The sequence below is a fragment of the Melitaea cinxia genome, chromosome 23 (assembly GCF_905220565.1).
Source record: "Melitaea cinxia chromosome 23, ilMelCinx1.1, whole genome shotgun sequence".
Classification (NCBI taxonomy): Eukaryota; Metazoa; Arthropoda; class Insecta; order Lepidoptera; family Nymphalidae; genus Melitaea; species Melitaea cinxia.
In genome coordinates, this window is record NC_059416.1 from 9,632,611 (window position 1) to 9,704,699 (window position 72,089).

A 72,089-nucleotide genomic window follows, 5' to 3' on the forward strand; every position below is an offset into this window, starting at 1 on the left:
AGAAAGTAGTAAAGTTAAGCTAATAGAAACATAAGTAGAGTTTGATGGTAAAAAAGAAAAATGTATTAACATTTTATCTATCGAATAACGTTACAAGTCAGATAGCTTAGTCAGCAAATAGTAATCTACAACGATAATAATACCATTTGCTTAAATTGAAATACAAGAAACCCAAAGAAAAGTTACAAAAATAAGAAAAAAGAAAGAAAGAAAAAACTATACTTTTCTCATTTTATTTAGGGACTTCTTCCAACAACAATGAATATACTAAATGCACCGTTCCCTAACTAACTACAACTAATCTACTAAACTATCTACTAGTTCAAATTCTTATATTTTTGATCTAAATTAAAAACTATAAAGCATATTCGAAATTTAGGAAATTATATCGATTCCTTCAAAATTTAGAGTCTTTATATGCATACGATGATGGAAATTTTATTTGCTTGGCAGTTTGCACGGGTAATCGACGGATATCAAATGTATTTAAAGAAAAGCCTGCTTTCATAGTTTTTTATTAAGACTCAGTACCGAATACGAAGCTCCGTAGGCGAACATTGATGTCTACATTCTGTTATGACAAGACACACTAATCCTACTGCTTCTTTTTAACCGACTTCCAAAAAAGGAGGAGGTTCTCAATTCGACTGTATTTTTTTTTTAATGTATGTTACATCAGAACTTTTGACCGGGTAGACCGATTTCGACAAATTTTGTTTTAATCGAAAGGTAGTGTGTGCCAATTGGTCCCATTTAAATTTATTTGAGATCTAACAACTACTTTTCGAGTTATATCTAATAATGCGTTTTTACTTGACGCTTTTTTCGTCGACCTACGTTGTATTATACCGCATAACTTTCTACTGGATGTACCGATTTTGATAATTCTTTTTTTGTTGGAAAGGGGATATCCTTTGTTTAGTACCGTGATAAGGAAAACCAGGATCTGATGATGGGATCCCGGAGAAATCGAGGGAAACTCTCGAAAATCCGTAATAACTTTTTACTGGTTGTACTGATTTTGATAATTTTTAATTTAATCGAAAGCTGATATTTATCATGTGGTCACATATAAATTTTATCGAGATCTGATAACTACTTTTTGAGTAATCTTTGATAACGCGTAGTTACCTGACTATTTTTTCGTCGATCTACGTTGTATTACTCGTCGATGTAATTGAAGTCGGTTTTTTTTTGTGACAGGCTATTCATACTAACTTATATCTATTTACACTTACGTAATTCTTGAACTTGTCGAAGATAAGGACTTTGAACCAATTTTCTAAGCAAATAAAACTGAAATTTGTGACACCAATTGAAGTTTGTTTGTCTGAAATGTATACGAGTTTGTCTGGATTTTGTATACCTACATATGTGTTACCAAGGGCCAACGGTTATTTCCTGATGGATGTAATAATAAAATAAAATAAAAAATCTTGCAAGCTCAGCCAAGTAACCAGTGACTCACATGAGGAATATTTTTTAACAAAATTTTCTAAAAACTTTTGCTTTAATAGAGCACTACTTTGGTAAAAATAATATAAAAATAAAAATATATATATATATATATATATATATATATATATATATATATATATATATATATATATATATATATATATATATATATATATATCGCTGTCCCCGGGCAATAAAGCGGTAATATCAAAAATCAAATTTTACAGGAGAAATAAAAGAAGCTAATTTGTTTATAGTGCAGTGTACAGTGATCCAAAACAGACGTTCAATATGTCAAATGAAAGCTATTTTTTTTACCAATTTAAGCTTTTAAAAATATTTTTTTAAAAACAAATCGTATAATTTTTTAATGAAATAATTAAAAAAATGTATAATACAATTCATAGATGATACTATTTTAATTGCAAGATCATTAACAATTACTGTAAAGATGTTCACCGGTTTTTTGTGTTATTTTTCTTAGAGTAATGCAATAATACATAGCTTAGTCGTAAGAGAATTATCCATGCAATAAAACGGTTATTGTCATTTATTCTAACGAAATATTAATAAAAAAAACTGAAAAAAATAAGAGTGATAGATTGATACTCAGAGAAGCCAAAAATTAAATAACATTAAAAAGGGTGTAACCGGCGTATACCGCTTTATTGCCCGGGGCCAGCGATATATATATATAGAATGAGACAAATAGTCTAGCCTTCCTTGGTATATAGGCTTTCCAACACAAAAGAAATTTTCAATTCGAATCAGTAGTTTATAAACGAGTGTAAACAAACAAACAAATTTCTCAGCTTTATAATATTAGTATAGATAATGTACTTTTAATTAATTTTAACTCACTTTATAGTAGGCTAAAATTGCGTCGCCAAAGTTGTCGTAGACTCTTGTATTAGTACAGGGAAAAATAATATTGTACCCGTCTAAAATAATCCTAGGATAAATATAAATATATAAATTATAAAAATATGGGGAATAATGATACAATATGGATTTGTTGGAAAATAATGATTAGTTAATTATTAATAAATTGTTATATGCAAAGTAATTGCAAGGACTCTACGTAGAGCTCCAGCAATAACAAACTTTAAAATAAATCGCTGTAGTTCATTAATTATTTTTCTTATATTTCCTCTAAGCCCGCTTTAAAATTACGACTAACATTAATATTGATTTTAAAATGAATTAAATAAAAAATAAATATTTGAAAACATTTCCTTCCTCAACACTAAATTACCAGCAACGTAAACCAATCAAACTTATCACTGCCCATAACTTAGCTTACCTGAACAATGACTACAGAGACAACACGGTTATTAGACAAATATAGCATAATATAACATACACATATAAAACATATGAATGTTTCACGGGAACAAAACCATTAGACAAGTATATCAATTATGGGTATAGTTATATAAAAGGTGTGGCTACATCTCGCAGGGATGGCTAAGCGTCGGAAGCTGTGATCCGCCCCTGCGCGGCGGCGTGCGCGATGGACTGCTACGTGCCCAACAATCCGCAGTTCCTGGGCTGCTGTCACGGGCTCTGTTGCGACCCTTTGCAGCCCTGCTCTTGCGACCAGCTAAGGGAGCTACCAGAGGACTGCTGTCAGGTAAAATTAAGATATATACATATATTTTGTTTATAAAAATGCTCTTCACCGAAATTAATTTCAGGGTTTTTTAATTCCCTACAAACTAAGCTTAATATAATTTCAGTATCTTAAAAATAAATTTAATTTTATTTCCATATTTAAAATAGTGGCTAGCTTACATTTAAATGCTGTCGTAGGTAGAACTGTTGAGTTTTGAAAATTACCTCATGAAATGTGTTTTAAAACCGAGCCCAATATAATACAATATACGTCGTTACATTATTTCAGATTTCATTACGGCGATAAATTAAGAATTAGATGAGATTTGTAAATTTCTTTTATCAAAGGTTTTAATAACAATCTTTTTGACAGAATCGAGATTCTCATGATATCTTAAACAGTCCCGAAGAAATCTAACTATTTTTCATTCTCAAAACTCAATTCTGCGAGGATCGCACTAATGTTTCGCGATGATAAATAATGATGATAGCGAAATATTTTTCAAGTTTCGAAAACACTAGACACTATTTTGTCTTTTCTTATGTGTAAAGGTTAGTTTCAATGTTATCAGTAAGTTAGACAATGTATTAATGTTTAATTTTAGAAAATTATTGGCAATTAAAATAACTTATGGGTATTTTGTTTACTTATTCTGTAAAGTGCCATTTATTAAATTTACCTAAACTTCAAACTACCTGATATAGGATTTGGTATACCTACCGTATAATGAAGTCACTAAGTAGCGATGATTAAAAAGCATAAAATCTTCTTAACCGCAATTGTGGGTAGCGTCACACACCTTGCGTTTAAATATGTAAATATTTATATTTCTTTTAGCTCTTATTAGCTGACGACTCACAACGTATCATAGCTCAAGTTTAGACATGTTAAAATAAAGTTAAACAGTCTTTCATATAACAATATCATTTTAAATTATTGATAAACATATGCAGCGCTAGCAATCTGACTTTTAACATAATGCAATTTCACTCTGAAGAACTCTTCTCGTGACTCGTTAGCCTAAATATTATTTAGTAAAAAAAATTTTCGCTACTATTGTTTCATCATCAATGGATCATTGGATTTTTTTTTAAATACCATTCACCTTCTCTTATTATCGCATTTTTAATTTAGCACAACGAGTATCTAGGATTTCGTGTTGTTTTTTCTTAAAGCTGCTTGAAGCTTGAATTATTATGTTACTTTATAAGTATTGGCTAGTAAGGTACTACGTACTAGTAGTACCGTACTGTCTTGGGGCTTTATTTATATAATTAATAGCTGACTCGGCAAACGTTGCCTTGCCGCTAAACGCTATTTAAAAATAGGGGTTGGTTAGTTGGGTAGAAGGGTAAAAATTTAGGGTCGTATGTATTTTTTTTTTAAATAAATACTTTACCTAAAAATTAAAAAAAAATTAGGGATGGACTACTTAACATTTGGGGGATGAAAAATAGACGTTGTTCGATTCTCAGACCTACCCGATATGCACACAAAATTTCATGAGAATCGGTCGAGCCGTTTCGGAGGAGTTTAACTACAAACACCGCGACACGAGAATTTTATATATTAGATATCATCATCATCTTCCTGCCCTTATTCCACTTATGTAGAGTCGGCACAACATGTTTTCCTCTTCCATTGCTCTCTATTATTCGTTACTTCATCGCTAACTCCTTTCTTTCTCATGTCCTCACTCACACATTCCATCCATCACTTTTTTGGTCTACCGATCGCTCTTCGTCCTCCAACATTCATCCCTAACATTCTTTTACCAATATAGTGTTTATTTATATAATTATATAACATTCCTTACTAGATTTTGCAGAACTAGTCAATGACCTAGTCATCAAACGTTAAAATTCTGCAACACCAGTTGAATTTATCACAAAAACGATATGTTCACAAAAGCTAAATTAGCTTGATGATTGATTTATTTCGTTTTTGTTTCTTTATAACTCAAATTTGATCCACGAAAAGTTGTTATTATTTTCTTTTTACATCCACGATATTAAAAATCTCACACCTACTCTTGCAAGTAAAGTTTAAATTTGTTTATTATCATCACCCTAAAACCAAGTAATCATTGCAGCAAGAGACCGAGAACTGCTGCCCAGAGAATGGAGAGGATCTGAACGCACTGAGCGACTCTATCGCCCCGTGCGACGTCCTTGGCGATGTGAACGAGCCGACGTGGCCGGCTGAGGACATGGGCTCCTTCTCACTGCCTCCCCTCGAGCTGGACCCGCTGCCTTCACTCTTCCCCTTCTCGCCGTGCTCCGGTTACAAGTGAGTGTCGTGCTGTTTAGTTTGGGCTAAGTTAAGAGCCTGTATCAACAGTTGCTGGTAGTTTGTCACACATATAAGTTACTGATAGATCTTTTCAGGATGACATTATCTGTTAAGTGTGCGGGTATTATTTTAATAAACACACGACTTTTAGATTTTCGTACTAGGAATATAAAAAAAGAAGATTAATTTTTTTTAATTTTTGTATGTTAGATACTGTTATACTTTAAATAGTTTTGTGAGCAACCCGCTTCAATAGGCCGTTATTCTAATTTGTTCACGTGCTGAAATTTTAAATCGTCTTGTTACTGGGTCACGATTCAACCTGTAACGTCCTGCTGCTGGGGCAACTTCTTTCTCCATGTCCATTTGGAGCTTAGCCCACCACGCTTCTCCACTGCGTGTTGGCGGATATGTTCCCTACTATCAGTAACGATCGCTATCAGATATGCTATGAGCTATGATAACAACCGGGACTAAAGGCTTAGCTCTCCAAGGCACGGTTAGGAGATCCGCAAGGACAGACATCGAAACCGAAAAGAATTATTCGTACAAATAAAAATATTCATCCCGAGCGGGGATTAAGTCCGAATACCGTCGGTGTTTTAGGCTACTTACTACATGTGCCTCTACACCAGAGCGGCTGTTATTACTTAAAAACCTGTTATCATGAGAAGAAAAAGGATGAAGTGAAACGGTTAGAATTTATTATCTTACGGATCGGTGGCTTAAACAGTCAAATAATTACTTAAGCAACAAGTTTCATGCACATATAATTACTAAATAATAGAACGGTCTAAATTTGCTGATATGAAAATAGGGAAAACGTATTTTGCCAGATATGAGAGCTAGCTTAATTGATTTTTCATTCCCGTAATACCTTATATTGCAAATTCGCTCAAAATTAATGATTTTGAGCTTTTTTAAAGAACGCGGTTACAAATATCTACAGTTAGGTACCTACTGTAGGTAGTATAGCTCATTTTAGCGTTATAAGATTTGTGTATTGTTGTATGTCATACTTTGTTATGATTTTTTATCACTTCAAAAAAAATTAAAAAAAAACTATAACAAAAAAAATCAATATACTCGTAGGTAGTATTTTAAATTTCGTGCTTTAACTACTAGGCCATCTCTATTTTGCTTTATCTATATTTTTATTTCAATTGTTTTCTTCACCAGGAGAATACTACGTTACGGTTATATTTTAATGGGGAAAACGGAATTACCAAAATCGTACCTATAGTCCGCGCGTTAAAATGAAATAGATTAAAAAATAAATCTTTATATTTTTTAATGTTGTGGATTAAAATAAAACAAAAAAAAGCCAAGTGACTAGTAACGTTGGTTTTACTATGGGATATACTAACCGAACTTTTAATGTTTAAAATTTAAATAATGATAATACCTGTATTGGCTGTCCTTTTAAGAGTAGGTATAGTTATCCACACGGATATTGAAATAAATAATTATATATTATTTAGTTTTATTTTTGTACTGAATATCGATCGACTAGCGCTCAATATCCGTGCCGATACCTATCACTGTAACTGTTTAGTTGCTGATTCTTCTCAGAATAATTAATAAATCGCCGAAACAAACATTTTTTCCAAGCAATTAGGCTTTAGATACGATATAATAGCTGCGGTTAGGACCTGAGTTTGTATTGCTTAATAACAGTTTGCTTATTTATAAAATTATTCGCTACTTTTGTTTACATACACCTAGATATAAAAAAAATACAATACCTTAAGAATCTACTACAATATTACAATAGTTTTTATATTGTTCTGTTTAAGTCTTAGTCTTTCTATTTGATGTTACAACTGTGACTTTTTTACCTTTACCTCTTGTCGAGCATTAGTTCCACAAACGCCCCTTCTTTATACGCTTCAGCCTGTAATATCCCACTACTGGGCATAGGCCTCTTTCCCCATGTAGAAGAAGGATCAGAGCTTAATCCACCACGCTGCTCCAATGCGGGTTGGCGGATATATTCCCTACTATGAGTAACGATCGCTATCAGGTGTACATGATAACCGACGGCTTAACGTGCTCTCCGAGGCACGGTGGGGAGACCCACAAGGACTGCACAAACACCCAGACCACGGCAAACACCTGTATTGCCAATACAAATGTTTGTCATGTGCGGGGATCGAACCCGCAACCGCCAGCGCAACAGGTACAATCCATGGCTGTAACCGTAACGCCAACGCGGCGTCCCTTCTTCCTATAAAATTAAAAAAATCAAGTAATCTTTGACTCAAAAATAAATCTCTATAGCCTAAAAAACAGTTCCCTGTTATCTGGAGAAATTAATATAAGGGCATCAGTTAATTACGTGAGCTATTTTTTGATCAGTTTAGACCCCCCCCCCTCCCTTAGATGAGATTTTGTAGGATTTGCCTTGAACCCCCCTCCCCTTACGTGAGATTGACGATGAATATAATAGAGATTGACGGGAAATAATAAAAGTGTTCAAGTATAGATAGGTACTATAGTTAATTTATTTAAATTAAATAAAATTCAAAGCAAAAACTAAATTATTTTAATAGCAAGCTTTTATTTAGCGGGCAAAATGAACACTGAAAATATATATTTTTTTAATATTTTATATTTTTATTTTATTATAGATTTTCGATTATCCCCCTCTCGTTGTAAATGAGATTTGGTGAGATTTCATTAGACCCCTCTGAAATGAACATTCTGAGCTCACGAAATAATTAAGACGAATCTAATACAAGCCGCTATGATGGGCTTATAAATGCCTACTAGTTAGTATAATCAGAGTTTTACTTCTGTCTTCGAACTCTTTCGCCAGTAGTTTAGTAGAAGCAGAACCTCGTGTTATAAATAATGTAACGCAGTTCAGCAACTTACAATTTATTCCAACAATCACTGCCTCAAGACTAACTTGCAACAATATTTATAACTTTTTCCACCATCGGTGGGTAACAAATCACGTGTTTAAATGTCAAATCACTTCTCTTGTTATTTAATACTAATTGCTGCCCGCGACGTCGTCTGCGTGAACGCTATACAGCACCAAAAATACCTACGCTTATACCTTTTAAAATAACATTCATTTACCCGTTTCTTCTTTACATTTCAAATCTAAAGAAAAATCTCATAGATGGCGCTGCTTTAAAATTGTCTTGTCCACTTATATTCATTTAATTATGTTAATCGGCTTAGTTACATAAATTGCGTGATTTTTATAGTGTGAAGCTAGCTTATATAGCATGGTTATTAACATAATAACAACAACATTAAAATATGCGTCGTTAGATTACACGTTGTTTCAGAATGCGTTGAGGAAATAAAGGTTCACTGCTCGTTCCCGGTAGGTGATAGCATGATAATATGTAGCCTATATGTTGACCCGACTTCTTAATAATATTCGTACTAAATTTGAAGTAAATCCATGCGGTACTTTTTGAGTTTATCCCGGACATACATACAGACAAACAGACAAAAATTCTAAAAACTATATTTTTGGCTTCGGTATCGATTGTAGCTCACACCCCAAGTATTCTACTAAAAAAATATTCAATGTACAGTTATACTATATAGACTTTGAAAAAAAATACAGTCGAATTGAGAACCTCCTCCTTTTTTGGAAGTCGGTTAAAAAATATTCAATTTACAGTTTTGACTTTCCTACCATTTTATTATATATATAGATAAATATAGATTCGTGTTTTCCGTTTATAAAAACGACGACGCGTTGGCGCAACGGTCACACCACTTGTTTGTGGCTGTTGCGCTAGCGGTTGCGGGTTCGATCCCCGCACATGAAAAACATTTGTATTTTTGCCGTGTTCTATGTTTTTGTGCAGTCATTATGGATCTCTCCGCCGTGCCTCGCAAAGCACGTTAAACCGTAGGTCCTGGTTGCTTCTTAAAAGTCAACATTCGACAAACAAATCTCCACTCCTAACTTTGTTACCATTAAATATAAACCAAGAAGAAAACCGGTGAATTATATGGGCCAGAAAATTACTAAAGATTTGTTTGATACTGTTAAAGAAAAAAACGATGAACACTAAAAGAATAACCAAACAAACAAAACCTAGCAGACGAACAAATTACGTAAATACAACTAAAAATTTGCAACTGACCAGAGACCTAAGGCAAAAAGGAGAGCAACCGAGTGAGTCTCATAAAATTAAAAATGAACTAAATAAGAAAAAAAGTAACGGACTGAAAAAAATTACCAAGAGAAACGCGACAAAATGAAGAAGATATTAATAAAAAGCTGACAAAATCAAGGCAGAAGAAGAAATCTAAAAAATTTGTTGCTATTGCCATGGATGCGAGGTGGACAGACATGCTGATATGCGCCAATACCAAAAATGGTATCAAGAAATCTGTGTGGGTTTAACCAAAGACGATGAGGAGCTATTCATACGTCCAGAGTGTAATTAAAGATCTCTTTAAGCTAATAAGTTAATTCTTTAGATTGTTTTCTTTTTTTAATTCTATTTTTTTATTGAGTTACGCCGAGTTGCACGAAAAGAAATTAAAATTTAAGTAGTGATTAAACTAATTTAATCGCAAGAATTGTATGAAATTCTTGTGGTTAAATTAGTTTAATCTCTACTTAAATTTTAATTTTGTTTCGTGCAACTCGGCGTTAGTTTATTTGTTAGGAGTTTTAGTCTGAGAGTCTTATTTGTTTTAACTAAGTCAATACCTATATTATAACGTATCCCAGAGTAGGTATTGGCTACGGATATCATTACAAAAAGGCGACTTCTCGCACCACTACATCAGAGTGGTTGTTTTTTCGTCTAACTTACGTTGTATTAATTGTTGATGTAATTGAAGTCGGTTTCTTTCTTTTGTATTTTATGTTTATGTATGTCAATATTTTTTTCTTAGTCCTAAATCTATCTGTACTAAAACATAAAGAACAAATAACAAAATTTTATTTTAAGCGATTTACCGCAACATTAATTCTGAAAACTCGGACTATAGTATTAGCAACGTAGTCGAAATATTAGGTGTTTCAAAATGAAAATTGCAGTAAGTCCTGTAGTAAGAAAAAGTGTTTAAAATTGACCCAAAAGCTATAAAACTTATATCTATCGTACCTAACGAGTAATTATAGTATTCAAGGTACGATGAATAAATAACTTAACATTGGCAACTAAAATGGCTACCTCCTGAAAGCTTCAGTAACTTACTCCCCACAGCAGGAACAACGGAGGAGAATGCAGGGAGCGGGGAGGCGGGGAGGCGGCGGACGTCCTCCTCTCCCTAAAACACGCCGTTGTCCATGGCGACTGCGCGGCAGACACCGTGCACCCACAGGTATCCCTTTCACTCACCGTCAAAACTATTAAAGAGAAAGCGAGGCAGATATACTTTTGTTACTTCCGCAGAATGTAGTTGTCGTACAATAACAGGGGAAATAGAGAAACGCAGAGGGGCGGTTATGGTATTTCTCGTAATTAATATAGCGGATTAATGTCATTTCTATAGGAATACTTATATGTTTCGATGCGTTACGTCGAATTGATTACAATTGTATTGTGATTTTTGTATTTTCATTTCTATTGTGTATGGAATAGATTTTATTTTGATTTGTAAATACAAATTGTTTGGTAGGTTTCATATCGCGTCAGTGAGAATCGTCTGAGAGGGTTGTTATTAAATATGATATTATTAGGTATTAAACGGAAGTTGAAAAAATGTGTTGATTAACAGATGAATATTCAGATACTTTTAAAACAGATTCAAAATAAATTTCACTTATTTGTTATTTCGACAATGTTTAAGTTGTTTGCTAAGAGGAAAGGATCTTTTTCCATACAAGCGTAGTCGACTGTTTCCTCCCTGGATAATGATACTAGATCAAATATTTTTGCAACATAAAATCTTTAACTGCCATGACCATGACCAAGCTCCTATGTCTTGGTTTTTTTCATATTCTTATTATCATAGGTAGTAGGAGTCTTCAAACACTAGAAATATTGCCTAACTTTTGTTACATTTTCAGACACTTAAAAAAAGTTACGCATATTTACAAAAAAACCGAGAACATGTTATAGGTTAAGAGCCATTTCACAATTTTACGCTCTGCAAGTTTAGGTAAATTTGGTCGCATCGCGCGAGTCGTACGAGCCGCGCGATCTTTGTGCTAGTACGTATAGTGTGACAACCAAAAGACCATCGTGATCATTTTCTGATGTATAATAAAAATTATAACTATGGTATAAAATGTTTTTTACATAATTAATTTGTTAAAAATTTAAAGTATGTTATATAACAACAGTCAATAAATTTAAAATAAAATTAAAAAAATCAATTTTATGAAACAATTTTTTTAAATTGATTTAGTTTTTTCAGTTTACGAATGAATCTAATATTTACGATATGAATAAAAAAGCATTTAATGACATCGACACCGACAAACATATTAATTAACAAATAACAAGACAAACAGATTGAAATGCCTATTTGTATTGATAGTGTGAGAAAAGAAAATTAAATTATACATTTGTTTACAGAAATTATCATTATATTATTTTACAGTCATTTTCGTAATATGTTTATTTTATTTATATTTTATTATGAAAGTATCAAATGCGTTTTATCCGCTATAACAACAGGCGCTTGGCGCGTGTGAGCGAAAGAGACGGCTGCGCAGAATTTGGCGTGGACCTTACCTCTAAGAGCGCTAGCGCTCGACTGATTTACCGGGCTTGATGCGTGGCAATATATACTATCTTTTTATTATCTAATATAAAATGTATTAAAAATAATTACATCTTTTAATTATTTTTTTTTGTATTCCTTAATGATGTAAGTTTACTTTGATGAAGATAGTTCGTTAAAATTTCTTAGTTTTCTAAGAGAAATATCGCTTTTAAAACTGTACTTATTTGGAAAATATTCGTAACTTTAAATTTTTTTTATCGTTTAATAGAGATACAAATGGAATAAAAATCTATGATAGTGGACAACAACATTATATTCCACATATTATGATTTTAAAATGGTTTCAACGTAGAGGTTATTGAAAAGTAGGACTTCAAAGTATACATTGCGACCGTTTACCCAGGGAGGAGGCTGATGAAAAGGTTAATAATTTTATACACATAATATAAATCAAAATTCTGATCTGACTATGGACTACAACAAAGGTTGCTCTATTATATTTCAAGAATATAAATTACATTATTGCATCCAACACTGAGATTAACGACGTCAAAATATTACAATTTCGCGGATTGTTACCGATTTTTGTGAAATGGCTCTTAAGATTTTTCATAGCTAAAGGTTTTTAAGTTTTTTACGTTACATAAAAAGAAATTGGCATGTTTTGGGGAGGAAATAGTCGACTACGAAATACTGTCAATATGTCAATGCTGATCAATAATTATCTACCGAAAACGGTCCGAGCTGCAGTTGTCCCTTTTTTGTCACGGGACGCAGTGGCGGCATACAACGAGACAGGACCATATTATTCAAATACCTACCTATTTTTCAAAAGTCTCTCAGGTAGGTCTTCCTCTTAATTTGTCTTTGGCTATACAGATTTTTTTAAATGTGTTTATATGTTGGTTCCGCCATCACCTTTCTACCACCGAACCGCAAGGCATCGCATGAATCTGCACCGCTATGTGGTTGAAATCCCACGATCTCGCACTAAACGATTTGCTTCCTCGTTCCTAATACGCACCGCAAAAATTTGGAATGCCCTTCCGGCTTCCGTTTTTCCAACGAACTATAACTTGGGTATCTTTAAATCAAGAGTGAATAGGCATCTTCTAGGCAAGCGCGCACCACCTTAGGCTGCATCTTCACTTGCCTTCAGGTGAGATCGCAGTCAAGGGCTAGTCTATATATAAAAAAAAAAAAATGAAAAAAAAAGATTAAGAATATACTCGAACAAAAAAAAAATCGTCATACCACAATTTCTTAATTTCTGGGATTGGACTTTCTGAAGCGAAATTTGTTAGATAAGCATTACAATATAATGCATTACTTAAAAAAAGGCAAGAGCATTTATTAGAAGTCTTTTTACGTTTTTACAAAAAAACTCTGTTTTCTGCTTATACCCCGTATCAATTGAATGAATTAATGTTAGATGTTAAAGCACAAATAAAAATTACCACGCAAGTATTTGTAGCATCTAATTTATTTAGTTTTTCTTAACTATGCGTTTTAATGTTTCTTTTCCATTGTACCTTAATAATCAACTAAACGCTATAACTATAATATGGCGATTCTTCTCGACACTAGACTATTTGTTACCTTAAATTAGGTACTATTTTTGTATGTGATCGTGGAGGACCTTAGAAATTTATCTAATATATCGATAAAATTTTCGTGTCGCGGTGTTTGTTGCCAAACTCCTCCGGCTGGACCGATCTTTATGAAATTTTGTGTGCATATCGGGTAGGTCTGAGCATCGACCGGCATCTATTTTTCATATCCCTAAGTTACAAGGGCGGGGTATTAAGGGAGTTAATAATATATATGGACAAAACAATGTTTGCTGGGTCAGCTAGTGTAGATATACCTAATTTTATTACATCATTAGTAATTGGATTTATTACTCTATAAACACCAATCATAGAGTAGAAACAGTAGGTATTCTCTTTTGAGAAAAAATGTCCCTTAATGATTTCGTGGACATGTCATCTTCATCTTTTATGAACTTTTTTAAAAAACATTTTTTCTCAAACTCATGTCGTAAGTGATTTGGCATGGTATATTCTACGACCGGCCGCCTGCCTGACATCAACCCTCCTTGGGAATGCTTGGCAAAGAAGGAGGATAGGTGAGAAGGATTTATGTAAGAGATCTGGGGTTACGGATACTAGTGCCATGGATTACGGGGAGTGTGATTCTAGCAGCTAGAGCAGTCCGGGGTCGCGTACCCGTAGCGGTTCCAACCAGTTATCGTATAGATAACCAGTGGCCCTCTGAACCAAGTTCCCCGTTAGGTTCTGTGGTGGGCTATGAAAGGGAAAGGAGTGCCAGAGAAGTATGTACGACTTGTTCAGGCAAAGTATTATAGAGCTAGCAACCACGTCCGGGCCGAAGACGGAGTAACTGGCAAGTTCAATGTGTCTGTAGGTACTTGTTCCTCCTAGTTATGGATGTTCTAACATCAGACATACAAGAGGAAGCACCCTGGTGTATGCTGTTTGCCGACGACATTCTTCTTATCGTAGATAATGCTCTTGAGGTACAGAGCAGACTGGGCAAATGGCAGAGGAGAATAAGTAGATCTAAAACCGAGCACTTATTCTGCAATTTCAGCGGTTTGTCCAGTCTTTCCCCTATTGCCTTGGATGGTGTATCCCTACCAGTCTGCTCCGTCTTCCGGTACTTTGAGTCATTAATACAAATGACGGAATGTAACGTGAAAAATAGAATAAATGCGGAATGGATGAAATGGCGACCGGTCTCTGGAACAGCTTGTGATCCACGAATGCCTCTTAAACTTAAGGGGAAAATCTATAAAACGATCATAAGACCTGTCGTAATGTATGGACCAGAATTTTGGGCAACAAAAGTGACGGATGAAAGAAGAGTGCACACAGCCGAGATGAGAATCCTAAGATGGATGTGAGGAGTGATGAGGAAAGATCAGATTAGAAATGAGTATATAAGGGGAAGTTTGAAAGTAGCACCCGTGACGGAGAAAATGAGGAGCAATAGGTTAGCGTGTTATGGGCATGTAATGAGAAGGAATGAACGCTATATTGGTAAAAGAATGTTAGGGATGAATCTCGAAGGACGAAGAGCGATTGGCAGACCAAAAAAAGCGATGGATCGATTGTGTGAGTGAGGATATGAGAAAAAAAAGAGTAACGCTGAAGTGACAAATAATAGAGAGGAGCGAAAGAGGAAAATATGTTGTGCCGACCCTACATAAATAGGATAAGGGCAGGAACACAATGATTGTTTTAGAAAACATTTTTGGTCTTAGAGGACTTTAGCTTAAGGACGAAATATCAGAAACCAACAATATTATTCTCGAAGAACTTGTGTAAGTACAATATTTAACATCGAAATATTGACAAATGATAAACATGAAAATTAACAGTGTCAAAGATTAATTAACAATAAGTTATTAAATTTATAGTGGAAGCTTCCAGTAATAAAAAAATTAAATGCAGTAAATAAAACGATAGTACGAAACGCACCTTTATATTTGTATAAAACCAAAAAAAAAAATCTGAACTGTATTTATGTCTGTATTATCTTACGATTTTATGTATGTATTATCTGACGATTTTTTTTTTTTTTAAATTCATCGAAGAAACATCTATTCTGCCAATCTTGAAAAAAAAAATATATCTTAATGGTTCAAATTTAATTGCTTAACGTAATTCCATTTCTTTTCAGACTTAATCCCAAAATAACATTGACTAATATGCTCTGGTGTACAAAATTTAAGCCATTTCGTTTCTAGATGGTGGTAAACAGCAGTGGTGGCTACCCGTACTATGAGCACTACAGCGGTACCCCCCTCTTTCCCACCATGAGCGTCAACGTCTCTATGAACATGACCATGCATGGTTGTCCACCGGACCAACTCTGTTCTCAAGTTAGTATATCAAGAAATTCATCTCTTTTTATAACTATGTTTAAAAAACATGTTAACCGAAATAAGTCCTAAAGTGGAGACCGCTTGATGCCAAACGCAGTAAATTGTAGTAGGGGAAGCTAACGTGAAAAGAGTGGGCTGAGATAGGCTAAAACGAAGCGAAACGAAGCGATACCTAGAAAGTTATTTACCTACTATATCCAGAAGTCTTATTGTACAGTACAGTGCATTTATATATTTTTTTTAATTAAAAATTCAAATAGCCTAAGCTTTCATGATATACATAATTCTAATTTATCTTTCCTTTACAGAAATCTCACAAAGCACTAATGAATTTAATTTGGTTTTACAGGTTCAATGGAATCAAAACACAGCAGCACCATCGGTTAACGTCGTCTACCCTCAAACACAAAATGTCATCCCCACTTCCTACCCCTCTGCCACTTATTCTTTCACTGCGGACTTCCGAAGCCCCAATCAATCTGACCCTTTAATAACAGCAACTTCTACATTCAAACCTTTACAGTTACAAAATGCCCAAAAACCAAACCCAAGTTATTTATTCCAACCAAAACCAAACTTTTCAAATCAGAAGAATATAGGACAAGTTCTGAAAAGGTCGCCATCTAAGATGTATATGCAAGAAAGTCCGAAAGAGCAAATGAGCAATAGTGGGTACATTTTGAATCATCAAGGATCAATGCATCAGGACTACGGGTACACTACGTGTGTTAATGCTTCGGGAAAAGTTCAGGTGACAAAATTTTTATGCGTTTTACAATTATTATCATTTTTGCACTACCTACACTTAGAATTCGGGTGGTATTAAGTAAACAAATAATTTTAACATTATGTGTAGGCAGCTATAATTCATATTAAGATGGACGGCTCAGTTTTATCCTAGGTCTAGACTCTAGACTAACTTTATATAAATTGACTTATTTTTTGTTGATTATTATATTTTAAGTACAAAGCACAGTAAATTAAGTTTTGTTTGTAAAGCACTGCATTTATGTATTTGTAAATCTTTAACTACTTATTTTTGCTATAGGTTGGTGCTTTAAGCGGCTGTTCAGAAGACGATGAACAGAAACCCAATTTATGCAGAATTTGCGGTAAAACCTACGCAAGACCGAGTACTCTTAAAACTCATCTCCGCACTCATTCCGGCGAGCGGCCGTACAGATGCGGAGACTGCAACAAAAGTTTCTCTCAAGCAGCCAACTTGACCGCTCATGTTCGCACACATACAGGACAGAAGCCGTTTAGGTGGGGAGAAGTTGAACACTTTGACTCAAAGTCTATTGAAGTTTTACAGCTTATGATGAACCCGGAAATAGAATTATATCCAAACGGAGCATAGATTTGAAAGTGGCATTTTCTACAGTATTTAATATGTATTAGTAAAATAAACGCATAAATACAAATAGGGTGTTTGACTCCTAACTGCGTTCTTTCAACACCCCCTTCCCCCACCATAGTTATGTAGGAGTTATAATTAACGTTAAAAACTTCCTAGAATTTTTTTCATTTTACTTTGTCTCAACATACGTGCTACTCTGGTAAGGTACTTCTGCATAGCGATCCGATACTATTTTTTTAGCTCTAAAAATCGTCGATTGAGTGAAATATTAATACTAACTGCCGCACACAACTAAATAACTGCATTTGGGAGCGAATTCTGTTTCTCGTAGAATGTTTTTTATTGTAAATTATAGCCGAGCTTACGCAAACATGAAAGGTATCATGGGGAACGAGTCTACCAAAGTATTATAACTATTTAAACAAAAGTTAAAAAATGGGCTACAAATTTTTTAGTTATACCTATAGAATTTCCCATTTGAAGGGACGCAGTTAGAAGTCGAATACCTTATATAATGTACAATTTTTGTGTAAAAAACTAAAAGGTCATTTTTAAGCATACGCTTTTTTGCAGATTAGAGAATTGCTCTAGAGTTATATTTTACAATTGTTTCGTCGCTTAAGAAAAAAGTATGTTTTGCAGGTGTCCAATATGTGACAGGCGATTTAGTCAAAGTTCGAGTGTTACGACGCACATGAGAACACACTCCGGAGAGCGGCCGTATCAGTAAGTAAAATAAATAAATAGAAAAAACTAATCATTTATTTCGGATAACTAGGATTCATAAAAGTAAAAAAAAAAAACCTTATTACTATTTTAGTAGGTAGTTTATTCATTAATAATTTATTACAATATGTATAAATTAATATAGATGTGTATGTTATGTAGTATTAACCACAGTTGTTGAAAACTATTTTTAAATTACTCCTATCTTTACAGATGTCGGTCTTGCAAAAAGGCATTTTCGGATAGTTCGACATTAACTAAACATTTGAGAATACATTCCGGAGAAAAGCCATATCAGTGCAAATTGTGCCTACTCAGGTTGGTTTTGAACTAATAAAAATACACATCTACCTTTAAAAATTAAATGAATTCTTACAAACAGACAGCAATGAAATGGAAAACTACAAAAAAATTTGAATTCCATTTTCAAATAATCCTCCATGACTTTAGTCTGTAATATCCCACTGGGCGAAAGCCTCCTTCTCCATGTAGGAGAAGGATTAGAGCTTAAGCCACCACGCTGGTCCAATGCGGATTGGCGGGTATATTCCCTACTATGAGTAACGATCGCTGTCATGTGTATATGATAACAACCGGAACCGACGGCTTAACGTGCTCTATGAGGCACGGTGGGGAGATCCACAAGGACTCGGCAAACACCCAGACCACGCGCCATGGCGTCGTTGGAAATAAAAAATAGTTCATTTGTTTTTAAATTAAAATTCACCTCTTTTTTTAACATTTAAATTTGTACCATTAGTATTAGTGGTGGGAAGCCTGTACATTTTTTCATTCACATAGACCACGTCCAAGATAATCTTTATATTTCCTACAAATAAATACACATATTTGCATGGACATACATTATATGTATTTCAATTTGCTATTTTTGTCTCAGGTTCTCTCAATCAGGAAATTTGAACAGGCACATGCGAGTACATGGCAACATGTCCGGAGGAATACTCGGCTGACATATGTAATATGCCACGATGTTAGACAGAGTTATAGTGTTGTTACGGAAGAATAAGCCACATGAATGTGGCAATGACATTAATGTTATAAAATTATACACTTAGACTATTGGTTGATTACTATGTGACATATTTTTGTTCAACAATGTGTTATAAAATTCTCTTTTGTCATCCTATGGGTTGAATAAAGTTCAATTTTTTAGTTTTAGCCCACAGAATAAAATGAAATCGATTTTTGCTAGTTGTCACTAAAGAAATTTACTTAGGAAATTTCTTTTAATTTAGTGAACGTACTTGTAATGCAGTTAAAAATTGTACATAATAAAAAAACCATTGTAAATATTTAATTTTAAGTGTATTTATTACATTATTCTAGTCACTTACAAGTTTGCATTTTAGCGCACTGATTAAAGAATTGTAATTAATTTCTTAGGTATAAATATTTTAAAAACAATTAAAATAAATGCTGAAGTATCTGTGGATCAAATAAATTGTATGCTAAAATAATCAGTATTATAGTTTATCGTTTATAAATAGTTTCATGTAATACTTACGGAATAAAGCGTGTTTATATGTAAATAAAATACATTTGTATAATCGAATGCAATGTTTATTTCACTTCCTTAATTCAAATCATTTTAATAATTTACTGTTTTTTTCCTGTAGCTAAAATCAAGTATACCCTAGGAAACATATCTTAACAAGTAATAAAGTACGATTATAAAGAAACAATTACATCTCATTAAATGCAGGCAATACATAAATATAGCTTACACAATCTGAACTTAAAGCAAGTCTTGATCGTGCTTAGACTTTCGTCTATGTCATGGAGCATAGAGCTGCTCTCTATGCTCCATGGTCTATGTTTAATTAAAAGCTATTAAGTATCTGTGACCAATCATAGACAAGTAAAATTTCTGTTAGATTGTCATACGTTTGACACATCATATACGATTTCTCTCTAGTCCGTATTATTTCTATTGCGTGCATATTTCTTCAATTTGCACCTTAAACGGATACACCGGCATTTTGTAATTAGTGTTATACTCCATTCCCATATATTTAACAACCAGCTTCATTTATTTTTGTTCATTTCTTAAAACAGTAAATCTATAGCATTTTTTTTAAAAATCTTTTTGCTTTGTGCAGAAAACTACTAAAATGTCTGAAAGCTCTCCAGACGAGCATAGTTCTAAACGCAAAGATTTTATTTGCGGTGTCGTTGAAGGTATGTTTATGATACTTGTCGCTTTAAATTCACGTAAATGTTATAGCGATTATATGTAATTATGTTAGACAAGTGTGAATGACCGGAGATCTATTGCAGGCTTTTACGGTCGACCGTGGACAACGGAGCAGAGGAAGGATCTGTTTCAAAAGTAAGTAAACATCAGTATTTTAATAACGTATCAAATCGATCTTTAAAATTGTTATTGGAATTATACTTGACTGTTTCATTATCGACAAATTGTATTTATTAATCAACTACTAAACAAAAAACCGGTTTTCATCTAAAAAAAATATAACAAAATAATTATAATTAAAATTAATTTAATGTATAGAGATATTACATATTAACGTTTTTAAACACAGTCTATTTTTAAGTATAAACAAGGTTGTCTGGAAGAAATCGCTTACCTAGTGTAAGACTGCCTTTGTGCATAATATTGTTTTGCAAATTTTATTTTTTAAAGATGTATGTTATGTTAGCTTGTAATATGCACAATAAAGTTTATTTCTTCTTCTTCTTCTTCTTCTTCTTCTTCTATAAATGAGTACATACCACGATATAGTTTTTTGACGATTTTTGTCGATATTTCGGACCAGTTACATGGCCCGTGGTCTCGTCGTGACTATATCGTGGTATGTACTTGTTTATATTTAAAAATAGACTAGATATTACATATATTTTAAGTAAATTTTTTATATCAATTAGACTAAAGAAATGGGGTCTAGACGTGTATGTGTACGCTCCAAAAGATGACTACAAGCATAGAGCATACTGGAGGGAACTATACACAGTGGAGGAGGCCGAACACTTAACATCTCTGATCTCGGAGGCTAAGTCTCATGGAATAACATTCTGCTATGCTCTTTCACCCGGACTGGACATAACATACAGTAACCAAAAAGAAATAACAACATTGAAGAGAAAGCTTGAACAAGTAAGTGTTTAAATTCATATCATATTCATTGGTGTCATATTATAATCAGGAAATAAACAGTACAATAATAAATATAACAAAAAAAAAAAAAAAAAATCAGAAACAAGATAACAAAAAACCAATAAAGCTTTCATCAATCTCTAGTATAAACAATAAAGCAGAAAATTAAGAGAAAAGAAGAAAGTAAGAATTACATAATTAACATTGAGGTTAATTTAAATAAAAGGAAAACTAGAAATTATAATATAAATATAATTGGGCTCCCTGGTAAGAGTTGATGGATTGATTGGTTTAATGACTTTCAGTTGTGCCAGTGTAGCATGGTTGATTTCACCAATGTCACATAGAGTGAAGAATACATGGAGAAAACACTCAATTTAATTTTAAAAATAGGCAAAATAGACTTTCATTGTCACAACTTTAACCAAAACAACACAAAATTTAAATGTTAGACTAATACAACAGCTATTAGTAACGTAAAGTATTAAAAACTGACTGGTAGGCTTTAAATGAACATTTCTACATAACAGAACATATACCTGTCTTTACAAGTTGAAAAGCTTAATGATTATTTTAGTTAGTGAGATACAAAATTATCAAACAGATACGTTATCTTAACTTTTAATATTTGTCTGTGACTGTTGACTTGTGTGGTTTTGAGTCATAAAGAATAAATGATCTGCAATAAATAAGTAACTGCATTTCTTATCTTTCTTCACTCAATAGAGAACTTTTGGCTTCATTTAAAACTGTACTATGATCTCTTTGTACATCTTTCGTTAGTTATTTAAATAAATGCTATGGTATTTTCTCTCTCACATTCTGTTTGTTTTGAAGTCTGTCATATTCAGATAAAGTTTTAGTAATGTCAACTTAAGTTGACAATAAGAACATTTATTGTTCAAAGAAATTTAATTCTCTGGCTATTGTATAAAATTATTGTGTTTATATACAAGATCTAAAGTAGAAAGTCATTTTGTTTTTACAGATATAGTACGGATAAATGAAACCTAAACAAAACTTTAATAAGACAACTCTTGCAGGTCTCACAGTTTGGTTGTACATGCTTTGCTCTTCTATTTGATGACATAGAGCCAGAAATGAGTGAAGCAGATAAGCAGATATTCCAGAGCTTTGCTCATGCCCAGGTAATACTAATTAAAATTTTAAACAAAAATTATTCTATATGGAGAAAGAGGCCTATGCCCAGCAGTGTGAAGCTACACACGAAATTATAATCGTGTAATAAAAATTAATTTATTATCTATTGAACTCAGTTTCAATCCGTGGACATGACAAACATCATTCATCATTGTATAGGGCGTACAGATGTTTGGTCTTTGTGTTATATTTCCGGACTCCTAACATGGTGTTTACGTCGTACTGGGGAGGATGTAGTCTGAAATTAATTTTATGTTATAACTGAATATTTTATTTATAATTTTCTACCTCATCAAGGTATCAGTGACCAATGAAATTCATCAACATCTCGGCTGCCCAAGGTTCTTACTGTGTCCCACGCAGTATTGTTCCACTCGTGCCGTTCCCACAGTCAACAGCTCGGAATATCTTAATACACTTGGTACAAAACTTTCTCAGGAGATTGACATTATGTGGACAGGTATGGCAATTTTACTGTTTTTTTTTTTTCTGTATGGAGTGGATTTACATGTATCCACTTCATATAAAAAAGAGCTTTGAATTATTAAATTAAGGCACATTTTATAGAACTTACCATCTTTAAGTTACGTGTTTTATTTGAGGCAAAGTGCAAAACCTTAAATTTTACCTAATTAGATAGATATAAAAATCAGATTACCACAGCCTTGGTGGTTAATACAAAAAAAAGCTTTGGTATAAAATAGTACCAAATCTACTTTGCTTTTTTTTTGAAAAAGAAAAGAATCCTCTCTCTTTTCTTCTCGATACTGATTTAGCAATTTTTTTACTTAAAACACCAACAAAAATATTACACAGTACAATACAATATAATTGTACATAAGACATATATATAATATGAAAAAAAACAAAAACAAATATATATTATAAAAATCGAACGTTACTACAAACTCAAATTGGAAATAATTTTGTGAAACAAATAATACCTACAGCCAAAAATAGCGATAATTTAAACATTAACTCAAATTTCGATTAGTTTTTTTTTTCTTTTTTTTTACCACAAATAAAGGTATAAAAGAGTTTATCATAAATGCAATAAAAAAAAATAAAAGCAGAGCAAGATGCATTGTATGATTGTGCAATACTTTTACGAAATAAGTTAAAAACAGGTTTTAAGAATGTTTCAAGAAACAGTAATCATGTAACTAAATTCTCTTGCAGGTCCCAAAGTTATATCGAAAACATTAACAACTGAATGTATTGAAGAAATAACACAGGTATTGAGACGCCCACCAGTCATTTGGGATAACTTGCATGCCAACGATTATGACCAAAAGAGGATTTTTTTGGGTAAACTTTAGTTACATTGTTTTATTTGTTAGGGATAAGGATTTTTGGAAAATTATTAATTTAGAAATATATTCCAAAAAATATACTTATATATTATATGTTTGAGACCAATAAAAAATTGATCTCTCGTTGGTGTGAAGGCCACATCAGATTTTTTTTGTGAATCTTGTTTATAAAACATCTTAGCAATTTTTTTTTATTGAGGTGTATAAATATTTTAGAGAAACCAGGTAGGGTTTCTTTCTTAGGGTCTAAAATTCTAAAAACATTTGAAATAACTGTCTAATCATATTCTGAGTCGCTAACTTATTTTTCAGGTCCATACTGCGGTCGTTCACCTGAACTGATTCCCTTGCTTCGTGGAGTTTTATCCAACCCAAATTGTGAATACAACGCTAATATGATCCCAATATGGACCCTTGCACATTGGGCTCGATGTAGTCTGGATGCACCTGTTCATAGTAAGTTTAAACAACTTTCATTTATTTAAAGTTATTATTATTTAACTTAAAGTGATCTCAATCTTATTCACCTTTTCAAAATTTTGCTGCCATTTATACAATTTTTTTTTTAATTTGCATATAGTTCTGATTTTTTTAAAATATTATCTTGATATACCTTAAGAAAACCCTTATTCTGAGTATGTACCAATTATTAATAAAAATAAATATATTATTATCAAAATCTCGTAAATAACTGCAAAACAAACTGATCCTTGTATTTGGCATAACATTTATGACATTATAAGTCTCTGAAACTATTTATTTTCCAAAAAATACTAATAAGCAGTGTCTTTGTGCGACAAAGCCAACCCTGCGGTCACCAACCCGCCTGCCCAGTATGGTGACTATGGGCAACACATGAGTTCGCGCCATTTTTGGCGTGAACTTGTAGAGGCCTATGTTCAGCAGTGGACTGTGATAGGCTGATGTGAACTGAATGAATATACAGTAATATAGTAAAATAAATCCAAATAAATTATTCAGTCCTTAAATATTATTTTTCTATTAAATTATAGTGGAAGCAGTGTCTTGGGATATAAAGTTGGAGCGAGAAAGTGAACAAGGTGTTTGTGAGGATGAACTGCCCATGACTCTTGGGAAAAATGTATATCACCACAGACAGGCACTCAGGTTTATACATAGATAATAAATTGAAAGCTCAACTTGCTTTTACGATTTTGCTTTTGTCAATTTTATTATTTACTACTTTGGTTTTACTAAATTTATTGATTCATTCAATCTACATTCCACTTCTGCTGGGCAAAGCCCTATTTCTACATATAGAAGAAGGGTCCATGCTTAATCCACCACATTGCTTTTCTGCGGTTTGGCGAAACTATGTCTTACCAAGATACCAAATGTTTTAATTAATGTGTTTTTACAGACTAGCAATTAATGAATGGCTACCTGAGTTTTCAATACCAAAAACTTCACAAGGACCTGTCATCAAACCCCAACCACCCGTAACGAGTAAGTATTCAGAATAAAAATCAACCAACCGAAACATTTCAACAAAAATATTAGTCTATTTAGTTTGAAAGTATGATGAATAAGTTAATTACGAATATATTGCATCACTAAGGTCACTGAACTTCAACTTAATTGCATCAATTGAGTTTTCATTAAAATATAATTTAAATTAAAATAAAAATAATGTCGAAACTGATGTTTGAATTAATTTCTGGCGTAAAATTGCTAAATGTGTGACGTCTTACTAGGTAATGGTCTCATAAATGTGACTAGCTGTGACAAGAACTGGAGAGGCATCTAAAAAGTGGGAAATTTCTGTAACATGATTTATGGATGGTCCCTTTTAATCAATATGTTAGTTAATATAGCATATAAACAGTAAGCATTAATAAATATGTTTGTTTTATATAAACTGGGGTATATAGTTTCTAACTGGAGGATTACTATTAGGCAAAAATAATCGTTAGGGAAATAAAGACGCTCCGAGAAGCCTGTGAACACCCCAGGAGGCTTTTGAGCTTTTGGAAGGAGTTGGGCTGGCTGAACAAATCAGCCCTCTTTTCACGCATAACGGACCACCTTTATGTCTAAATGCGGAAAACTGAGCCCACAACATAACATTGGCAAAAATAAAGCTTTTATAAGTACTAATAATTAAGGCAGTAACTTCCGTGTATTTAAATAATAATTAATACTCGTTGTGGCGACATCTATCGCGCGAAATACGAACGACTACAAACTACGTAATTAGAGAAAACTGACGTATGCTACATCGCGCTATCAGAGTTTTCAAAGTGAATAAGTATATATACAAGATCCCGACAATAACCGTCGGGGTGTAAGCCCACCAGGCACTACATCCGTCTGGTCGGAGGATCCTCCCTTTTCGATGGCGGACGTGATTCTTCACACCCCCAAACTCGTGATTTTTTTTTCTTTGTTTTATAAACCCGTACCCCTCACTCAGTGCCGCCAGTGCCAATCATCCCGATCCTGCCGTCGGTGAACACGTGCATGTCGCTGGTGACGAGCACCAGCTGCACCACCACCACCAGCACGGCCGAGCTGGGCTCCATCCCCACCGTCAACGCCAGCCAGCTGCAGGCCCTCGCCGACGTGTGCTCCGCCACGCCCGACCGCCCCATCCTCTCCACCGGGGTGAGTCAGCGCCACCACACCACCACACCATCACACGAACTGCCCATGACTCTTGGGAAAAATGTATATCACCACAGACAGGCTCTCAGGTTTATACATAGATAATAAATTGAAAGCTCAACTTGCTGTTACGATTTTGCTTTTGTCAATTTTATTATTTGCAACTTTGGTTTTACTAAAATTGATTCATTCAATCTGTAACATTCCACTTCTGCTGGGCAAAGCCCTATTTCTACATATAGAAGAAGGGTCCATGCTTAATCCACCACATTGCTTTGAGACCATCAGCTCGTCGCCACGATGCACATGTACCATACTTTACACTACCACATGGTATCATTGCACCAACTTATCTCTATATGTAACCACCACTACGTCACCTTATACACACTACACTGCACTACACTACAACATGATATTATAACCACATTACCGCAACATCACTGTTCCTACCACCGTGCCACTACACTGACCACACGGTACAAATACTGTGAAGTTGTCACACTACCACACATTATCATTACGACTCAATCACATTACCACACGGTACCATCACTGCCAACTAGCTTCAAAGGCTCAATAACATTCAACTCAGATTATTGTTGCGCTTTTTTGGCATTGAACTCGATTTCACCCACAATCATTGTTTAACGCTTTTCGAGCTGTATAAAGAGTTCAGTGATCATTCTCTTGATATTTTCTCATTGCCATTTTTTTTATGTTTTTGCTGTGTAGGTATTATCATTCTTTTTAATCTGTCCTACCATCAAACTGACTGAAACATTATTTCAAATTACGAAGCATACTTAACATAAATTTTTGTTACAGGTATCTCCTATAGAAACGTTCAACCCAATACCAAATTCAGTGATGAATTCACTAGTCTCACCGACTAAAGTAGTTCTAAACGAATCGATTCCGAATCCTATAATACCGATCGCCAGTTCGAATATGTCACTACCTTCAGAAATACCAGTTTCGACCCTACCAGTCCCTATCATGGGTTTGAAGACCATCGATCAAGTCACTGGTGATAAAATAGAGACAGATCAAACAATGGCAGATAAAATAGATTTGAATGAATCCGTTTCGAACGATAGCGTGCTCGAGACAGCCAGTTTTATTGAGGATATGAAGAAGGATAAAGATGAAGACGATACGATTATAGTTGATGATGTGGAACCAACTGTAGAGCAACAACAGAATGGGGATATGAGCATTGGAGGTTTGTGTATAAGTTCTGTTTTTACTGTATAAATTTAATCTTAATCAGATGAAAATATTGATCAATAATAAAAAAAAAAATACTGTCACAATTTCAGCGGGACAGCTGTCAGCAGTATGCGAGGCACAACGACGAAATTGTATCTGATTTTTCTTTTTTAAATTATAGTCATTGTAATTTTTCTATTCCTATTTTAAAAACAAAAATAAGTTGAATTTTTGTCTGTTTCTGTGAAAATACACACAGCGATTATTTAAAAGCACAGTACCCATCAAAAATCCGACAAAACATTACGATTCTTCTGTTTAGAAAGTTAAAAAAAATATTAAAAGATAGGTAATTAAATAATAGAGACCATACTTTCCAGACACTCCACAAACACTGAGCCCGAGCCGCGCGGGGGCCGAGCCCCTGGACGTGGACCCGCCCTCCGCCGACTGCGACGTGGTGATGCACGACCAGCTCAGCGAGGTCCGCATACACATACATTTCTAATGTCTTTTTATCTCAATTTTATTTAGTCGCTTTTATTTGTTCGTTCTACTCTGGATCTGACGATATATAAATATATATCTATTATTTATATATATCGCTAATGAATAACATTACAGTGAAGTAAAAAGGTTCTACATTTCAGAATGGTTCCATGCAAGTGGAACCGAGCAATAGTCCACTGAGTGCCGATATGATGGTGGAGCCAACAGAACCGGCAGAGGTTACTGATGAGTTAGTATTGAATTATTACTACTATTTATTATATCCGATATGAAAAAAAATGTTATTAATAAAAAAAAAATATTGTTGTAAGAACTTGAAAACAGAGACTAAGTTGGTCAGACTTTCGATCGAGGATTTACTCTCAACGTTAATTTGTGCTTTATGCGTGTGTGACCTATTTATGCAATACTTATGTGGTCATATCTAAGTTTTGATACAATCAAAAAAAATATTTTTCTAATAACGTAACATAACCATCTCATTGGCTAGCTCGTTGGTGCAGTTTGTAGTGGTCCTGTGTTCTGCCCTGTGGGTTGCGGGTTCGACACCCGTCGGAGTCAGGGTGTAATATTTGTATTTATATATATAATATTTCTATGTATATTTAAAAAAAAAAGTATTTAGCTTTATCAGCCGGCTGTTGCCTACGCTTTAGCCTGTAATATCCCACTACTGGGCATAGGCCTCTTTCTTCATGTACGCTGTACGCACCACGCTACTCTGCGGTTTGCGGGTTCGATACCCGTCGGAGTCAGGGTGTAATATTTGTATTTATATATATAATATTTCTATGTATATTTAAAAAAAAAAAGTATTTAGCTTTATCAGCCGGCTGTTACCTACGCTTTAGCCTGTAATATCCCACTACTGGGCATAGGCCTCTTTCTTCATGTACGCTGTACGCACCACGCTGCTCCAATGCGGGTTGGCGGGTATATTCCCTACTATGAGTAACGATCGCCATCAGGTGTATATGATAACAACCCGGACCGACAGCTCAACGTGCTCTCCGAGGCACGGTGGGGAGACCCACAAAGACAGGCTGTTACCTATAACAAAAGTATTAAGTTGCTTATCATAGGAACAGACACCATGTGTGTATGTTATAAGATATTTATTATTTATTTGTTTATATTTATGGGTTGACTATAAATTATTATCAGTATTTTAGTGTACAATAAATGTTTCTTTCAGGCCAGTTGATGAAGCGATATTGGAAGAGAATGCGTTAACAGCAGACGACTTAATGCTCCTCTGTGACTTGTTCTACTTGCCTTTCGAGCACGGATCCAGAGGACTACGATTGATGCACGATTTCCACTGGCTCACCACTCATGCGGCCAGTATATTGCAGAAGGGAAATAAGAGTGAGGTAAATCATAGTTTGAACTGTGCTACTCGTATGTTAAAATTTACGAAAATAAGCAATTCGAACAGGTTCTAATTTACTATAATTGAATTGGGTGGACCTAAGTTAGGGTGCGTTTTTACTGGTACGGATCTGGGTGGAGTGGAGCGGTGCCGATCAGTCATGTATCCCATGAATGTGGAAATTTTTAACACCCTCAAATGAATGTGAATATAAATACATTATAATAATAATAATTATTTATTTTCCATCACAAGGTGGAAGGTGGAAGTCCATCAATATGATAAGGTTTCATTGTATCATGTTGATACAATGAAACCTTATCATATTGATGATATAACTCCAACACAAAGTTTAACAACACGATTAGCAAAGGACTGCTGCTCAAAAAAGGTATAAAATACCTGTACTATAAGTCACCAGGAGACAGGCCTCGTAGATGATGGTATATATAAGCTTGTTTTACAAATCTATGATAAGTGCCAATAAAGACCCAAAAGGACCACAAGAAAATTGAGGTAAAAAGAGAAAAAAAAAAATACATACAAACAATTATATACCTAGAGATTATGATTCATAAACAATGTCGATGGCATGTGAAGTACTTGCCATGGCGCGCCGTCACGCTATCCTCAGTTTCTTCTCTCGGCTCTCGAGGTTGCTCAACTCCGGTCGGACCGATTCGGCACTACATATGCATATATTTTGTTTGTCAATGACCCACTATTTCCACTGTTACGGAGTGTAGATTTCGAACACTGTGATAGGCCAACTCAGAGTCCATTCCTCTTCGTTCCGGCCAATTCCGACTCAGTGGAAACGCACCTTTAAGTGACAACGATGTATCACTTCGCATTGTGGACTTCCACCTTTGTTAAATCGGTAACTCATCGTCGTCCGGCAGGCATGCTCCTCGGGCAGCGCGACGAGCGAGTGGCGGCGGCGGCTGTGGCGCTTCTCGTGGTGGGCGGCGCGCGTGAGGCGCCTGGCGCGGCGGGCGGGCGGCGCGCGCAACCGCGAGCTGGGCGCCGAGCTGCGGCCCTACCTGTGGGAGCTGTGCGCCGTGCTGGCGCTGCTGCAGGCCTTCCTGCGCTGGCTCGGTGAGTGTCGGCCCGTGTCGTGTCACGTCACACGCTGCTCGCGAGCTGCGGCCCTACCTGTGGGAGCTGTGCGCCGTGCTGGCGCTGCTGCAGGCCTTCCTGCGCTGGCTCGGTGAGTGTCGGCCCGTGTCGTGTCACGTCACACGCTGCTCGCGAGCTGCGGCCCTACCTGTGGGAGCTGTGCGCCGTGCTGGCGCTGCTGCAGGCCTTCCTGCGCTGGCTCGGTGAGTGTCGGCCCGTGTCGTGTCACGTCACACGCTGCTCGCGAGCTGCGGCCCTACCTGTGGGAGCTGTGCGCCGTGCTGGCGCTGCTGCAGGCCTTCCTGCGCTGGCTCGGTGAGTGTCGGCCCGTGTCGTGTCACGTCACACGCTGCTCGCGAGCTGCGGCCCTACCTGTGGGAGCTGTGCGCCGTGCTGGCGCTGCTGCAGGCCTTCCTGCGCTGGCTCGGTGAGTGTCGGCCCGTGTCGTGTCACGTCACACGCTGCTCGCGAGCTGCGGCCCTACCTGTGGGAGCTGTGCGCCGTGCTGGCGCTGCTGCAGGCCTTCCTGCGCTGGCTCGGTGAGTGTCGGCCCGTGTCGTGTCACGTCACACGCTGCTCGCGAGCTGCGGCCCTACCTGTGGGAGCTGTGCGCCGTGCTGGCGCTGCTGCAGGCCTTCCTGCGCTGGCTCGGTGAGTGTCGGCCCGTGTCGTGTCACGTCACACGCTGCTCGCGAGCTGCGGCCCTACCTGTGGGAGCTGTGCGCCGTGCTGGCGCTGCTGCAGGCCTTCCTGCGCTGGCTCGGTGAGTGTCGGCCCGTGTCGTGTCACGTCACACGCTGCTCGCGAGCTGCGGCCCTACCTGTGGGAGCTGTGCGCCGTGCTGGCGCTGCTGCAGGCCTTCCTGCGCTGGCTCGGTGAGTGTCGGCCCGTGTCGTGTCACGTCACACGCTGCTCGCGAGCTGCGGCCCTACCTGTGGGAGCTGTGCGCCGTGCTGGCGCTGCTGCAGGCCTTCCTGCGCTGGCTCGGTGAGTGTCGGCCCGTGTCGTGTCACGTCACACGCTGCTCGCGAGCTGCGGCCCTACCTGTGGGAGCTGTGCGCCGTGCTGGCGCTGCTGCAGGCCTTCCTGCGCTGGCTCGGTGAGTGTCGGCCCGTGTCGTGTCACGTCACACGCTGCTCGCGAGCTGCGGCCCTACCTGTGGGAGCTGTGCGCCGTGCTGGCGCTGCTGCAGGCCTTCCTGCGCTGGCTCGGTGAGTGTCGGCCCGTGTCGTGTCACGTCACACGCTGCTCGCGAGCTGCGGCCCTACCTGTGGGAGCTGTGCGCCGTGCTGGCGCTGCTGCAGGCCTTCCTGCGCTGGCTCGGTGAGTGTCGGCCCGTGTCGTGTCACGTCACACGCTGCTCGCGAGCTGCGGCCCTACCTGTGGGAGCTGTGCGCCGTGCTGGCGCTGCTGCAGGCCTTCCTGCGCTGGCTCGGTGAGTGTCGGCCCGTGTCGTGTCACGTCACACGCTGCTCGCGAGCTGCGGCCCTACCTGTGGGAGCTGTGCGCCGTGCTGGCGCTGCTGCAGGCCTTCCTGCGCTGGCTCGGTGAGTGTCGGCCCGTGTCGTGTCACGTCACACGCTGCTCGCGAGCTGCGGCCCTACCTGTGGGAGCTGTGCGCCGTGCTGGCGCTGCTGCAGGCCTTCCTGCGCTGGCTCGGTGAGTGTCGGCCCGTGTCGTGTCACGTCACACGCTGCTCGCGAGCTGCGGCCCTACCTGTGGGAGCTGTGCGCCGTGCTGGCGCTGCTGCAGGCCTTCCTGCGCTGGCTCGGTGAGTGTCGGCCCGTGTCGTGTCACGTCACACGCTGCTCGCGAGCTGCGGCCCTACCTGTGGGAGCTGTGCGCCGTGCTGGCGCTGCTGCAGGCCTTCCTGCGCTGGCTCGGTGAGTGTCGGCCCGTGTCGTGTCACGTCACACGCTGCTCGCGAGCTGCGGCCCTACCTGTGGGAGCTGTGCGCCGTGCTGGCGCTGCTGCAGGCCTTCCTGCGCTGGCTCGGTGAGTGTCGGCCCGTGTCGTGTCACGTCACACGCTGCTCGCGAGCTGCGGCCCTACCTGTGGGAGCTGTGCGCCGTGCTGGCGCTGCTGCAGGCCTTCCTGCGCTGGCTCGGTGAGTGTCGGCCCGTGTCGTGTCACGTCACACGCTGCTCGCGAGCTGCGGCCCTACCTGTGGGAGCTGTGCGCCGTGCTGGCGCTGCTGCAGGCCTTCCTGCGCTGGCTCGGTGAGTGTCGGCCCGTGTCGTGTCACGTCACACGCTGCTCGCGAGCTGCGGCCCTACCTGTGGGAGCTGTGCGCCGTGCTGGCGCTGCTGCAGGCCTTCCTGCGCTGGCTCGGTGAGTGTCGGCCCGTGTCGTGTCACGTCACACGCTGCTCGCGAGCTGCGGCCCTACCTGTGGGAGCTGTGCGCCGTGCTGGCGCTGCTGCAGGCCTTCCTGCGCTGGCTCGGTGAGTGTCGGCCCGTGTCGTGTCACGTCACACGCTGCTCGCGAGCTGCGGCCCTACCTGTGGGAGCTGTGCGCCGTGCTGGCGCTGCTGCAGGCCTTCCTGCGCTGGCTCGGTGAGTGTCGGCCCGTGTCGTGTCACGTCACACGCTGCTCGCGAGCTGCGGCCCTACCTGTGGGAGCTGTGCGCCGTGCTGGCGCTGCTGCAGGCCTTCCTGCGCTGGCTCGGTGAGTGTCGGCCCGTGTCGTGTCACGTCACACGCTGCTCGCGAGCTGCGGCCCTACCTGTGGGAGCTGTGCGCCGTGCTGGCGCTGCTGCAGGCCTTCCTGCGCTGGCTCGGTGAGTGTCGGCCCGTGTCGTGTCACGTCACACGCTGCTCGCGAGCTGCGGCCCTACCTGTGGGAGCTGTGCGCCGTGCTGGCGCTGCTGCAGGCCTTCCTGCGCTGGCTCGGTGAGTGTCGGCCCGTGTCGTGTCACGTCACACGCTGCTCGCGAGCTGCGGCCCTACCTGTGGGAGCTGTGCGCCGTGCTGGCGCTGCTGCAGGCCTTCCTGCGCTGGCTCGGTGAGTGTCGGCCCGTGTCGTGTCACGTCACACGCTGCTCGCGAGCTGCGGCCCTACTTGTGGGAAATGTGTGTGTCTTTCATATCGTCTTCTTATGACAAAGAAGGAACAATCATGTTGGCTACGTTCCACTTAAGGCCCGCAATGCCATCAACCGTGACAGTTGACATTGCCATTGCACTAACATAAAATTTAATTCAACATGGAGTCCTGTGAATTTATCGTTGCGTTTTCGATGAAGCCAATGAGAGATAATAGCTCGGAAAGATCATCAAGTTCTGATGAAATTCACAATTTAACATTGACAGTTGTGTTTTCAAATTTCCGCCACGTTTTGCTTAATGTTCAAAATACATTACGTTCACATTACAATGTTCAAAATACATTTCCTCTAATATATGTTTTTTCTTCATAATTAAATATTTTGTTAACTTCTTTTCAGAACTCGGAAAATTTCCTCCAAAAATAGCAGCAAATACACAAGGCAGCTATACTTGTAAGTAATGCATTATCATAATTTAAGACGTCGTAAAAGGATAGCGAAACTATAACAATTCATAATTTTTCAAGGGTTCTCAAAAGGCTGGCGTGAAGCCTTTGAAAGTGGAGCCCAGGAACCCTGGGTTTTTAGAGGGGGCCTAACAGCAGATCTTAGACGATTGTTACCAGTGGAATGTACTGGTGACGTTCTGAGACCACACTGTATCCCTTCTGGTCTTCCACTAACTGTAAGACCTTACATGCCAGCTGATGAAGAAGCAGTAAGTTACCATTTTCTTATAAAGTTGGCTAGCTTAACTTGGAATTATTAAGGATCTTGATATTTTAGAACAATTACTTACTGAGATCTTAATTTTATTACATTTTAGTTGTTTATAAAAAACATGACTTCAAGAGGAAGATTTAGAAAATATTTTGATCTTTCCGTTTTGCTTTTAATGTAAAAAAAAAAAAAATATTAATCTTATTACAGATATGCACCATATGCCATAAAACATGTAGAGATGGATCAGACTGCAGTGATTTGTTCCCGAGCGACCTTCAAACTTTACCAGCTGATAGGTAGCTAGCAACTCTTAATCTTTGTACAATAAGTAAAGTATATGTCAGTTTATTTTATCGTTTCATTTATTATTAATTTCTGGTTTATTCAGATTGGTAGCGCCATTCCTAACATTGACACCGTATCTGTGCATGGTTATAGAAGATGATGGCTATTTGGAAGAGGATAATTCCGAGGTGGATGGAGTTGACCCTGATGCAGATAAATCGAACATTAAAATTAATAGTATGTTGGAATATAACTTTTCAAAAACTGTATTTTTGATACAAGATCAAAGCTTATATTTTAATTTGATTATATTGCAGATGTTAAACCAGAAATTGTAGGCTACGCTTGTGCAGCATTGAATAGCAAAGAATTTTACAAGAAGCAGGAAATTGCGTGGATACCAGAAATGTGTGTCAAGTATCCAATGGAATTGTTGGAGAGGGATGACCTAACCCCAGCTGCAAAGGTATGTCACAGATACAATAAAGGTAGTTTTATATTTAATTTTTAATAGCTTTTAATATATGAGATATTGCATATTAACTCTAAAACAAAGTTCTGTTCAACATAATTTATTTAAATTACGACAAGAACAGAAATATCTATAGACTCAGTCCTTCCTGTCATAACCCATATTTTCAACGAATCCCTAAGTTCCAATACATTCCCTACTAGCTGGAAAGACGCTCAAATCATTCCCCTACCTAAAAAACCTAATTCCTCTACGTTTTCCGATCTTCGCCCGATAGCCATTCTCCCTTTTCTGTCCAAAGTTTTAGAGCGTCTTGTCCATCAACAGCTAACTTTATTTCTTTCTTCCAATGATCTCCTAAATCCTTATCAGTCCGGTTTCCGTAAAGGTCATACGGCAACGGCCCTTGTGAAAATCACTGACGACATTAGGCGGGCAATGGACGGTCAGAATCTCACCGTGTTGACCTTGCTGGACTTTAGCAATGCGTTTAACGCGGTGGATTTTGATTTACTGCTGGCTGTTTTGTGCTCACTTAACATATCTCCATCAGCAATTGATTGGTTTCATAGTTACTTGTTTGGTCGTCGGCAGCGCGTTCGTGTCCAGGATTCATATTCAGACTGGTCCAACGTTAATGCTGGCGTTCCGCAAGGTGGCGTGTTGTCTCCGCTCTTATTTTCGATCTTCATAAATTCAATAACTCTCCGCATATCTTCTCTCTACCACTTGTATGCCGATGATCTTCAAATTTATTCTCACGCTAAGTAGACAGATTTACCTACATCAATAAGCAATTTAAATAATGACTTGAAGAACATATATAGATGGAGTAACTCCTACGGATTAAACATAAATCCCTCAAAATGTCAAGTCATTATTATCGGTAGTCCTAAACTTGTGTGTCGAATAGATTGGTCACTTATACCACCAGTCGTTTATAACAATGCCGTAATCAGTTACAGCGACACAGTCAAAAACCTCGGAATTATCTTCGACAGATATCTTTCTTGGGCACCTCAGCTGAGTGAGATGAGCCGTAAACTATTTGCAGCTATCGGATCACTACGACGACTGCAATATTTCCTCCCTTTGCCTACCAAAATTACATTAGCACAGTCACTCCTTCTACCAATTCTTGACTATGCTGACACTTGCTATCCTGATCTTAAAGAGGAGCAATTAAATAAGCTTGAGCGCCTTCAAAATCTTTGCATACGGTTCATATTTGGTCTTCGCAAATATGACCACGTTTCCGAATTTCGCAGTTGTCTCAAGTGGCTTCCGATTCGCTTTCGCAGGAATACTCACATACTCTCGCTACTATATTGTATACTTTTTCATTCTGATACACCTCTGTACCTTAAGGAGCGTTTCAAGTATCTTTGTAATACACACGAACGCACCCTTAGATCTGAGTCTACTTTGATGCTCGAAACCCCAGCTCACACTACTTCTTTTTACTCCAATTCCTTTTCAGTTAAAGCTGTTCAACTTTGGAACGCTCTACCTCTTCCTATAAAACAAGCCCAATCCCTGTCTTGCTTTAAAAAATACCTCAAGGCGCACTATTTGTCACTTAGTACGTCATAATTGTTTTTATCTCTGCATAACATATTGTAGGAGTATCGCTTCACTTGTATTTTGTATTCTATGCTATTATTCATATTATATGTATTTCGTTTATATGTAGGTATAGTATTTTTATGCGTATGTATATATATGTGTATGTATGTCTGTGTATATATATATGTGTGTATGTGTGTATATATATATATGTATATGTTTGTATGTATGTATCTATGTATGTATGTATGTATTGTGCTGTATATGTATGTGTATTTGTACTCGATAGTTGATATTGTTCTAGGTGACACTAATTGTCACTTCTCTGCATACACTTCCCTACCGCTTTTTCATTACGCTGTGTCCTATATGCCCAAAGGTTGTCTGGAAGAGATCGCTACTCTAGCGATAAGACCGCCTTTGTACACTGTTTTATTTTTATTTTTTTTATTTGTAATATGTTATTGTGTTGATTGTTGTTGTGTACAATAAAGAGTATCTATCTATCTATCTATCTATCTTTCTTGCTAAAAATCTGGAGCAGCCCGACTGGAAAAGTACACACATACAGATACTTACAGCTAAATATTACTGCTCTCAGCTCTTGGGGAGTGTCGGGGTTAGTTTTGCGAGCTTGCAACGCTTCTGATGTTGCAGGCGTCTATAAGCCTGATGGTAGCGGCTTATGGACCGTAGTCTATGGACGCCTGCAACTCTAGAAGCATTGTAAACCCGTCGGCGACCCTAACCCGTCACCTTCTCTATAATCTCTGAGTGTTATTTAGCTGTGATCTTCTGTAAGGCCGAGGTACTTCCCCATTCGGGCTGCTCCGGATTTTGAGAAAAATATATCTTGCAGCGCCCTACCTCAATAATATTTTTAACATTGTTAGTGATATTTCTTCTGCACTACGCCCAGGAATGCATCCGTCACTTCCACGAGTTCAGCAGTCAAGAGCGTGCGCCGGAGAGCGTGTCGCGCGCCCACCCCGCCCTGCTGACGTGCTGCGTGCTGCCGGCGCGCGGGGACCCGCTGGCGCCCGCGCGCCTGCTCACGTGTCTACTGGCCGCGCTGCGGGCGCACGGTGGGACACACTCACACACGCGCCCGCGCCTGCTCACGTGTCTGCGACAGACAGACAGACGGACGGACGGACGGACGGACGGACGGCCGACCAGACGGACGGACGGACGGATGGACGGACAGACAGACAGACACACGAAGACAGACATACAGACAGACGAAGACAGACAGGCAGACAGACGAAGACAGACAGACAGACAGACGAAGACAGACAGACAGACAGACAGACAAAGACAGAGAGACGAAGACAGACAGACAGACGAAGACAGACAGACAGACGAAGACAGACAGACAGACGAAGACAGACAGACAGACGAAGACAGACAGACAGACAGACGAAGACAGACAGACAGACAGACGAAGACAGACAGACAGACAGACAGACGAAGACAGACAGACAGACAGACGAAGACAGACAGACAGACAGACGAAGACAGACAGACAGATAGACGAAGACAGACAGACAGACAGACGAAGACAGACAGACAGATAGACGAAGACACACAGATAGACAGACGAAAACAGACAGACAGACGAAGACAGACAGACAGACAAAGACAGACAGACGAAGACAGACAGACGAAGACAAACAGACAGACAGACAGACAGACGAAAACAGACAGACAGATGAAGACACACAGACAGACAGACGAAGACAGACAGACGAATACAGACAGACGAAGACAGACAGACAGACAGACGAAGACAGACAGACAGACGAAGACAGACGAAGACAGACAGACAGACGAAGTCAGAAAGACAGACGAAGACAGACAGACAGACGAAGACAGACAGACAGACAGACAAAGACAGACAGACAGACAGACAAAGACAGACAGACGAAGACAGAAAGACAGACAGACGAAGACAGACAGATAGACAGACGAAGACAGACAGACAGACAGACAGACAAAGACAGACAAAGACAGACAGACAGACAGACAGACGAAGACAGACAGACAGACAGACAGACAGACAGACAGACGAAGACAGACAGACAGACGAAGATAGACAGACAGACAAAGACAGACAGACAGACAGACGAAAACAGACAGACAGACAGACGAAAACAGACAGACAGACAGACGAAGACAGACAGACAGACGAAGACAGGCAGACAGACAGACGAAGACAGGCAGACACACAGACGAAGACAGACAGACACACAGACGAAGACAGACAGACAGACAGACGAAGACTGACAGACAGGCAGACGAAGACAGACAGACAGACAGACAGACAGACAGACGAATACAGACAGACAGACGAAGACAGACAGACAGGCAGACGAAGACAGACAGACAGACAGACAGACGAATACAGACAGACAGACGAAGATAGACAGACAGACATCGTGCTGCGGGCAGGACGTATTGCTTGCGAATACACTTATATCATACACCTGTTCATAACAGAACATAAAAAAATTAAATAAAAGTCTGAGACATATCTTCTTCAAACCATGTTAACCGCTCAGCACCTACCTAAACCACCTAAATCCCTTTTCTTTTTGATTTATTCTGTCTAAAGGCACATAAATCTTTCCGCAGGTGTAAACGGAGTGCACGCGTGTATAAACGACACCGATCACTATCTACAGCAGTTCTACAATAAACTAGGTTTTGTCGAAATGTCTAGAAGCAACGGTCGAGTATTTTTGGCGCGTGCTTTTTAGCGCCAGCGACCACATGAGATACCGAACTAGCGGTACCTTTTTCATAAAAACACGAGGAAATTGCCAATTTCCTCAAATAGATGTCAGCGCAAAAAACGTCATCAGCCACATTAAGCAAAATTATTTATTATAAAAGACATTTAATTGCACAATTCATGATTATAATACACTGCCCTCTAACTTTTAGATAGTCTCATTTTGACATTTTTTTGATATATCTTCTGACACTTAAAAATAATATAAGGAGGAATTACACGGTTAAAAAAAAAAACTCTTAAAGTTAAGTAATGTCTAATGTGTTATTATAAAATTGTTGTACCAATGATTGTGCAACTAAATGTCAAGGAGCTAAAATGTAGTATCACTCCTCATCTGTTATAATTTTATCTTTCAGTCTAAATACTAGCACCTGTGCTGATTCACGCTTTTTACGCTAACTTATACTAAAAAAATCTCAAATACATAAAAAAGGAGGAGTTTGAATTCATGTTTGTTACAAATAAAAAAAAAAAGTAAACAAAATGTTGTTGGACTGAAACTTTGTTTTAAAAAAAATATATCATCGGGGAAAAAACCGAAAACCAAATAAATAACGCAAATATTAATACTTCTAAAGTTACTTTTGATACTTTGACCATACTAAAAGAGTTCAGTACCATTGTTATACAAGAATTTAAGCCTTGCAAGAAATGAAATCAAAAAAGTCTAATTTCAAATATCTCAAATACAAATTAACATATATACATAAAAAATGTTTTGTGATCTTGTATGTATATATATATATATACCCGTGCGAATTATTCGCACAAAATAAATTTAATAATTAATTTACAAAAACAAAAACAGCAATAATACATTTTTTAGTTGTGGATGCCGGTTAGCAAACAATTATCTAAAAAAACGATAATTATATAGTTTATAGGGAGTAATGGTGAGGGTTTTTCTAAAAAGGGAGGCAAGCATCTTAATCTTAGTGTATTAATATATATGATTCCCATAATGTTACATTAGAGAGGATAGATTGCTGGCAGCTTGTTTTCAAAATTCAAAACAGACCGAAAGTTCATTTAACAATTATATTTAAAAATGCATAAATTGTAATTTTTTTCTTGATACCATAATATTTTGGTTAAAAAATATTACAAAGTTATTGTAACTTTATTTTTATTGTGTTTATATTACTTTATTTTCACAGTCCAACTGTTAAACCGCAATGTTAAATTAAGATAGTAAAATGTATCTTTTAAACAATTTTTATACTACGCTTAGATAATATTTCAAGCTCTTTAAACCTTTACCGCTAAAATTAGCTAGGTTTCGTATAAATATTATATTATTAAGTAAATAATTTAAATTTTAATCTTAATTTTATGTTTATCTTGTCAAGGTTTTATAATGATTCCATTGGATTATCAATTATATGTATTTTTTTTTTATAATTTTGTTCATTAAAACAATACATATGATAAACTCAACTATATAAGGAAAAGTATAATGTTTACTTCTAACAATTCATCAAATACAAAAATGTGTCATGAAGCACCATTATCTTTTTTATAATGTTTATAACATTTTATTTATTATACATATATATTAGGTATTAAGATTTTTTTTTGTTTGTAATAAGTAATATTTACGAAAATAGATAAAAATTTAAATATTCTTGACTGCACTTTCATTAAAATAAGTTAAGTAAGAATAACAATTAAGATTAAGTAAATGAGTGAATTCGGACATTTGAGCCTAGTCAAGGATAAGTAAAGACTGAGTAAAAATGACGATTTGAAAGCCAAGTGATAGTGTATTTTACAATGATGTTATATCTTAAAGTTACTACGGTACGTTACATGCACTAGATTTCCTTACTGTACAGAATATCTCGCAAATTACATAAAACTGATAGACAATTCAAACTTAAAAGTCAGGTCTGAAGTTCTGATCACACGCAGTGGTATTGCATTATGTGTATAATAAGACTTAAACAGAAAAAAAAGCAAAAACTAGATATCTATATCTTATATGAATAAAAATGATTTTAAAAAATTTAATTTTTACTATTAACTTTTGACAGAACGAAGTCTGTCCGGGCAGCTAGTTATAAATAAAAATGAATACATGGCTTCCTAACGACTATACAAAAATTGGATAATTCTATTTTTGTGTACGTTATATATATATAAAAAAAAATATGGCAATACGAAATTCTGTATCTAATTATTTATCAGCTAGTTTGATATATTATTAGAGAAAACTTTCATTCATTCTGATGACACAACGCTTACATTATTATACACATTACATACATGCATACATACATACATATACATACATATACATACATACATACATACATACATACATACGCAATTATACACATCAGTAATTCACAAATAAGTACTATTTTGACAATACTTGACTGAAATACTATTTTTAATGTTTTTTTTTAAATTTGTTTTTGAATTGTGAAACGTCCTACACACATGTTGAGACCTGTCATCAAGTGTGAATTGTAACTATACTAGGTATCTCTTTTACCGCGTAAGACTTCTCATAAGTACAAGTATTCTGCTAAGTTAAGAAGAAATACTTTAAACGGTTATGAATTTAGGGAACGGACGTATCATTTCTATAAGATTTAAAATCATTGATATTGAAAGTTAATGAATGTTTGACTGAGATTTTAAGCGCGATTCCTATGGAAAAATAATTTCAAAATATCTGCTTTTTTTTTTGAGAGTATGTGATCTCAGGCTCTCACAACTCAGCGTGAGAATTTGGTTTGCATTTGTCCATTTTAATTTTGTAAGATAATTTTGTATTAAAATTTTGTAAGATAGCTTTTCTCTGTGGGATTAAAATTTAATTCGTTGGAGGTTAACGACCTTATTTTATAAGTCTGTTATAATTGTATTTTTTTCTTATAACATGAATGCGGTTAAATTTGAATAAATACATTGAAGGCGAAAATAGTAAAAAATTAAAGAAAAATATTAGAATATAAAACCAAATACCAAACTTTAAAAATGTGAAGCTTGCTAAAATTAACAAATGGACTTGATATAAGTTTTTTAGTAAAACACTTTTTTTATTATATGTCGAGCGATATTATCGTTAATTGTTTATAATACATGCAAATCAAGGAAAACGCAGGAATTGCTTAAATATTTATAGCAAATGTTTTCTAAAGTACATACACATATATATGCGTTAAACCCTACTTGTGTTTGTTTCACTAAATCATTGAATAAATTCATTAGAAACATTTCTCAGTATTATTATTTGTAAATTAAATATTGAGCTATGTTGTTATTCAACTTAATCTTCCATTAGTATATACTAGTTCTATATAAAAGGCGCTTAATTTTTTCATGCTATTTAGCATTCCAAGGCACTAGTTAAGCAGCTTATGTAGATGAAAGGCATTTTAAGGAACTATTGTTTAGGTGTTCATAATTGCTTTCTGTTTCTATATTTTATATAAATATACATTAACGTTTCCTCTCAAACAAACATCCCATTGGTTGTTCATTTTTTTTTTAATACTAGGAAGCCAAACGGTATTTAGTGCATATATACAACACGAAAAAAACTTTACATATACCGAAGACTCGAGAAGGTCCGTGAGGAAAACGAATCGTTTTTTTTTTTTTTGGATATACGAACATGGCTTAAGTCTACACAATTAATAGTTTCCTAAGTTTGCGATATGTGTATGCATAAAACCATATCACAGAGTAAAAACTATAAAAGTTTTATTATAACTTAGATAATGTAAAAATTGTATGTACTAATTATATATTTTTATTATTTAGTAAATGAAAGAATACACATTTAATATCCGTTTTCCTCAAATTACGAATTTACGCTGCTTTTCATGTATTTTTGTTTTTAATGTGATCTTTAATTTTAAGATTTGCATATTATGTTTTGTAATAAAATATAGTCAGATTCGATTTTAAGTTTGATACCAGTGCTTATGTTATATATTAATAAGCAATTGCATTGCATTATCAATATATTATTCAATGTATTTTATAAATGCAGTCATCGTATATCATTGATTTGAATATCTATTCATTCATTGATTTGAATATATAGATAAAAATCTAATAATCGTCTAATCTAATAAAAATACTAATTTTGCAGTTTAGTTTGGGTAAAAAAAAATCAGTACAGACTGAAAATTATTATTTAGAACTTATAATATGGCATTATTTAATAACCTTTCAATTAACATCTTATCTGCAAAATATGTACGAGGTTAAAGAACGCATTTTTAAGTGTTTTTGAATTCAGACAATCGATCATAATTATGTTTGTTATCTTTAAGTTAAATCTCTAACTTTTTAGTTCATAGGTGAATAATAATTTCGGTGCAGTGTATAGAACCTTATATATTATACCTTCTATTTATAATAGAATGGGGTTTTTTTCGTGTCCTTTTAGAGTAAGGAAATCTTTTCAATAATGTATAAAATAAGAATCATTCTTTGCTTTGCGTGTTGTAAACGAAATTAATTTGTCAATTTTTTTTCTCTTATGTAACTTTGACACGAAAAATATATCAAATACTACTATTTAGCGATTACTCTGTCTACAATAAGACCATAAACGCCTAGAGTAAATGTATTAGTCTTGAAAATTTATATTGTGATTTGATTTCAATGTTATTTGTTGTACGGCTATCCTTATATTGTCAGATAGCTAAATATATGTTTAATACTTCAATTATTCTTATGCCTTTATTTGTCTATGTAACGTAATGTGTTTTATCAGTATTTTTTACTATATTTTATGGAGTATACAGTTTTACAGTGTATATATGTACATGTATTTACCATCACTCGGAGTCTAAAAATTAATTTTGTTATCTGCTTAAAAAATATGTTTTATATAATTTATATTTTATGGTGCCGGCCCTCTTGATGATGAATCAATAAAGATTAATAAAGGAAAATAAATGTTTTTTTTAAATATAAGTTTAATAAAACTAGACTAGAGTTACGTAATGTATATTTCTATGGCGTGTTTGCTAGTCATCAACAGATCTTGTATTTGTTGTTGAAAGTTCCATCAGCTTCTGTTTAATTTCTGATATCTGTAACATGTAATTAATTTTACTAATCTTGAAAGGACTAAGAATTATTTAATATATTTTGGGCAGATATTCCATTGTATAAAGGACAAATGAACTTCTAGCGCCATCTTCTACCATGTACCAAATACTATGTACCAAATTCTTGGTTATTTTAATTTTTCATACCTTTTGTATTTCCCCTAAAAGAACTTTCTGTTCAGTCCTCGGCGACATTGTTTCTCTATTCAAATCGATAGCTTCCAAGTTCTCAAACAATTGTTTAATCTTCATAGCCAAATGGACATCATTATTGTTCTTCCTAGGCACGGTAGGCTTAGACTTCCTATATAACCTTTTTTTGTACTTGTCTGGTAAGTCTTTTTCTATATCTTCCCTACTAAGCAGGGTCATGTACTCAGGATTTGTGTCATATGGGTAGGTTTTAGGGGTTATTTTAAAGGTATTGCTGTCGAAAGACAGTGTGAGCTGTTTATTTCTGTAATCTTTACGCCAATTGCGAAGAAGCTCAATGTTTCTAAAATAAAATATAGTTTATGAAATCATTGTTATAAACTTTTTGCATTTTTTAACCGAGTTCAAAAAAAGGGGGAGGTTAATTCGACCGTATATAGGTTTTTTTTAATGTATGTTCGGGGATAACTCCGTCGTTTATGGACCGATTTCGATAATTCTTTTTTTTTTTTGGAAAGGGTGTATCCCTAGTTTGGTACCATGATAAGGAAACCAGGATCTGATGATGAGATCCCAGAGAAATCGAGGGAAACTGCCGAAAATCCTTATAACTGTTTACTGGGTGCACCGACTTTGATGATTTTTAATTTAATCGAAAGAAGAAGAGAGCCGAGAATCGAAAGCCTATGTTTATCATGTGGTCATATTTAAATTTCATCGAGATCTGATTACAACTTTTGGAGTAATCTTTGATAAAGCGTATTTTCTTGACATTTTTTTCGTCTACCTACGTTGTATTACTTGTCGATATAATTGAAGTCGGTTTTTCTTCGTTTGCCTGCAAACACAATTATCCACTTAAAGGTTATTAAGTTTATCATATTAGTATTATGTTAGCACGATTAGTATTTCTTGTGACTATCTTTTGTAAAACAATCGATTTTTAGCATCGCGCCTCTGAACTCAAACGCAACTTGAACATTTTTTTTTTATCTTTAATAAATAGAATAAATTAGGAAAGGTCAATTTCTTGACAATTTTGAAACCAATTCGTAAATTAAAATTTTTAGTTATTGTCTGTTATTTTTTTTTTATTATTATATACAAAATATACATTAAAAATAAACCGGTCAGTAGATCTACAAGGAGGCATACCCGGACCTGTTTGCTACGAACGGAAATCGAAGCCGCGACTGCCAGCTCAGAACTGCTGTTATTGTTCGACAAAATGACAAATTAAAAAGCAACAAACAGGACTCACACCACACTTTTTAAATTTATTTTTAAATAATGAATTTTCCCAACCTCTTTCCTTGCAAAATTTTATCCCTCTTCGCAATAAGATCCTTTTTTCTCTGCAAAGCCAAATCCGTTAGGAAGCTTTGTTTGATTTTTTCATCTTGCACTATTTTCGAGGAAGTCGTTAGAGGTTTAAGATATTTAGCACTCTGGGAGTGTGAGGGCAATGTTTTAGTACGACATTTAGGTAGCTTACGGCATTTTCCTGTTGTCTTTGAGTAACTTTCTTCATCATCATTACCACAAACGTCTTTCTCACTGAACTGTACTAATAAAGTTTTATGTTCTTGAAGCTTGTCTCCGTCTAACACTGAATTGTAACTACGACCTCCACAAATAAATTTATCTAAACAATCGACACTGTTACTCGCTTTTTCTGATTGAGAAACTTCATTTTCAAATGTTTCTTCAATGTACTTGTTGTACAGGTAGGTTAATATTTTTGTCGTTCCCACCTTTATTATTTCTCTTGGCGGATAATTAAGCGGATTTCCGCTCAACTGAAGTACTTTTAAAGTCATAACAGTACCCAATTCATTTGGTAAAGATGTTAATTTATTATTTTGTAAAAGCAAATGCGTGAGTGATTTGTGGTTTTCAATTGATTTTGGAATAGCAGTCAATTCATTATCTCTCAAATCTAGCCACATAAGGTTAGGCACCGGGGAAAAGAAATCATCAGGTAAATTTTCAATTTTATTATTTTGTAAATAAAGTATCTGAAATAAATAAGTATGCAGTAAAATGTTATAAGAACATTAAATTCATTTCTTAAATTTAAGAATTTTTTTCTCAATAACGTACACACAAAAGTTGACTTTTAATCTGCGGAACTACGATCAAGCCTTGCGATGAAAGATTAAGCGTAGTTTCTTCATGCATATCTTCGTCATATAACTTAACTTGTCTGGTTGTTTCATAAATATCAGACATTTTCGTACTTTATAATTGATCCACGAAACTTAATTAAATTAAGTATAAATTATTAAACAACAATACAATACAATTTCTCGCGACTTACATTTGTTAAATCAATAAATTTAAAAACTTGAAAGATAGCGCGCTTAGCTGCCTATGGCAAACTTCACAGATTATAAATATCACGTAATATGATGACAATAGTATAGTCTACACTATTTTCATTAATTATCATATTGTGTGATATGAATCGGGACGGATATTGAGAGCTGAACTTCAACTTTACTTCAATATTGTATGGATATAGATATTCATACATTCACAGACATCATTACAGCCTATACAGTCCACTGCTGGACATAGGCCTCCACAAGTTTACGCCAAAAATAACGTGAACTCATGTGTTTTGCCCATAGTCACCAGGCTGGGCAGGCGGGTTGGTGACCGCAGTACTGGCTTTGTCGCACCGAAGACGCTGCTGCCCGTCTTCGGCCTATATATTTCAAAGCCAGCAGTTGGATGGCTAATCCGCCATCGGTCGGCTTTTTAAGTTCCAAGGTGGTAGCGGAACCGTGTTATCCCTCAGTCGCCTCTTACGACACCCACGGGAAGAGAGGGGAGATATTAATTATTATTTGTGAAAAATCAATTTATTTGTGTATTGAAATATCGTTCTGTGACGTCTCTGGCATTTCGGAAGGTGCAGCCCCTTCGCCCTTGGCCCCTGTGCTCCGTCGGCACCTCCGGCTTCTAAAGAAATCTATATGGGTAGATAAAACAAGACTACGTGGAGTCAGGGTAAGCTGATTCCGTTCTGTGGCGATTTTGAGGCATAAGTCAATGTCCGTTAGATACCTCTGAAATAAAAAAAAAAAAATTGACCATTGCGTTCGTTGCAAGCTTGTGTAGTATATTAGAGGCTATCTTGTTTTCCCGTTGCATAGTATAAAATGAGAAGTTAGATCACGTGGCCAATAAAGAAATCTGTGAAAGAATCTGTGAATTATTATTTCCCGAAAAAAAAATTAATAATAAAGAATTTAATCATTTTTATGATCGAGCAAATTTCAATTGTGGTCGAACAAATGATAATTTTAATCAAAATTAAATAATCTGGGCGACAAAAAAAAAAATATTTAGTAAAGGCCGCCAACGTAAAGTTGAACATTTGTTTAATTAATTATAAATAAATAAAAGACGAACCAACGATTTTTACATTCGAACACTAACGAACAAACGACGAACAATTAACTAAAAATAAAAAAATTCAAAAAATAATTTTGAACAACTATAGTTTTGAAATTTTTAGAATAGTAACATTGATTTTCATTCATTCATAGACAATTTTAGTGATGTACTAGGTTTTTTTTTACGTTTTTAAATATGTTATTGTATATTCAATTTAACCTAAATATAATTATTGCATCTTAACGTATATAATAAGATGTTAAAGAAAAGAATATTTTTGGATAAAAACGAAAGAAACATTATTTTCGAATTTCACTAATAATTATTATGCCGCTGCGTTAGTGTCTATACGCTATGGCAATGGCTACTTGCATAGTTAGCAGATACGTCACTTCTTTAGTTGCAAGATGGCGAACGTTCGGGATAGTGACACATCGTTGTGGCTCCACAATAAACTCGGAATTTCGAACGATTCGTGGATAACCGGTTCTATTTGTACACAATTAAACGCTGAAGTCTTAAAAAATATAAAGGATTGTTTTCCGGATTTGCAAACACAAGTGAAATTAAAATTATTGTTAAGTTTCTTTCATATCCCGCGCAGAAATGTTGAAGAGGTAACTTTTCTCTCGTGTTCTATAGTTTTGCATAACTGTATACTATACGTTATCTCTTTCATTTACTAATGATATGTTATACGTTAAAAAGAGATGTATGATTTTGAATTATGTATTAGTATTTGTTGTCATAAAATAATTGTCAAGAATATTGGAAAATTGTGATTTTACGGTATTAAATTAATAAAATACAAGTTTTATTTGTGTTTAAAATTACACATTACTAAGATTTATCGTTCCTAATTACGAATATTTATAAGCACGGTGCTATCCGACAATACGTTAGCTATGTATGTTTTTGTTTCTATAAACAAAACACTAATTACTTATTTTGGCATAATTTTTATTTCATATTTATCAACATAATTACTTTTTTTTCATTTCGTGAATGAATTATTCTGTATTCTTTGTTAATTAGTAATATTTTCGTGACATAGGTTATGTTATTGCAGATGTTTATGTTATAATGCTATTATAATTATAAATACTTAATTAATAATATATTATTGAAAACAAAATTAATATATTAATATTTTCTATACGTTTTTAAATTATCGTGTACAATAAATAATTCCGTTTTGTATTTTTATACTATAAGAATAAATTTCTTAAAACTTCTATTCTACAGAAATTATTTTAATGCTCAAAAGTAAGCCAAAAAATACTATTTTAAGTATTATTTTATGTATTACATATAAATTTATAATCTGTTTGTTTTAGTGGAGAAATGAACTCGAAGAGATCATCGAGGTTGCCGCAGTGGACTCGGACCTTTGGGTCGCAATGTTGGCGGAAGTCCTTAAAACATTCCCCTCCGCCGGAACCCTTAACACGGAGATAGCAGAGTTTGATGAGACAAGACCAATATTCAGTGATATGATAGGGGAGCTGAGAAGAGCTCTCGCTAAACATTCAGACCTTGGACTGTTACCACTTGAGTGCCTATATTTAAATAAAAATGCCTTAGTTTCTGTGGTAAGTATAACATGAACTAACAATTTATAATAATAAATACCTTACACTCTGTGTCTAGTAGGGTTTGAATCTTGTGTTGGGGGTCCAGAAATATACAAAACACGAAACAACATTAGGACTGGCAAACATCTATCTGGTCAATACAAATATTTGTTATGAGTGAGATTGATCCTGTGCCTGCTAGCGCATCAGCCAGTTGCTGTTACCACTATCCTAATATGTATTGAAATTTTTATATCTATCTCATTTAATCTTAGTAGCAAGAAAAAGTCGAGATGCTCTTTATATAGACCATATAATTTAGCCAGTAGTTTTTGGAAGTAAATTTAAATTCAGACCATTATTTATCACATTTTCCACTGAAGATTAACCAATCGGAAACCAATTGAATTACTTTCCGACCAAGTCTAAAAAAATTCTAAATAATGTTGGAAGTTTGTCCCTATTATCAATAGTAGCCTATTGCAAACAAATTAATTTTCAAAATTTCAATTAAAAATTTCTACTAAGTAAATTGATCTTACATGATTCAATTCAAAATTCAAATAAATATATCTTATTAAGTTGTCCATTGAATATTGGTATAATTCTGTTATGTGTATTTTGAAATCCTTATTACGTTTAGTACAGTGAGTTGATTTCTGTATTCTCTTATTCAATAGAGTGGGTTACATATATAATAATACTAGCTGTGCCCGCGAATTTGTCTTTGTGGAATTAAAAAAAAATATAGTTCAACTCTCACAGTTACAAAATAAAAATATTTCTTGAATAAAAGTAGCCTAAATTACTCCTTATTACATCAGCTATCTGCCAGTGACAGTTCCATCAAAATCTGTCCTGGTATTTCAGAAATTAGCTGGAACAGACAGACAGAAAAAAAAATTGGAAAAATTGACATTTTGGTATATGTACCTTGTATACATCCATATGCATTTAGTGGTTATTTTAATATTACAAACAGACACTCCAATTTTATTTATTTGTATAAATAAAATCATATATATAAAATTCTTGTGTCACAGTGTGAGTTACAATACTCCTCCGAAACGGCTGGACCGATTTTTATAAAATTTTGTGCGAATATTGGGTAGGTCTGAGAATCGGCCAAAATCTATTTTCATCACTCACTCACACACACTTTAGCCTAATACAGTCCACTGCTAGATATAGGCCTCCACAAGTTCCCACCAAAAATGCCGTGAACTTATGTGTTTTGCCTATAGTCACCACGCTGGGCAGGCGGCTTCTATTTTTCATACCCCTAAGTTATAAGGGAGAGGGTTATGGGGGCTAATAACATATATGGCAAAACAATGTTTGCGGGCTCAGCTAGTATATTTATAAAAATATATATCAGTTGACTGTTACTTAAAAGATGGAACAAATGCAATGGAACAAATGTCAATTCATTTCAAAAGTCATTAGTTTCTTATTGACACATTTTTTACAGTATAATATTTTTTAGTAAACTATGTAACTTTTATTATAAACTAGCTGCCTGGACAGATTCGTTCTATCGATAGTTAGTAGTATTTTTTTTTATATAGTATAAAAACCTCCCATGGGCCTTAGGAACAATCAAAAAAATTAATTAGCCAAATTGGACCAGCCATTCTCGAGTTATGCGCTTAGCAAAATTCATTTTTATTTATATAGATTTATTGTAATTTGTACACCTATGCCGATACTAGACCATTTCCTTTGCCTTAAAATTGCCTGGTTCGATCCCCGCACATGACGAAATTTGTATTGGCTATACAGATATTTGCCGTGTTCTATGTTTTTGTGCAGTCCTTTTGGGTCTCTCCACAGTGCCTCCGAGAGCATTTTAAGTAGTCGGTCCCGGTTGTTATCATGTACACCTGATAGCGATCGTTACTCATAGTAGGCGTAGTAGCGTGGTGGATTAAGCTCTGATCCTTCTCCTACATGGGAAAAGAGGTATATGCCCAGCAGTTTGATATTACAGGCTGAAGCCATTGCACCTAATCATATATTATTAAAATTTCTCTTTCTTTGCTATGTATTATATCTCTTTTTCGTATACAATAAAGTGTATCATTAATTTACCAAACTAACAGTTAAACGCCAAAAAAAGCATATTGTAACTGACAGAAATTTGATAATGGTATTGTATAGTAGTTGTTAAGCTTGAAGCATTTAAGCATAGTATTGTGATGAATAATTGTACATTTTCTAGGTGGGTCAACAACCCAACCCAGTGAAGCACTTCACATTAAAACGTAAACCAAAATCGGTAGCTCTACGTACTGAACTTCTAAGTAAAGCTGCAGAAGTGCAAGCCAATCAGAAGAAAGCTCAAGCACCAACTGTGCCTGTTCGGAGTCGAGGAATGCCCAGGAAAATGACTGATACAAGTAAGATGACATTTATTACTGCATAAAACCAGGAGTAATATTTGTACTAGAGTTTACGCGCTAAGAAAGAAAAAGAAAGAAGAAGAGATCTAAGGCGTGGTAAAAAAATGGGGTGTGAAATTTTATGAAACACTAATGCTATGAATGACATTTTATTTGCAAGAATCAGATAAATATATTTTTAAACATCACAGCGATCTTTATTAAGGAGTAAACTGCAGTCGCTTGACGAAGCTGACATACACACACTTTGACTTGTTAGTTGATCTTCAGCACCTGTGCCTTCTTAAACAAACGAGCTATACAATATTAAAAGAAGTTTTCAATTCTTATCAGTCTCAATATATGTACAATTACAACGTGTAGCTCCTTAGATGACGCCCACCCAACAAAGTTTCCACCCCCCAGCTCCGCTGAAGGGCCTGCCGTCCCGCTGGGCGGCTCGCACGGGCGCCCGCGCGCCGCCGGTGGCTCGGCCTCCGCCTCGCTCCGGGATCAAGCTGCTGGACATCACCGAGCAGCCCGCCACCCACGCGCAGATCAAGAAGAGGAGGAAGCTGGGTGAGTGCACCCACTGTACCTACTGTACCTGTACCTACTGTACCTGTACCTACTGTACCTGTACCTACTGTACCTGTACCTACTGTACCTGTACCTACTGTACCTGTACCTACTGTACCTGTACCTACTGTACCTGTACCTAATGTACCTGCTAAACAGCCGTGGTATACATGTAGCAAGGAATACCATACCTCAGCCTATAAAATATGTTTAGCCTTTCAGACTTATTACTTGCCTATTTTTGTGTCAACCTAACATGTCAGTATGTAATATGTTTGTTGTAGAAATGGAGGAAGGTGCTAAGAAAGCGCCGGCCGCCGCACCCGCGTCCCCGCCGCCCGACTACGCGAAGGGCCTCAACAACTTCCAGATGCCCAAAGCAGACGAACAGCCCCCACGTAAATTAACACTGCTTTCTCGATTTATTTACTCAGATTGTTATTATTGTTATTATTATTTTTTAATAATTATAATAATATCTTTATTGAAAAATAAACATTTCAAACAAATGGTAACAATTACAAAAATTCACTTATGCATAAGGAAAGTAGTAAGTAGTATTTAGTTGGCCAATTGTTTTTTTCTAAACTCCTATGGTGGTAAATAAGCGTACGGTTCGTTTGATGCTAAGCGGTAGCGTAGCGTAGCCTATGGACGCCTGTAACACCAAACATTATTCCGTCTCTGCGGTACTTCTGGTGTTGCAGATGATCAGTTGACCCGTATGCTTGTTTGCCACCTAGTTGTATAAAAAAAAGTCAATACAGATAAACTCGTTCAATATCGCCTCCTAAAATATATTTATATTCTATACCTCAACAGCAAGCAACGAGCCGACGAACGAGGTGGAGGGTACAGAAAATGTGGAGAGCGTGGAGGGGGTGGAGGGCGCGGAGGGGGGCGACGGTGTGGAAGGCGCAGAGGGGGACGGACATGTACCCGCGCCTGCGCCCACGCCTTTGCTTGTGCAACAGGTAATCTATATTATAGCGGAGGATTTATACTGGAGCGCGAATCGTGTTCGAAATTTAAATATTGTAGTTCGGAAAATTGCAAAGAGGGCGCGGAGGGGGGAGACGGTGTGGAGAGCAGAGAAGGCGACGAAAGCGCATTCCCCCCCGTGCAACAGGTAGTTATACTATACACGTAGGAGGGCACGATGTGTGTTCGAAATTTAAATATTGTAATTTGGAACGTAAAAAAAATACTACACAGGATAATTAAAAGATGTAATAAGATAATTCGACGTACCAAAAAGTTAATAATTCACATACTAATATTTTTCACGTCAACTTGATTCTTCTATCCTGTAAAAATTTTGAACGAAAGTCTATGATAATTTGTACAAAACTTTTCTTTTGACTGCCATATAAACAAAATGTATTTTATCCACCAGACCACAGGAGCAAAACCTATCGTACTGGGGCAACAGCCCAAACTATTACTTGCCGGTCAAGCAGGTGGAAAGCCTCTGCTACTAACGGCACAGGGTCTACTCAACACCTCCGCTGTGCTGCTACAGCAGGGTGGAAAGGCTGTGCTACTACAGAATATCAAGCCGGTGAGTACTTCAGGTTGAAATCTTTCATAAGTCTTTGACTAGCCCGTAGGCGAAGTTTGTAATGATCCTGCTTTTGTTCCCTGGGTTATGGATTTGATACCTGTCCCGAGTCTGTTTATTATATATTATATATATATTATATTATGTGTATTTTTTATTTTTTACATATTTAATTGGAATTTTTTTGTGTGGTACGTGATCTATAAAACTTACAGAGCCCTAATTAAAAGAACGCAGTGAGGAATCGAACACCTTGTATATTTTTTGAAAAAAAAAAAAAAAGAATTTTTAAATAATAATAACACTTAATTGTACATCAAGAAAAAAATAAAATAAATAAGCGACATTAACAATAATTAGTAAAAAATGAATAAATGTAAATATAATATAATAAAAAATAAATAAAATAGCAGTCGACTGTTATAGGTAACACAACATTTAAGTTGCTTACCTCAGGAACAGTTATAAAAAATAAAAATAACTGACATACAAATACTCACGCTTTGTACGATTTTATTTTTGTGTTACCCACACATTAGGAATTCTAAACATTTTTGAATATCATATCAAAAATTGAGCGCTCCAGCGGGTTCACTCACGCTTTATTTGTCATTTTGAAACTTGCGATATTGCAGACGCCATGGTCACAGGTCACGGGACTCATCAGTCAATCAACAACCCGACTATCACGGCACATCCCGTAAAAGTAAAAGTGTCCATAACTGATACCACAATAATGATTTAAAAACTCAAAACTGTCAATTATATTTATATGTCAATTATACGTTATTTCAAGTAGTTTAATATTGAATAATAGACTCTACAACACAGTGTGACCGCTGTAGAATAAAATTTAATAACTAACATTTCACAGTATGTAAAAATTATTTGTCTTAATTTTCTAATAAATATGTATTTCAGATGGCGCAACAAGTCGTACAGCAAACCCCACAAAATATACAACATCAAATACATCCCGTGAGTCGATAATTATTTTAAATGTGCCTAATAAGAAGTATTGTGATATTAGTGATACGGTGGTACTCTATTCATAGTATATAAGCAATTAACATTTAAAATTCTACTTATCGTAACATTAAAGTTGAATAACACAGACTGGTATTAAAAATTATTTGACTCTTCTTTATCTTAATATTAAAAATAACAATAAAGTAATAAATTGATATAAAATTCTCTACTAAGAGTAACAATCGCTATCATGCATATATGACAACAACCGGGTACACTTAATGTGAAACACAGCTTAATGTGCTCTCTGAGGCACGGTGGGGAGACCCACAAGGAAAGTCAACCAGACCGGAAATAAATATTTGTGTAAACAATAATATCCACTCTAAGCAGGAATTGAACCTGCAAATCGCCGTTGTTTGTCGCTCACACGCAACGTTACATCAGAGCGGTCGTCGTTGTTGGTCGGCCAAACGTCGTGTAAATTAGTCTTGAGTACCTTCCTTTATTATTATTTTAACACAAAACTAACTCCAACCTTCAGGTGCAAATGCAACAGCCAGTAGCGCAAGTGCCGGCACCAGCGCCACCTCAGCCACAGCCACAACAACAGCCGCAAACACAACACCAACAACAACAGCCCCAGCAACAACAGCAGCCGCTGTTGCCGCGTAGGGGATTGTCGCTTACGGTAAGAACTATTGATTTTTTTTGGAGTTACATTCTTAAGAAACGATACAAGACCATTGGGATGTTAAAATATGTATGTATGTAACTTTGGGAACATCGTGTACGCACAATATTGATGTTGAGAGTATGCATAATTTTGATGTCTGTGACTTATGTATTGTACCAAGTAAATATCTTTCTTTCTTTCATATTAAGTAATATGGATAATGTTTCTCATTCGACTGGGATCTGTTGAATGTGAGTCAACAATTGGTTTTTCATGGCACTACTCTAGTTACCCTCTCTTCCCGTGGGTGTCGTAAGACTAAGGGATAGTACAGTTCCACTACCGCCTTGGAACTTAAAAAGCCGACTGATGGCGGGATAACTATCCAACTGCTGGCTTTGAAATACACAGACCAAAGACGGGCAGCAGCGTCTTCGGTGCGACAAAGCCAGCCCTGCGGTCACCAACCCGCCTGCCCAGCGTGGTCACTATGGGCAACACACATGAGTTCACTCCATTTTTGGCTCAGAAATTGTGGAGGCCTATGTCCACCAGTGGACTGTATTAGGCTGAAGTGATGATGATTATGATGATGACTCTAGTTAGTAAGGCGGAAACTTTTTTTTGAAGTTTGTAATGAAAAAGTTCTTCTTTGGAATAAAAAAGTTGTAAACATATATTTTCAGATTTTTTTATTAATTTTTCATCATTAATCCATCCAGTGTTATACTTATGCAATTTGTTTATCAAATAATTGATATACTATAATTAATGTTTTCAGCGTGAACAAATGATGGAGGCACAAGATATGTTCCGGAACGCAAACAGAGTTACAAGACCAGAAAAGGCTCTCATTCTCGGTTTTATGGCAGGCTCTAGGGGTATAATAAGCATATTCATTTATCCTTTTTTTAATAAAAAATCTGACTTTTATTCCAGCTGATCTCATAAATATATTATTATTATAATAATTACTATCTCACTCACACTCACAAATTACTATTAGCAACTAATATTAAAGATATTTTTAACATACTTAATATTTTCTTTCAGACAATCCCTGTCCAAACCTTGGCAATATAGTCACAATAAAACTCTCCGAGAACATAGAAAACGTCCTTCAATCAGACGACACATACCTAACGATGTTATCTGAAATGCACTTCCAAATGAACTACAATAACGGTCAATGGACGAGGCTCAAGAAATACAGACATATAGACGGTATGGTACCGCAGAAAATACCGCCTGGGTCTACTGTCATAGCAGCAAATAACCAGCAACCAGTTGTGTCAATTGCAAATCAGAGTGTCAGTTAGTTTGTCAGCTCGTGTTATTACAATGTGATAAAGTGTTAACGTATTAATTTAAAAAAATATATAAGATTTTAATTCTGGTCTGATATGGTTTAGAGAGACTAGTTTTGTTAAAGTTATGTACGGACTGCTTGTTTCCCTAGTGAGTCATCAGACGGAACTAGATTTTGAATTAAAATCTTTAAAAAAATATCTATACATAAGAGATTGTTGGTAATGATTACTAAAATAAGCTGACAAAAATGTTCCGAAGTCCTTTTGATGGACAAATAACACATATATACCAAATTTAACACAATTTGATTATGGTTAGTGATTTTGTTTATTTTGGAATCAAAAAAGAGTATAATATCACTAAATCACAACTACAACTTGTTTTATCTCGATTTGAAACTTTTAAATAAATATTAGAAGGCAATATTAAAATTTGATTTTGTAGAATAACTATATTAGAGTATATATAAAAAATACATAAGAAACTCTGTTTCTACTAGTCACACTATATGACTATATTGACTACACACACATTTGTATGAAACTTGTAATCTGATAAACACAGCATTAACATACATAATGTATGTGTATTTAACATAAAAAGAAACACGCAGTCCGTATATGGCTTTACACGTCGTCGGGAGTAATGCAAATAACTAGTACTGAAAAAATTCACATATTAAAAGTTGCAAATTTGAATTTTCAAACTGTTGCCATCGGAATAAAGTAGCTATTTAGTTAAGACACATATATACTACACTATTTCCTTATTTTAGTATATTTTATGGATTTGAATTTTGTCTTCATTGCAATAAGGTACTATTTACTATATTTTTTTTATATTACAGTATTACTAATTGTTAACAGAGCATAGGATGTTTGGTATAGTAATCTTAATAGTTGGTTTCTTTTTTTAATATAAAAGATGGTGTGATTTATATGTAAAATGAGATATTTACCATATCACAAGCACCTATGGTAAATGTTCCCATTTACCTTAATAAATTCAAATAATTAGCAGTAAACATATTATTATTATTATTTAAAACTTTATTGTACACCAAACAAATAAAATAAACAAGCTTAATTAACAATAATTAGTAGAAAAAAATATACAAAAGGCGGCCTTATTGCTTAAAAGCAGCTCTTCCAGGCAACCTTAAGACAAAGGAGATGATATATTGACGGTGTCAACTCAATAGACATATATACATAGCTACAGCGATAGATTGTTTACATACATATACATACACACACACAAATACATACATATACAATAGATTAAAATTGACTATTTAAGAAACAATTTATATATTACTTGCGCTCCGCAGTATCATCCTGTCAATTTGAAGAGAAAACAACACTAAAATATTATTTAGCCTATAACCTCGACTAATGGACTATCCAACACAAAAAATATTTTTTCAAATAAATTTAGTTGTTTCAGAGATATGCGTGTTCAAACCAACAACCTCTTCAGCTTTATAATATTAGGTATAGATAAGAGTAGTATCCTACAAATATTTATCATGTATGTAATTTTGCATTATTCCCAACGATACTACATCACAGCTACATTCGTCATCACTTGGAATGTTGAAATGATTTCTAATCCCGAGAGATTTTAAATATACAAAGGGAATTTTATTTAGGTTCTTTAGCAGTTAGGATTGAAATTGTTTCGTAAAAAAAAAACTTTCTTTTTAATCTGTTTCCAGAATACTTGTAACTATTAATTTTAGTTGTTTTTTTTTAAAAGTAAATTAGTATAAAACTGAAGTTTTGTTGATCTCAAGGACGATGATTCTTGGCAATATTTTAGTATAATTCGTGCCAAAATGATTTTCAAAATTGAATGTATACAAGTTATAATTGCTTGGTTCAACTTGATAAAGAAGAAAAAATGATTTTAAGATATGACCAACAAAAAAATTTAGGTAACATAGATTTGAGTTACAGATGAAACGGTTTAAAAATACTTTACTAGACGTTTCACTCAGTTTTTACTCTCCTTATGATATTTAATCATAAACGCTTTAAATTATGCCTAAAGAGCCTTGTAATTAGCGTCGTACAAAACGCAATATATACAAAAACTAGGAATATAACATATGTATGGCTTGTTAATAAGCTTAAATTGAAAATTAAACGCCATACTTTTAATTGGTAATAATGAGGGTATTTTTGAAAAGTTTTCGGGTGTCACTTTGTAATATCCTTTGTTTGACAATTTTCCACAAACAACGCAATAAATATAACAATTGTAATATTATAAGCGTGATTAGTCTGGTTCAATGAGTTTTTGCTATTTATTTTACTTTATATATATATGAGAGCTTGGTATATATGTCTGTCTGTTTTTGTCTTGTTAATGTTATACATAACATAATCACATATATCAAAAATAAGTCAAATGTGAAATATGGATTGATATATATATATATTTTTTTATTTAAAACATTTACAATCAAGAGTCACATGTATTGTCCTTTCTATTATTTTTATATAAACCAAATATATGTGAAATTAAATTATAAAATTAAAATCACTACACTCTTCCCTGTTGATATATGAACGACGTCTGAAAGTTTTGTCAAAAATGTTTACAGTAGAATTGAAAATGGTGTTTATTAACACTCAATTTCAAAAGCTTGTAATAAATCTTAACTTTAATTTTTATTTTAGTTGCTTTTGTTTGTCTTTCAATTTATTATTTTAAATATCCTGTTAATTTTTTTCTTGTAATAACAAATAATTTATAATTTTGAAATAAATAACTACAACCACTTAAATAAATGATTGTAAAGATTTATTACAAGTAAGGTTGACTTGGCGTGTTAAGTTTAACAAATGAAATAAAATTGTTTGAAACAAACAAATAAATAATTTATAAAGAATCAGTGAGCAACGATAGTTTTATACGTTTTGTATTCGATCCGTTAATAGTGTAAGCATTGATTAAGTTTTTAAGCGTTGGAAATGCACTGTAAAGTTTGAAGTGGATTGAAGGGTGCAATGAAATGAGGGTAGTTAGAAATGGCAATAATGTTGGTCTAAAGTTGTTATTATATATAAAACGATCACAAACAATTAGCTTTTGCTATTGTAAGAATTTTCACTGCCAAAAACGTAAAATAAAAGTAATATATACATAAATATATTTTTAAACTGTATTACTATACTATAATGTATACATAGAGAATACAAGCGAGAGCTATTATATAAAGTCAGTCAAAAAACTTGAGGTAATTGCTGCTATATGTAATTTGAAATAAAAACTGATCATTTTATTAACAGCGAATACAATATAACACAAAAATTTGTAATTCTGTTTTAAATTTAAATAAACAAATAAATTATGCAATCTCAGTTTCGTAGTTGACCAGTTAGTTGTATGCCATTTCTAATACACTTTACTCTGGATTAGTAAACGAACATTAAATGGGTATTAAGTAATGTTTAAGTGTGGATTGTTACTTAAGTGTTGCATTATGCTCTACATCTCATACATAGGATGTTATTTTTGTTCCCATTCTATCGGCACGTAGAGTGTAATGCAGCAAATGGGTCGCTTCGTTTGTTATACAAGAATATACTGAAGTTAGTCATAATAAAGAAAATAACTTTTTCAAATCTCTCAGTAAATTGTAGTTATATAAAGAGAGTCGATGTTTTGTCCTTTTCTATATTATATCGTTGTATGCGTGAGAGCGAGACAAAACATGACTTGGAGAGCCGTTTGCTTGATTTTGTTTTATTTTTAGAAGCGTTCGTAAATGTATATAATATGTAATTTTAATTTTAAACAAATGGCTTCAATGTTTGTTGGATGCCAGTTTTAACTTTTTTTTTTGTAAGTCGAATGCGACGAAGATGTTTTCTATTTAGTTTTACGTTAGGTTTACGTTTGTTATATGTTTTTCTAGATATTTAATATTCACATGTATATAGTAGATAGTACAAAAATATTAAACGAAAACCGAGTATTTGAAAATAATTTGTGATTTTATTTAACCCTATACTTTAATTATACAAGTCTGCCAAGTTTATGATCTTTATTAGTCTTGCGTGTGAGTTAAACTTTTTCGAGGTGTTTCTTGTAACGGTCCACGAGTGGTAAACATTGAAATATTACTAAAACAAAAACAAGGTATTAAAATATAATAATTCAACATTGTTGTCAATAAATAATATAACTTTAATTATTTGTCATAAATTCATAATGCTTTGGCGCAATGGTCACCGCTGTAACTCAACTCTGCTGCGCTGGCAGTCGCGGACTTGATCCCGGCACATACGAGCACAGAGGGTGTCGAATTGTACGAGTACTCGCATTTCTTTTTTGACAGCAAGGTTAAATCATAATAAATAATTTTATACAAGACCGCTTAAATATTTATAAATTTTTTTCTCAATTTGAAACCCACTTTACACTAGTGAATTCTTTTCTTAAGTTCGGTACGTTAACCTGGGTGACCGACCTTAGCTCGGTATTTTTAGTAAATCGTATTTTTTGAAAATCATACTTAAATAAGAATTACATATTTATAAAATATGAATAATATTTTTTTACCGACAATAAGAAAAAATATAAATAAATATAAAAAATCAAAAATAATAAAATAATTAAAAAATAATAATGATAAAATATGCTGCTGTGTGGTGTGTGGCTACGGCACTAAATAATTTAGCCACCCCCTCTTCCCGTGGGTGTCGTAAGAGGCGACTAAGGGATAACAAGGTTCCACAACCACCTTGGAACTAAAGAAGCCGACCGATGGCGGGATAACCTTCCAACTGCTGGCTTTGAAATACACAGGCCGAAGACGGGCAGCAGCGTCTTCGGTGCGACAAAGCCAGTACTGCGGTCACCAACCCGCCTGCCCAGCGTGGTGACTATGGGCAAAACACATGAGTTCACGTTATTTTTGGCGTAAACTTGTGGAGGTCTATGTCCAGCAGTGGACTGTATAGGCTGTAATGAATGATAAAATATGAATAATAGTTTTCGATTTTACCGACATAATAATAAAAAAATAAAAACTGGCTATTTCAATAAAAATAACGAGTGCAATTTGAAAAAAATAGTAGGTATAATATATTTTAGGATTTGAACTGTGGTCTTTTCGGCCGATCGCGACCAGCCGATTTCCCACCTGAGCTATTACAACTTTATTGACAAGTGCGAAATTTACCTTCGGATTCTAACGATATTGTAGCTATTTTTCATTGTCTAAAAACTGGGATACTACATTTTCTAAAAACGAATCCTAGCTAGATTTATTTATCTCCCCCGAAATCCCCTGCATACTAAATTTCAGGAAAATCGTTAGAGCTGTTTCCGAGATTCAGATGCTATATATATACATACTAGCTGACCTGGCAAACTTCGTATCACCTTATTCTTTTCTGAATAATAACATAATATATCAAAATAAAATATAGCTTATCTTTTAAGTTGGATCAAACTGCACACGGTGTTCAAATTTGATTAAAATCGGTTAAGTAGTTTAGGAGTCCATTGAGGACAAACATTGTGACACGAGATTTATATATATTAAGATATATATATATATATAACAGAATTGCTCGTTTAATAGTATAAGATATTTATACTGTATTTTCTTTCTTTTACTTACCGAATAAAAATATGACATCTGGCACAAAAAGTAAAAAACTATAGATCCCGTCGCTCAGGACGCGGAAGCAAAAATCGAGGATCACTACAACGAAACCTATAATTATGTAGCCGAGCATGTACCATATGTATATTTGTAGCAATAGTGAACTTTCCTGAAACACATTACATCGTTAGGCAGTTACCATATCAAACTTGTCTGGTTATAGGGCTGATAACCATTCTACCTTGCTTAAATAAAAGTCAGTAAACATTAAAAATCGATATCTCAGTAAAATTTAATTAAATGTTTTAAATTTGATTGTCGAGTTAAATGGTATTAAGTGTAATAATAATGACAAGGGCTAAAAATACGAGTGTGCTTTAGACCACACGACTTAAGTAAAACTTCTTTAGTTGCTCCTACAGTAATAAACGAGACGTAACATACTCTTTCTATATTCACTAACTTATATTAACTGAGGTAGGGCACAGCAGGAATTTTCTGCTCAAAATATGGAGCAGCCCGACTGGGGTAGTACCTCGACCTTACAGAAAATAATACTGTTTTCAAACAGTGTTGTGTTCCTGTTGGTGAGTAAGGTGACCAGAGCTCCTGGGGGGATTAGGGATTGGGTCGGCAACGCGCTTGCGATGCTTCTGGTGTTGCAGGCGTCTATAAGCTACGATAATCGCTTACCATCAGGTGAGCCGTACGCTTGTTTGCCGACCTAGTGACATAAAAAAAATATCTCTCTCAACTTCTGTTCGCCTCGCCCGATCACACTTTTCGTAAAGCTCTCGTCACGCATTCTTAGCTTTAGCTTTCACCAGCTTACTCCCCAAGTCAAGATTGAGTAAAAAAGTTTTGTTTCAAAAATAAGTTTAAAGATGTATTTCACAATTGTAATCATAATAGAATTGTAATGTGGTCAAATTTTTAAAAACAGTAAATAACCTTAAACTGCTTTTTACCTAAGCAGGCAGTACAGTTTTATCACCGATTTTGTGGTCGACTCTTTTTTTTAATGAAGCGTTTGTAGTCGGCCCTAGCGGCTTTAAGCACGCAACTGATAGGTCAACCAGGTACTGAGACCTAGCCATGTAAATTAGAAGCTTTCGTTGTTGCTCAAAATGGATGAGCGTCCTAAGGTAATCCCCTTAAGAGGTCGCACCTCGGTATAGAGCGTCGTCAGAGTGAGGGAGGCGCTATTGAAGTGCAGATACGATTAGTGTAGCCGACTCTACCCGCAAGCTTGCTCGCGACACCGTCTTTTCTTTCAATATCAACCAATAGTAAATTTATAGGTGTACTACACTACGAATAGAAGCGAATTCAACAAAAATAAAAGCCTGTGTGTTTGTTTAAATTCCCTAATATCGAGATACGAATAAAAAATCTTTATTACGCACGCGCGTTTTAGTTTAGTAGATAACTATAAGAGTAATGAACAACTGGATACTCACAAGAACAGAGCCTAGGAGAAGTAGCATGTTAGCTATTTTATACAAAGTTAGCAACACATACTTCAACAAATCCAAGTGGTCCTTCAATTCACAGGACGGTATTAATGTTGAATCACTAAATATTAGATCTAACAGGCATGACGTCTGAAAAAGTATTTATTTATTCTTTAACGACTTACTTACGATATTTATACGTATTATTATTTTAAATATTCAGTTAAATTAGTCTAATAGTAGGTACATAATTGGAACTAGTATTTGGTCGAATTATAAAAATTCTAGATGAAACACGTTTTGATAATAGCATGAAAAACTTTTTAACAATGCTGCATTAGTTATGGTAAAAGCATTAAGAGTTTTCTTTTTCTTTTTGGTCATAAATATTTGCTATGGATCTTATTTATGTGTATATTGGAGTATATAGATGTACAGATAACATGAATATAGCCACGCCCTCTCTTCACGTGGGTGTCGTAACAAGCGACTAAGGAATAACACAGTTCCACTACCACCTTGGAACTAAAAAAAAAACGACCGATGGCGGGATAACCATTCAACTGCTATCTTTGAAATACACAGCTCGAAGACGGGCAGCAGCGTCTTCAGCGCCTGCCCAGCGTGGTGACTATGGCCAACGCACATGAGCTCACGCTATTTTTAGCGGGAACTTGTGAAGGCCTATATCCAGCAGTGCACTGCGATAGGCTGAAGTGTGAGATAATATGAATAATAGTTTAAAAAACAAACAAAAAAAGCACGCTTTTATAAATAAAAAAACTAAATTAAAAAGGAATAATCTTATCAAATTAGTGTATTGTCATCGGTCCTCGATAGGTCTATTAAGTTTAAATTAAATCTGAACGTTTGAAGTGGGTCAAAATCAAGTCCAAAGGAGTCGGTTACAAACATCCAAACATACAGGCGAAGCTAATAAAAAGCGTATAAAATAGATATTTTTACCAAACATATGATAGATATTATCGCTGCAGCGCTTCTTTGAGTCAAACAACAGCAAGTATCGTCATCACATTTAGTCAAAATTTTAATGTTATTGTCCATTGTAACCGTGTGCTTTTTATTATTAAGATTTAATAACTGTACATCTGACGCAAACGTCAAATTCTAAAGAATAAGAAAGCGCAGTAGGTTTTAAAGAAAAGTTTGTAATGATGTGTATATTATCTATATATATTACATATGAATAAAATTGAAGTCTGCCTGTGATTTCAAAATAACTGTTATTTTTTTCAAGTGCATATAGTTGTATTTTGTTTGTTTGTGTTTTAGTATCGTGTATTTATTTACACGATAACGATTTTAAACTGTTTGGGTAAGGCTTTAGATTAAGAACCATCGAATTGTCTAAGCTTAAAATTTGACCGTTTATCGGCATATGTCGTTACAAAAAAAAAATAACCCTAACCTATCTAACTACCAAATTAGACTGTTTATCGCAATAATTTGGTTACAAAAAAAAAAAAAAAAAAAAATAAACCTAACCTATCTAACTTCAAAATACGGTTTTTGATCTAAAGCCTAGCCAATTTTTGTCTGTCTGTCTGTTTTCCTGTTTGGCAGGGCTAATCTTCGAAACGGCTACTTGATTTTCATGGGATTTTTACTACAAAAAAAAAAGAATTCTGTGGGGCACCATATAGGCTACCTTTCATCGTGGAACTTCTGCGAAATCTGGATTTACGCTGCAAAAACCGTGTTTACCGCGTCCGAGTACCTACCGCCGAAATAGATATGATATAACTAAACGTTTTCTATTAAATATGACAATTTCTACGAGCAAATGTCAACTAATATTATAAAGCTGAAAAGTTTGTTAGTTTAATCGCGCTAATCTTAGGAAAAACTTGTACGAATTGAAAAATTCTTTTTGTGTCCATTACCGAGCCCATTTACCGAGGAAGGCTATAGGCTATTTTACCCTCAAATAAACGCGGGTAAAACCGCAGGACACAGTCAGTGGATTGATATTTCTTTAAACTTAATCATTTCCATCTTTAACTCCTACAACTAAAAATCTTCTCAGCATAAGATTCATAGCAACTATTTAGGTAACTGGTTTGACTGGAAGAAACGGCTAAGTAGCCATAAGTCCGCCCATTGTGCTTTGTTTGTAATATATTTGTGGTGTACAATACAATAAAGTATAAAATATCGCTATCAGGTGTACATGATAACAACCGGGACTGACGGCTTAACGTGCTCTCCGAGGCACGGTGGGGAGACCCACAAGGACTGCACAAACACCCAGACCACGGCAAACACCTGTATGGCCAATACAAATGTTTGTCATGTGCGGGGATCGAGCCCGCAACCGCCAGCGCAACAGGTACAATCCATGGCTGTGACCGCTGCGCCAACGCGGCGTCACTTTTAGCATAGGTAATGAAGTATTGTTAAAAAAAAAACTCACACACACAGCTAGTTTCACATAAGCATAATTTATGCATGTAATCTGTGTTAGGTTCTTGCTGTGTACGGATATGGAAAACATCATCTTACAATTGTAAGACAATATATTGTCATAATAGTTTGTAGAAAAAAAAAACACCAACGAATGCAACATTATTGAAAATATTTTCCTTGAATGTATGAAACTCAAAAAAAATTTAACGATTACACTCGAATTAATGTAATCCAATTTTTTATTAAGAATATCAAATTAGTGTATTGTGGCATCATATTAATGGAAAAATAATTTGTTATTAGTAACTATATACATAACTATTGTTATTTAAGACCTACTTTCAATGATCTTATCAACAAATTCATATACATAGTTTTTATAAAAAATAGACAGTTATATCTGGTACGAAACATTTATTTTTCTTTTTTAATAATGTCTATGTTATGATTTATCAATATTTCGAATAAGCGTGCTTAGCTCATGTATGTTAATTCGTTAAGTACATTATCTTAATTAGTATAAAACACAGTAATCAAGAATTTCATTGAAATAGAATATATTTTTTAAGAATGCTTGTGTTATTACTATGGATTAATTTAGTTTTAATATGTACTGCTGACGAATTTATAGAAGGTAAATGCTCTTGTATGTATTGTGTATTTATCTTATACTCTTACTTAACTTGTTTTAAAAATAACAAAAAGTATTTTACCAAATTAACAGTCTTTTTTAAACCCTTGGGGCACTAGTGTACAGTCCACTTGATGATAAGGGAATATCGTAGCCTATGGTCGCTTGCAACATTAAAATTATCGTCCACATTGTCGACCCTCCACGGAAATATGGCTCCTTTACTCACCATGAGAACACAATATTACTTGAGAGCAGTAATTGACTTCTATTCAATTTCAGAGAGAGCTGAAGCAGTATTTTCTGAAATAGAAAAGAATAATGAATCCCAAGAAATAAAACATTTATCTGAAGCCAAGGATATTGAAAACGTTCTCGAAAAAATCGATCAAATAGTGGATCTCGTTGAGAAATCTCGAAAGAAAGGCATCCTTACCACAGCAGAAGCTGAAGAAAAGTATGACGAAATTGTAGATACATTAGAAGATTTAATAGAAATAATAAAAATACCGGAAAATGCTCACACGTTTCTTACCATAAAAGGCGTAGAAAAGATTTTATCTCTTATTGTAGAGACGGGCTACGAGCGCTTAAAGAAGCAAGTTTTGATTGTAATCAAAACACTATTTAACGTCGCACCTTCAACAACTACTTTACTAATCCCAGTACCTGTAGTCGATAAATTACTAGATATCTTCGAGCATGATCCAAATTTAGCTCTCAAAACTCACGCCATTGATATTATGTATGTTTGGTTACCAAATAACCCAAGAGTTCAAGCTCGTGTGATGAAAGTAAAGGGATTAGAACCTTTCTACGATCAAGTCTCAAAATTAGATGCGTCTGTTATTTATACTTTGCTTGATCTATTTAATACCATTTTAGAAGAACACGTCAGAGCACGTAATGATACTTCATTTAAGAGTCACTCATTAGACAAGAAACTATATCAACAAATAGGTCTTATAGAAAGAATGTCGACACCCCAAGTTTGCACTGGTCTACTAAATATTTTTGAGATAATTCTGCCTTTTAAAGATAAAAATGAACAATTCACCAAAGTAATAATTGAATTGATGAAAAATATAAAACCTTTTTGCTTAAAAATGTACCTTAACAAAAGTCGACCTTTGAGAATATTTAAAGCGCTTAAAAGTTACTTTGCTGACAATATGGGTGTGTTTGTTAAGCTAAGCTTTGATTCGACAGAAGTGATGATGCTTTTAGAAGAATACTCTAAGAAGTTAAATGATAATGCTAGGGATGAGTTTTAAACGTTATATTCAATAAAGTAAACAAAACATATTAGAAGCTGAATTTAATTATATATCCTAATATAGGACGTACTTTAAATTGAGAGGTTCAGTAGAAGATCAGTAATAATAAATGAAAGTTGTCAATTCTTAATATAGGCTTCAAAGGTTCCAAAATATTTAAACCCGCTAAAAATATAACATAAAAATATGTATGTAAACACTGGTATCGAAGTACATGAATGTTAGTTTATTTTGGTATATATACTGTAGTCTAGCACAAGTTAATGTCGGATCATTCGTCTAAAGTAATTTTATCCGACTTCCACAAGAGGAGGAGATTCTCAATTTTTCCTCAGAACTTTTGACAGGGTGGACCGATTTCGATATTTTTTTTTTTAATCGAAAGGAGGTCCGTGTCATGTGGTCCCATTTAACTTATACTTGAGATCTAACAAGTACTCTTCGAGTTGTATCTAATCACGCGTATTTACTTGACTATTTTTTCGTCAAGCTACGTTCTATTATACATTTCATATCATATCGGTATACCCCTACTGATTTTGATGATTCTTTTTTTAATCGAAGCTGGGGCTGTATTGTAGTCCCATTTAAATTTGATCGAGACGTGATTACTACTTTTTGAGTAATCCTTGATAACGCGTATCAATTTTTTAGTCTACTTGCGTTGTATTACTTGTCGATGTAATTAAAGTCGGTCTTTTTATCATTTGCGAGCAAACAATTATACCTTTAGAACTACATATCTACAACAAAATATACAATATTTTCGTTTCTAAATTTTATGACAACGGCAAATGACGCAAAGGTTCAAACTATACAACTGGATAATTACTGCAATTTTTGTAAAGAAAATATTTGATGACCATATTATATTTTTTTTTACGAAATGATATGAATGTGTCACTTAGCATTTCATTACGATACTAAATTATTACTCTGCCGTGTTGTGCAGTCTAACCGCAGAAATGCTAGCACCGTTGTGTGTTGAGGGGTCAGAAATATTTGTAACAATGCAGTTGAGCGCATCCACCCATTGTTGCTGCTTGATTTATAGTATTATGTTGTATGGTTTGATATTAAATTTATTGAAATATGCCATTGATGCTAACTGTGACTGTTTAGAAATGTTAAAAGCTATCCCGGACTAATGTTAGTACTACAGACATCGTGTCGCCTTATTGATTAATACGTAATAGTTATAGTATACTATTGTAGAGATCTGCAACTGCGTGCATAGAAATAATATCGGATAGATTTTGAACAGTCTCCTAAGAGTCCCGAGTTTTATTTCTTAGACTCTTGGCGCTCATTTAACAAATTTTAAGGAAATCTTCATTCATTATAAAGTTAAAAGCAAGAAATATTTTAATGAATGGCTGATTTACGAAGTACTTATTTTTGTAAACATAATCTCCTTTTTCGTCGCATCTTTTTGATAGTTTTTCATTTGCACATAAAACGAATTATTAATATAACTAGAAGGTCATATTTTAATTGATACATGCAAATATTTATTTATTTTTTACGAGGCAAAACAACAGCATTATGATACAATAGTATAAATACAACATTCAAGTATGAATATGGCCAAAATAGGATTACTCTGATACAAACATCTTCATTATTATGAAATACAATGTTGGACAATAAACGGTTATGTTCAATCTAATCCATTGTAATTATAGTAAGTTGTGTGTGTGTAATGGTGACTGTGTGTTCTTGTAGGTGTGTGCATGAAAGGCGAATATGTACTCGTGCGGATATGTGCTTAAATATTTAAGTTCTTGTCAAGACTGGATTTAGAGTTCTGGAGGCCTCTTGGTAACGGCCGCTTGGCCCCAAATTATTTTTTAAATATAAGGACAATTGCTTATCAGGGCAATTTAAGATTTTGATACTTTACTGATTGTCTGATTAAAGTGAACAAATATAGATCGATGATTTCTGTTAATATTTAATGTAATTTGTACAAAGTAGGTACTATAGGTAAAGGTAGAACGCAAAAATATGAAAGTAAAAGTTGTTTACTAGTGTTTACTAGTATGAATTAAAAAAAAAATATCCGAAATATCTATTGTGGAGGCCCCTCTTTTGTGGAGGCCTCGGGGCTGTAGCCCCGGTTGCCCTACCATAAATCCGGCCCTGGTCCTTCTTTTGAATATTTTTCTTATTACTAAGCGTCCATACTGTTTTTTTATTTACTAATAAAATCACAGATTTCTTTTCAAATGAAACTAAAGTGTACAGAGTAAAAACTTGATCAATATTCATTAAATTATTAAACACACTCAAGCACTTGTCGATTATTTCTAAATTAAGTATTATTCACATTCAAGTTTTGTTCACACTTGAATTTAAAAAAATCACAACAAAAAAAATTGGTCGTCTCTGTTCTGTATGTGTTCCTAATTTTGTTAGGTACAATTGATGTGAATTTTGTGCAAAATATTTTATTTTTTTCCACTTTTCTCTTGTAATTTAAATTGCAAGAATGATCATCAAAATTTCGAGATTTATCTATTTTATTTTCAACAAACACTAAAGGCCTGTTTCATAGTTGCTGATAAATTTATCTGACGTATAACGGTATTCATAAGATAAAATTATATATTTAATTTTTATTTTTCCCTATAAATCTCTACTCAACCTGTCCGACATGTGAAACTCAAAGTTATAGTTTACAAGCTTACCCGGCAAATATGGCAGAGCAACGTTGGCCTAACAACGAAAAACTTGATAAGAATCAAAGAAGAAAGAATATATAGAGTTCGGTAGAAACACTGTCACAAGAGACTTATATATTTTATTAGTAGAGATGGAAACAATTTAGGTACCTAAATATCGACACCTGATATGAAGAACATTATATCTGATTTTGTTAAGTTTTCAATAGAGCGTTTTATAATTTTGTTGAATATAAAAAGTAGCCAAGTGATTTTAAATAAAGCCGCATCCGTAATGAAGTAAATTGTACTACTATTAATTGCTTACTGTAATATGAACTTGACCACGCTGTGATACATCAAACGAAAAGCTGTTTTTATATTGTATTACCTTCTAATAAATCCGATCAGGGACTTATGTGCCAATTTTTTTTTATCTACAATCAATGAAACAGATTTTAGATGCTGTCGATTGTCATCATTATAACAAATACCAAGTACATAAATAAATTGTAAATAATAAATAAGTAAATATTTACACCATACACACACGGTCATCTGTTCCTAAAGTAACTTAATGCTTGTGTTATAGGTAAGGGTAGTAGGTAAGTAGGCAGGGTCACTACAAACTGCGCCAACGGGCTAGTCAATAATAATAATAATATTAAATGAAAAAGATTCAAATCGGAAGTAAGAAAAAGTACAAGTCCCTTTACTTTTATTTAATGTATTAATAAATCGATTTCCGACCACAAATTCAATATTATAATGCCGTGTGATCATTAGTGTGGTGACAAATGGTACGCTATGGGTGGTCGCCATTTTGACTACCGATCGTGGTTGAGGGGACCATAAGTTATATGATAGTCAATAAAATTAATTAAACGCATAACTATATGAGAAATTGTACAACATGAGAAATTAAGGGAATCTATGAAACAAATGCGGTGCCTAATTCCTTAAGAA

At 35.4% G+C, this 72,089-nt stretch overlaps 5 protein-coding genes across 5 annotated transcripts; 4 read left to right on the forward strand and 1 right to left on the reverse strand.

Annotated features, from left to right (window-relative positions):
- Positions 1–2,971: 2,971 nt before the first annotated feature.
- On the forward strand, positions 2,972–18,995 carry LOC123665207 (protein glass-like). Its single transcript, XM_045599545.1, has 9 exons — positions 2,972–3,091; positions 5,166–5,362; positions 10,561–10,678; positions 15,801–15,935; positions 16,288–16,689; positions 16,987–17,204; positions 17,941–18,024; positions 18,238–18,342; positions 18,923–18,995. Exons 1-9 carry the CDS (start codon positions 2,972–2,974, stop codon positions 18,993–18,995), a joined length of 1,452 nt encoding a protein of 483 aa, XP_045455501.1.
- Positions 18,996–19,914: 919 nt separating this feature from the next.
- On the forward strand, positions 19,915–40,063 carry LOC123665067 (protein O-GlcNAcase). Its single transcript, XM_045599417.1, has 22 exons — positions 19,915–20,223; positions 20,323–20,374; positions 20,932–21,160; positions 22,204–22,308; positions 22,619–22,781; positions 23,501–23,629; positions 23,947–24,090; positions 24,648–24,762; positions 25,016–25,101; positions 26,069–26,259; positions 27,088–27,484; positions 27,852–27,955; positions 28,122–28,210; positions 29,177–29,354; positions 30,256–30,451; positions 33,918–33,971; positions 34,046–34,236; positions 34,449–34,537; positions 34,630–34,763; positions 34,844–34,992; positions 37,484–37,649; positions 39,199–40,063. Exons 1-22 carry the CDS (start codon positions 20,157–20,159, stop codon positions 39,321–39,323), a joined length of 3,153 nt encoding a protein of 1,050 aa, XP_045455373.1. The 5' UTR covers positions 19,915–20,156; the 3' UTR covers positions 39,324–40,063.
- Positions 40,064–44,228: 4,165 nt separating this feature from the next.
- Positions 44,229–46,970, reverse strand: LOC123665052. The gene is made up of 4 exons (XM_045599405.1): positions 46,696–46,970; positions 45,898–46,610; positions 44,587–44,935; positions 44,229–44,421 (listed from the first exon to the last, which is right to left on the reverse strand). Exons 1-4 carry the CDS (start codon positions 46,822–46,824, stop codon positions 44,356–44,358), a joined length of 1,257 nt encoding a protein of 418 aa, XP_045455361.1. The 5' UTR covers positions 46,825–46,970; the 3' UTR covers positions 44,229–44,355.
- Positions 46,971–48,394: 1,424 nt separating this feature from the next.
- On the forward strand, positions 48,395–57,134 carry LOC123665118 (negative elongation factor A). Its single transcript, XM_045599463.1, has 11 exons — positions 48,395–48,614; positions 49,335–49,589; positions 51,793–51,970; positions 52,379–52,561; positions 52,795–52,929; positions 53,354–53,505; positions 53,928–54,092; positions 55,014–55,070; positions 55,606–55,752; positions 56,519–56,618; positions 56,791–57,134. The coding sequence occupies exons 1-11, from the start codon at positions 48,405–48,407 to the stop codon at positions 57,054–57,056; spliced, it is 1,848 nt and encodes a 615-aa protein (XP_045455419.1). The 5' UTR covers positions 48,395–48,404; the 3' UTR covers positions 57,057–57,134.
- Positions 57,135–67,395: 10,261 nt separating this feature from the next.
- Positions 67,396–68,488, forward strand: LOC123665119. The gene has a single exon (XM_045599464.1). It carries the CDS (start codon positions 67,396–67,398, stop codon positions 68,455–68,457), a length of 1,062 nt encoding a protein of 353 aa, XP_045455420.1. The 3' UTR covers positions 68,458–68,488.
- Positions 68,489–72,089: the final 3,601 nt, after the last annotated feature.

Coding starts and splice junctions, on each gene's coding strand:
- LOC123665207 (XM_045599545.1), top strand. CDS start 2,972: ATGGACTGCTACGTGCCCAACAATCCGCAGTTCCTGGGCTGCTGTCAC. Junction 18,025..18,237: donor TCCGGAGAGCGGCCGTATCA/GTAAGTAAAATA, acceptor CTATCTTTACAG/ATGTCGGTCTTGCAAAAAGG. Junction 18,343..18,922: donor TGCAAATTGTGCCTACTCAG/GTTGGTTTTGAA, acceptor TTTTTGTCTCAG/GTTCTCTCAATCAGGAAATT.
- LOC123665067 (XM_045599417.1), top strand. CDS start 20,157: ATGTCTGAAAGCTCTCCAGACGAGCATAGTTCTAAACGCAAAGATTTT. Junction 22,309..22,618: donor AGAGCTTTGCTCATGCCCAG/GTAATACTAATT, acceptor TACCTCATCAAG/GTATCAGTGACCAATGAAAT. Junction 33,972..34,045: donor TACACAAGGCAGCTATACTT/GTAAGTAATGCA, acceptor TAATTTTTCAAG/GGTTCTCAAAAGGCTGGCGT.
- LOC123665118 (XM_045599463.1), top strand. CDS start 48,405: ATGGCGAACGTTCGGGATAGTGACACATCGTTGTGGCTCCACAATAAA. Junction 51,971..52,378: donor CAGGAAAATGACTGATACAA/GTAAGATGACAT, acceptor TCCACCCCCCAG/CTCCGCTGAAGGGCCTGCCG. Junction 52,930..53,353: donor AGCAGACGAACAGCCCCCAC/GTAAATTAACAC, acceptor ATACCTCAACAG/CAAGCAACGAGCCGACGAAC.
- LOC123665119 (XM_045599464.1), top strand. CDS start 67,396: ATGGCTCCTTTACTCACCATGAGAACACAATATTACTTGAGAGCAGTA.
- LOC123665052 (XM_045599405.1), bottom strand. CDS start 46,824: ATGTCTGATATTTATGAAACAACCAGACAAGTTAAGTTATATGACGAA. Junction 46,611..46,695: donor TTAAAAGTCAACTTTTGTGT/GTACGTTATTGA, acceptor TATTTATTTCAG/ATACTTTATTTACAAAATAA. Junction 44,422..44,586: donor TTTTAGGGGAAATACAAAAG/GTATGAAAAATT, acceptor TACATGTTACAG/ATATCAGAAATTAAACAGAA.